At 42.1% G+C, this 65,685-nt stretch overlaps 6 non-coding genes across 6 annotated transcripts; 2 read left to right on the forward strand and 4 right to left on the reverse strand.

Annotated features, from left to right (window-relative positions):
* Positions 1-10,170: 10,170 nt before the first annotated feature.
* LOC120259642 lies at positions 10,171-10,277 on the reverse strand. The gene has a single exon (XR_005536199.1). It is a non-coding gene; the product is annotated as a small nucleolar RNA R71 (small nucleolar RNA).
* Positions 10,278-23,098: 12,821 nt separating this feature from the next.
* On the reverse strand, positions 23,099-23,205 carry LOC120259646. The gene has a single exon (XR_005536203.1). It is a non-coding gene; the product is annotated as a small nucleolar RNA R71 (small nucleolar RNA).
* A 4,076-nt stretch (positions 23,206-27,281) lies between these two features.
* On the forward strand, positions 27,282-27,389 carry LOC120259736. Its single transcript, XR_005536289.1, has one exon. It is a non-coding gene; the product is annotated as a small nucleolar RNA R71 (small nucleolar RNA).
* Positions 27,390-33,629: 6,240 nt separating this feature from the next.
* On the reverse strand, positions 33,630-33,735 carry LOC120259728. The gene has a single exon (XR_005536283.1). It is a non-coding gene; the product is annotated as a small nucleolar RNA R71 (small nucleolar RNA).
* A 20,622-nt stretch (positions 33,736-54,357) lies between these two features.
* Positions 54,358-54,464, forward strand: LOC120259651. Its single transcript, XR_005536208.1, has one exon. It is a non-coding gene; the product is annotated as a small nucleolar RNA R71 (small nucleolar RNA).
* Positions 54,465-58,427: 3,963 nt separating this feature from the next.
* LOC120259669 lies at positions 58,428-58,534 on the reverse strand. The gene has a single exon (XR_005536226.1). It is a non-coding gene; the product is annotated as a small nucleolar RNA R71 (small nucleolar RNA).
* Positions 58,535-65,685: the final 7,151 nt, after the last annotated feature.

Raw genomic sequence — 65,685 nt, forward strand, 5'->3', positions numbered from 1 at the left:
CCTAGGCCTACTCGGATGACTTTACAATTGGCGGACCCGAGCGGTGATGACATCCGAGAAGGCATCATTGAAGAGCGATGCTTGTCAAGGTGGACAAGTACATTTTTCGATTGACTTTGTAGTGCTAGATGTCGATGAGGATGCGAGATGTACCCTTGATACTTGGGAGACCGTTCTTGTGGACTTCAAAGCATTGATTGATATGAATGGACGGGGAGCTCACATTGAGAGTTGGAGACGATAAGCTCACATACCGCCTTGCTGAAGCCATACAACATTCTCTCGATTTTGATGATACTCTATACATTTCTAGACACTCTTCGATGAAAATTGTTGATGAATATATGCAGGAAATGTTCAACCCGGATCCGTATGAAGGTTTGTTCGACCAAGAGAGAGCAATGAAGAAGTAATGATGCTAGGTTCGATTGGAGGAAACATCTACCCGGGGATCTTGAAGAAAGTGCTCGAGAAAATGAAGAGGGGCTCGGAAGACGCCACGAAAGCGGCTCCAAGGCTGTTGGAGGCGTAAAGGAGCCAAGGAAGTTGGGACGAACCATTTGCTAGGTGGTGCTAGAAGCCCGATTGTATACCCTCTACCCTCAAGAGACTTTGCTCACCATGCTTTCAAGCCATGGGTAAGAGGGCAACCTTCATTCATGAACCCCTGCGAGGGTAAGAAAGATACGTCAAGCTTAGTGACGTTAAACAAAGCGCTTTTGGGAGGCAACCCAAGTGTTTCTTGCTTTTTCTTACTTTTTAGTTTAGTTTGTTACATGAATAAAGCTGTTAAGTGTTGGTGTTTTTAATGTTTAGATGTTTGTGCTGCAATTTTATTGTGGGTTTTTCAAATTCATCGTGTGTTTTATGAAGAATTGGCGAAGGTTGGTCGTTTGAGTTTTATTTCATGTTTTTATCTGGTAAATTTTGGATACTAGGGCAGGCTTTGAGTGTGTAAACATGTTCAGAATATTTTGCGAGAACTGCGGGGTTTTTCTCTAAGTCATCCCGGAGAAAAGCACGGGCGTGTGGAATTTTTCGCGCCGTGGATGTCTCTTGTGAGCTCATCGGAGGAGAAGGCGCAGGCGTGCGGCTGCCTCGTAGATGACCATCTGCTGGCGCTGCGCGTGGGTAATTTTGTCACCGGGCACGTGAATTCCTGCAAGTTGGGCGGATTTTCCCGAGAGCACGCAGGGCGTGGTCTCGCCCACGTGGATGACCTTGTGAACCACACAGCAGGCGTGGGTAATTTCACGCGCCCGGTCGCGAGAAACTCTGCGGTTGCTACCTCCATCCCGAGAAAACACAGGGGCATGTGGGCTGCCCACGTGAGTTGGGCATGTGAATGTCCACGCGTGTGGAATTTCCGCGCAGGGCGTGTGGATGACTTGATATTATTCTCGGATGTCCAGGGAAGCCACAGGGGCGTGCGTCTGCCCCTCTGGATCCGGCGCACGGACGTGGATATTTTCCACACGCCCGTGTGAGATCATTCTAAGTCGGTGAGAGTTTTTTTCCGGGCGCGCCAGGCGTGCGTGCGCACTGTGGAGCTTTTGAAGTGAGGCACGCAGGGCGTGGGGGAATTTCAACACGCCTGTGTGGATGCACAGAACTCCAAAAGTCGCGAGTTCTGTTTAAAAGAGGATGGTTCCTCTTCCTCTTCATGACTCCTTTTCAATTGAAAACACTCTCACAGTACTCTCCGAGTCCATAGCACCAGTTTGGTGGGATTTTAGCGAAGTTTTCCGGCCGGCTCTTTATTTTCTTACTTCTCCTCGTCGGTAAATCCCTTTTCATCATCTTCTTCGTCAATTAATGATTTCTATCGATTAATCTAGTTAATAATGCTTCATTTCTTCAATTGGAACAATGATTTATGTTTAGGACGAAGTTAGAAGTATTATTAAGTTGTATTTTTGGATTGTTGATGCATGGACGTGCGGTTCTCACGCCCCGTGGATCCACATGGGCGTGTGGAAATTCCACACAACCGTGTGGATTTCTGCAATATTGTTTTCTCAACTTGTTTGACCAAATTTTTGTTTAAATTTTTGCGGATCATGGCACCTAGGTCAAAGAAAGCAGGCGATAAGAGGCCACGTGAGTCATCCTCCCGAGGCCCGAGGGCATGCGATTTGTGATTCCCGAACATCGAGGTCCGTTATGAGCGATTGCTTGAGACTCCGTTTAGGGAGCAGACTCGATTTACGGGCGCTACTATCTCTGCGGGATCTCGGCAAGGTGATGAGTTCGCCGATGAGATCGAGGATCTAGTTTCAGAAGGCGGTTGGCGGCAGTTGCTGACTATTAAAGAGCCAGCCATCTGAGAGTTTACATTGGAGGTACTCTCCTCGTTCGAGTTTGATTGAGCGTATGTGAGCTTCGACAATTTGGGCACCATTCAGTTTAGAGTATTTGGACGCCACCATAGCCTATATGAGGAGGCATTCACAGATATAGAGGAGTATACATAGTTGCCCTCACGATTATCACGGAACCTTGACCTGCGAGAGAGCTTCTTGAGTGCTATGTGGTCAAAGGTTGGTCTGGCTGAGGGGTATCAAGGCCACGTGCCTTTCTCGACCTACGCATACGAGATATTTTGCGCCATCATGAGTAGGTCGGGTGAATGGTCCCGCAGTGGCGATCTTGGTGTCTTGAGCCGTCGGGAGGCTGCTTTGTACTTGTACTTGATGGTAGGCGTGCTGCCGATCCACTTAGGGCACATCCTGGCTGATTACATCAGACATCAGAGACAGTATGCTATACTGGGAGCGATCTTCTTGGGCCCTTACATTATGAGATTAGTGTTGGGCATGGGTCTCTTGGATTGGATTCGCGGTGCCGAGAAGACGAGTGTAACCGCTCCCATGGGTCTAGAGAAGATGCGGTTGATGGGCATGGTCCGTAGGGTTTAGACAGGGGTTTTTGCTTTAGTCCTACTAGCCCTAGAGATAGCTGAGGATGAAGGTGATGAAGCCGGAGCATCTCAGCCCGCCTTCGAGCCTCAGCCAGCATCGATGGAGACCGAGGCATCTACAGCGGCCGAGGAACCACCCCCAGTGCGTATGTTTTCACCATCTCGAGCCAATGATCGCTTTGAGAGGCTCGAGAATGCTATAGGAGTTGTCCGAGCCGAGGTTGCCAAGATTAGGGCTATGCAGGCCACTCAGTACATAGAGTTCATGGCACATTTCGCCATATTACAGCAGATCCTAGAGCGAGACATTGCCTCATCATTTGTCCTGTAGCCGAGGACCCTTCAGGCCCCGTCAGTTCCTCCATCACCTCCATCCTCGACCCCAACACCGGAGGACCCACTATATTTCCCTTCAGCAGCCGCAGTAGCAGCGAAGCCCAAGAGCGACTCTGACACTTGACCTTTCTTTTACTTTCGTGCATTTTACTTTATTCTATTTTCTTGTTTTTAGACTTGTTCACTCAGAAAGGATTTTTCCTTCTGAGTTTATGTTATGTTGCATTTATCGAGTTGTATTCATTGCTTCATCTTTTATATACACTCGAGTTATTTTGTTTTTCTTGAGCTTTATTGAACCCCCTCGTGTATGCGTGCAGATGGTCTTGTCATCTTGGGAATTGAGACTTAGCCATGGGCACGGCCAAGGTGCTTCCGCACTTGGCCGTGTGAGCTTCACAACCCGTTGGAACACTACTCCCAATGAATTAGCTTCATCAAACGCAACACTAGGAGTCAGGGGAGTATTGTTTTGATTGCTTCTCCCACATCTATTTTTGAATGGTATATTTTGAATGAGCTTGCATGTGTACATTGAGGACAATGTACAACTTAAGTGTGTGTGTGTGGGGGTTTCATAATGCGTACATCTTTTCTATTGTTTTTGATTGATATATGCTCACATAGCCAATGGCGGTTAACCTTAGTTGCAATGATTGTATTCTTAAGTCTAAGAGAATTGTTAACATTGAATGTTTTCATGCTCTAGTTCTTGCTTGAATGCTTAGGAATTTTTACCCGATTTACACTTAATGCACTACTCACTCTCTGAACTCTATTGGAAACTCATGTTCGATGTTAAAGGGACTAGTTAGGTTTACTTCTTTTTGCTAAATTCAATAATTAATGAAAAAGAAGGAACAAAAATAGTTTTTATTGTATATTTGTATTTGTTGGGTGGAAAGAGCTACCACCTATGAAGTATGAAGCTACTCTCACAAGTCGGATACTAGTTATGCCCTAATGAGAGAAAGAGGTATCTCATAGGATGAGTGAAAGCTACCACTCGGGTAGAAAGATCTACCACCTCGAAAGTGTGAAAGCCACCTTAGCGGCCGCTTTGGAAAGGGCTACCTTAGAGGATGTGTGAAGCTACTACCATCTTTTAAAATTTTTGTCACTTTTGTAGATAAATAAGTCCTTTGTACTTAGAACTTTGAGGAGTATATTTTGGGTTGTTTTGAGTGAGTTCACACACATACACGAAATTTGGGTTTGTTGTCTTTTTTTTTTATTCAAGTTTTTAGCTAGAGCATTGATTTTTCGTGTTTAGTGTTGAAATTTTCCTTACTCGTAGAATACTTTCTTTGTATGCCTGGGTGAACCTAAGGCCAAGCACTTTCAATATTTTCTTCATTGATGCACAGAATGTTTTAATGTTTGCTTGTGGACAAGCAAAAGCTTAAGTGTGGGGGAGTTTGATAAGTGCTTGTGCGATATGAATGCGAAGTGTTCATTCCTTATGTTGAGCATTACTTTTTCTCGAGGGTTTTTACACTAATATGTGTTTTTTATGTTACTTTTTATGCGGGTAGGGTTGTGAGGCTGAGTATGAAGGAAATAGGCTAATGTGGATCATAATGCACCAATTTTTGGAGGAAATCTTGCTAAAGGGTCAAACTCGAAGACATAGGTCGGTGTGAGATGCTAGAGTGTGTGCCAACCTCCTCGCATTCGAGTGAGCACATCCATTTGGAGGGGCACAAAAGGCGAGTCACACTCGAGCATTTCGACTTATGCAAATAAGAACAAGAGCTCCACCAACATGTATATCATTGAAGAAGCAAGTGATTCACGACATAAACGTGTGCCCGTTTGCGTTACCCCGATGAAAATATGGAATTGGGAAGTTATTGGTCGAAGGCGTAGAAGAACAATGCGGCATGTCTTGTAGCGACACATTCACGCTGCAGAAATCGGAGAAGCAGAGAATCCACAGGCGTGTGGAAATTATCCACGGGCGTGTGGAAATTCCGCACGGGCGCGTGTACCGTCCATGCCCGTGGAGTCGCCTGATTCCAGCCTTATTTAAAGCCGATTCAGCCCCGATTTTGGTATTCTTTTCTCCATCTTTTCCCCAACTTGAGAGAGGGCTTCGGCTAGGGTTTTGAGGGATATTGGCTACATTTTTGGAGAGGTCCTACGGCTCCGACATCACGCGTCGTTTGGAAGAAGGTTATTGGGAGAGCTTTCGTCGGCACCGATCCGGCGAGGTGTATCCTAGGCCGGACAAAGGATCCCTTGCGACGAGTAGAGGACTCTCCACAAGACCATCGACACGACCATCGAGGGTGTTTCTTTATGGATTCATTGCTTTTACATTCGATTTCTTTGATTGTACTTAGCTCCATGGAGAGCTAAACCCCTAGTGGGTACTTGGGTGATTGTGAACCCTAGGATGTATTCGTTTCATTGAACTTCTTTATTATGCTTTCAATAAATTGATGTTTATTGTAAGTTCCAACCTTGAATGCTTGATTGTATGAACATTTCCCCTAGAGTGACACTAGGGTTGAGAGTTCTTGTTGGTAACCTTGTGAGTGAGTGACACACCACGAGCGTTAGACAAAGCTAGGTTGGAGAGGGTTGAGAGGGTGAGTCGAAAGGTACAGGAGCGTCCCCTTTTCCCTTTGACGTGATAGATTCTACCTCCGTTCCTCGAGTTCTTTGCGGCCATAATAGAGTGAATGGTTTAAGGGATGAATCTTCGCTGGGGCTTAGTTGCGCGTGCAACGGAGTGAAGCGTTGAGGGGATCTTAGTATCTAGGGCTTAATTGTGGTTAGGGACCTTCCGCCTAGACCAAAGGGTTAGGTCTATAATTACGAAGAGATTTATCACCTGGAATCCCTAGAGCTCATTGCAACTTTATTCGAGTGCGAGGTTGAGAGGTTATTTAATCTCTACTCCGGGACATGAATAGAGTTAGGCATAGTTGACCTTAGATTTGGGACTATGTATGTAAGGATTTCCATGACTCACCATTGCATTGATTAGGAAGCATAATAGAGAGTTATTGCACTTGAAGCGATTATCCTAGGTGCAGCATTATCCGAGTACCCCATCTTTATCTATTGCCTTACCTCCTCCTTACTTTGGCTCTCTTACTTGTTGCTTTTAATTGTTGAGAATTGAATCATTGTCACACTTATCATTGTTGATATTCCACATAGCTAAGAATCGAATTAAGTCTCTTTACTCCCTACTCACCCGGGATTATTACTTCGACAAACCCGTGCACTTGCGGGATATACGCAAGGGGACCTTGTCAAATATATTGTAGCAGTTACTGTTCAAAGCCAGGAAAAAATTAGGTTTCTAGAGAATCCACAGGGGCGTGTGGAAATTCCCCACGTCCCATGTGGAAATTCCACAAGCCCATGAGGAGAATCCATAGGGGCGTGTGGATGCCCGATTTCAGCCCTATTTAAGCCACGATTCAGCCCAATTTTGAGGAGAATCTTCCACCTTCTCTCCAACTTTTCTCCATTTTTCGGAGGTTTTTGGCAAGTCTTTGGAGTGGTCCTACGGATTTGACACCGATGCGGCGAGGTGTGCCCTAGGACAGACAAGGGGACCTTTGGAGAAGAAGAGGCTACTCCACAAGACCATCGACGCGAATACCGAGGGTGTTTTCCTATGGATTACTTATTTTTACTTTTGATTTCATTATTGATTGTATCTTGCTCCGTGGAGAGCTAAACCCCCTAGTGGGTACTTCGATTTTGTAAACCCTAGGATGTTATTGTTTCATTGACCTTTTATTATGCTTTCCTTAATTGATGTTTTTAATTGAATTCCAATCTTGAATGCTTGTTGAATGATTTCTCCTTAAGAGTGACACTAGGGTTGAGAGTCCATCTTGGTAGCCTTTTTGGATGAGTTACACACCATGAGGGTTAGACAATGCTAGATTAGAGAGGGTTAAGAGAGTGAGTCGAGAGGTAGGGATCGTCCCCTTTCCCCACTGATGTGATTTATCCTACCTCCATTTCCTAGAGTTCTTTGTGGTCATAATAGAGTAAAGTGCTAAAGGATGAACTCCGCTTGGGTTTAGTTACGCGAGCGACAGAGTGAAGTGTTGAAGTGGAATTTAGTATATGGGGCTTAATTGTGACTAGGGGTCTATCTCTTGGACCAAAGGGTTATATCTACACAAGAAGAAAGACCCCGGAAGCTTTGTGATTCCGTGCAATATTGGCAATTTCGATGAAGAGATGGCATTGGCAGATTCGGGGGATAGTATCAATGTCATGAAATACTCATTCTTTTAGAAGCTAGGCTTGGGAGAGCCTAGGTCCACTCGGATGACATTGCAATTGGTGGACCGAACAGTGAGACATCTGAGGGGCATCATTGAAAACATACTTGTCAAGGTGGACAAGTACATATTTCCTGTAGACTTTGTAGTGTTGGATGAAGATAAGGATGCATATATTCCTTTAATACTTAGGAGGCCATTCTTGTGCACTTCCAAGGCAGTTGTCGACATGGACGGTGGGGAGTTGACACTGAGGGTTGGAGATGACAAGCTCACATATTGCCTCACCGAAGCCATACGACATTCTCTCGACTTTGATGGTACTCTTTATTTTCTTGACACTACCAATGAACTAATCGATGAATATGTGCAGGAAATGTTGAATTCGGACCCGTACGCGCGGTTGCTAGACCAAGAAATGGAGAACGAAGGGGTGATGATGCTTGGTTTAGAGGAGAAGGTACCATCTATGATAAGTGTCTAAATGTATGTATTTTAATATATGTATTTCTTATTGTTAGCATGCACTTTTATAAAGATTGATGCCTGTTTTATGCTTAATCGCATATTATTTGCTTCACAGGGCATGAAAACGCCATGGAAAACACGGAGATATGATTTAGGCAAAAAAAGAGAAAAAAACTAGGTCATGGTACTGCAGCGTATTTAATGTAGCAGATTAATGTAGCCGGAGTGTTGTAGCAGTGGTAATGTAGCAAGGCACTGTAGCAACCACTGTAGTACCTGGATGATTTTCATGGCAGGAATTGATCCAAGCCATACGCCTCAATGTTGTTCGGGATTGACCCCGTGATGAACATTGTAGCAAGAGAAGATGTGGTTTTGCTTGATTCATACTGCCTCAATGAGGCCATCATAGAACTCCTCATTGACCTAGTATGGATAGCTTTTGGGGAGTTTGGAGTCTCATTTTTTAGCCTCATACAGCCTCCACTTGGAGGGTATGCTTGGGGGTATAAGAGAGCATTTGGATGGTTTTCTTATGGACTTTTGTGGGAAGCCAACACCTAGGAGGAAGAAGGAGGAGAACGAAAGACATCTTTAGAGAGCTTTGCTTGAGGCTTGGAGGTGATCACGGGCTTAAACTTCAATGGGCATAGCTTCATCATAAAGGGAGGAGGAGCATTCGGCATTCATTGGGCTAGAGGAAGCATCATTCGGCAGGCATTGCTCTTCTTCATCATCGTTCGGACTAGGGAGTGCCACTTATGCATTTGTTTCTTTTTTTTATTGAGTTTGTTATACTTGTTTGTATGATGGAACACTAGTCCCCGAAGGCCACCGGATGTAGGTGAACTTTGGGGGGTTCATCATGTATTTTGGATGCTATACTTTTATTTGAAATGCATTGGGTTGATTTATGTCTTGGCTCATTGTTCATCATGTCTAGAACTATAAAACAGAGAGATCCTTAATTCTTTGTTGAGTTGTACATGTAGATGTGACCTACTCTCATGTACTAGATCATTAATGAGCTAGAAGGGGTATTCTTGGATCGACATGCCGAGAAATTGGATGTCGGTAGCCCCTCCGAATCTTAAGGATAGACTTAGGGTAAGTGTGTCCTTATTGCTGGATTTCCCTACACCTAATGCGATGGTAGGAATGTGATTAGGGAGAGATCTCTATTGACATTCATATGGGATTAGCTTTCAATCACCGAGAAATTGGGATTGGACTAATCTTGAGATCCTTCGATATAAATCACCCCTGCATTGGTTTTACTATGCATCCATTTATCATGATGACCACTCAAGGGGATCCTCATCCCTAGGCCTCTGTATCTCATTGTTGCTCTTGTGATCTCCTGTGTTGACTGTACTGTTTATTCTTGCAAGTTGTTTATATTATTGCACTTGTTAGAGTAGTAAAAGATGCTTAAATTGTAAGGTTAGATAATAGGTGATGGAAGAGTAATAGGAGCTCCTTAGCCCTATGGAATATGACCCCTGTGTCACTCATAGTGTATTACTTGCCGATCCCATACACTTGAGGGCGAGCAATCAAGTTTTTGGCGCCGTTGCCTGGAACATTAAGGAGTTCTAGGAAACTTCTAGCTTATTTCTCTAACCATTTTTTTCTTTTTATTTTTCTTTTTTTCTTTTCATTTATCTTTTTTTTTTATCTTAACTTGTTGTATCTTTCTTAACTTTGCAAGGTATAGTGCATGACACGAGCGAATCCATCAAACCCAGTCGCACCGAACCGTGAAATTGAAAGGACCTTGCATCGAAGATTAAGAGAAGTGGATGAAGGTTGAAGTGAATGAAATATTGAAATTGAGGACAGAGAATCTATAATCACAGCTGAGGAAAGATGAACCTTATCCGAATATGAAAGGCCATAGTTCACAGGTGAAGAATTCAGTGTTCAAGCACCATCCATCGCCACAAACAATTTTGAAATCAAGCCCAGTACCATCGGCATGATCATCTTTCCCATTTTCTCCAAATCTGTTCTACTTTCAAGATAAACGGGGTGACAGACGACGCGATCCAGCTGTGACTATTCCCATTCAATTTGAGAGATGGAGCATGTGGGTGGCTCTCATCCTTACCACTGGGATCGATCAAAACATGGAAAGATATGGTTGAAATTTTTTTTGGAAGATACTTTCCTCCTAGCAAAGCGGCGAAGCTAAGGCACGTAATTTTAGCGTTTAAGCAAGGACAGTCGGAAACATTATTTGAAGCATATAAGAGATTCAAAGATATTCTTTGAAGATGCCCCCATCATGGCTTTGCTTCTTGGATGCGGTTTCAGATCATCTACAACGGGTTGAACTATGCAACTCATCAATTAATTAATGCCGCAGCGGGTGGATCTCTTAGCAACAAGTACCCCGACGAAGCCGAGCAACTCCTTGAATCAATAGCAAGCAATGAGTCTCATTGGGCCTCAAAAGATGCACCACGAAAAGGGGCCGGAATTTATGAAGTTAGTACCAATGATGCCCTTGCGGCGTTGATGTGTTGTCTCAGAAGCTAGACATGCTCATGGGTAGTAGCTCGAAGTCAGAGTCAGTGATGAGTTGTAGCACTTGTGGTGGAGGGCATGGAGTCGCCCAATATCCTATTGCTAGCTCCTCTGTGGCCCCAATTTAGAATGTTGATTATATTAGGGGACAAAGGCCACAAGGAAACCCTTACAGCCCAACTTATAATCCGGGGTGGAAATACCACCTAAACGTTTTCATGGAATCAGGGGCAACAACAAAAAGCTGCACCACCTCCACAAGGTTCCCTAAATGCAAAAACCAATATTGGGGAAGAGATTCACTACTCAAGACAAGCTCGCCAAGTTCATGATTAACAATGAGTCAAGGTTTAATAACATAACCAGTAGTATGGATACTCAGTTCAGTAAGGTGAATGCTCAGCTTGTTCAACATGCCTGATAGTTCAATGAGATAGGCTCCATTTTACAGAATCTTCAAGCTTTTATACAGTCCCTTCAGGCAGTATTCCTATCAACACTGAGGAGAACCCAAGAGAGCACTTGAAGGCCATTTCCTATAGAAGAGGGAGACATGTTGAGACAAGGATCGAAGTTGACCCAAATGTCAAGGAAACTGGGGTAGCCAAAGCAGAAGACCCCAACATAGGTGAGAAAGTTACTGAGAAAGGCAAGCAAGGTAAAAACAAGGAAATTCCACCAAGGGGTTCATCAAAGCCATTTGAATACAAACCTCCAATTCCTTATTCGGCCAGATTAAAGCAAGATAAGGAGGATGCTCAATTCAAAAAATTTATCAATATCTTCAAGCAACTCCACATAAACATCCCGATAGTGGAAGCTTTAAGTCAATTGCCCAAGTATGCCAAGTTTTTAAAAGAACTACTTACAAAAAAGAGCAAACTTGAAGAAAAGAGCATAGTTGCACTCATGTGGAATTGTTCAGCCATTTTGGAGAAGAAGCTCCCATAAAAATTGAAAGACCCGGGAAGCATCATAATTCCATGCGTACTTGAGGGTGGAGTTCATGAAAATGCCTTAGCAGACTCAGGTGCGATCATCAATGTTATGCCCTATACCATGTATTTGAAGCTTGGTCTAGATGAACTTAGACTTATGAGAATGATTTTACAATTGGCGGATCGATCAACAAGGAAGCCTCGTGGGATTGCGGAGGATGTGATTGTTCAGGTGGACAAATTTGTGTTCCCGATGGATTTTGTCATCATGGATATTGATGAAGACGTGGAGACACCATTGATTCTTGGTGGATTTTGCCATCATGGATATTGGTTGGCCCTAATTGATCTTGAAGGAGGAAAATTAACATTAAGGGTTGAAGAGGAAGAAGAGTATACACTCTATCAGCGGCCATGAAACAGTCATTGGACCATGATGACATGCTTTGTTTTATTGATGAAAGTGAACTTTTAATTTCTGATTGTGTGTAGGAGGTGCTATCATTGAACTCATTGGATGAGTACTTGGGAGAGCTAGGAAATGAAGATCAAGAAAACCTTCACCCTCCACTTCCAAGTTCTAATTTGAAGAAGCCAAAGGAGAAGGTTATCTGTACCAATGCTAAAGAAAAAAAGAAAAAAGATTCAATGTTGAAAAATATTTGGAGGGAGGTCCGTGGAAGGAAGAAGAAAGGTATCACTCATTGTCATCCAACAACTCAAGAAAAGAAGGTACAATCTTCACCTCCCTTTACTCATGAAAAATTTGAAATTCATTCATTGATGTCATTGAATTTACCGGGAAGAAACAATAATTCAAAGATGACTGGGGTAACTTGTCACTATTCGAACCCCCATGAGGTAAGCAACAAGGTATGTAAGGCTCATGAAGTTAAAAAACCGCTTCTTGGGAGGCAACCCAAGCATTCGGGGGTTTAATTTCATGTTTTCATGTTATTTGTGTTCATGTTAGTGTTCTTTTTGTATTTTCTTTAGATTTTTGAATTTGAATAATATTATCATCATCCATGTGGTATTTTAATTGTGTGCATCGATGAGAAACACTTGGTTTGGCTATCATTTCATGCATTAGATCAAAATTTTGAACAATTATTTAATGTTGGAGCTGTTTTTGGAACACTTTGTAGCCATGCCCATGTGTTTAGAGAAGTACTTGAAACTTTAAAACATGATTTCAAGGGCATACGGCCTCAATGAGGAGCTCATTGAGGCCATCTGTCCTAAACCTAGAGATTTCACTAGGGCATACAGCCTCAATGAGCTCCTCATTGAGGCCGTATGGAGTCGAATTTATCATGCCAAACTTGCCACCTTGTCTCTCTCTTCACTACTCTTCTTCTCCAACCAAGCTCCAATCTTCACTATCCATCAAACCACGGCTCGATCTCATCATTTCTTGTTCTAATTCATCTCCTAATCTCTTTGAGAAGTAGATCTAGTGGTTTTCTCCAAGCTCCACTCAAGTTTTCTCAAGCTTTTGTTGGTAAGAACCTTGATGGTTAACTTTACTTTCTCAATTTCTTCTTGCTTTCTTGAGCTTATTTGTGGATTGTTTCTAGCTATTAGCTTGTCTTGTGTGGTATAAGCATCATGGTTATGAATTTACTTGACTTCATGTTTAAATTTTTAAAATTTCATGATGATGGGAACCTCTTGCAATTTGAATAGTATCCATGCGGCCCCCATATGGCCGTATGGATCCTATTCTATTGTTTTTATCAATGCTTTACCCATTTTCATTCCACAACTTGCATTCTCTTGGATTCCTTTAAGTCTTATATGGTTCATTATTGATGTAGGAATGCCAATGTCAAGAAACTCACTTCTAAACGACTAAGGATTGATTGTCACACCCCCAAAGAACCTTGTTTCTCTAGTGCTCTTCACAAAGCTTGATATGAAATTTTAAAGACCAAGACCTTCTGTACCTTTTGTCACATTGAATAGAGTATTTTGGAAACACTTGGGATGGATGAACAAGTCAAGAAATTACTTTTACATGGTTGTTGGCGAATTTGTTTGAAATCAAAGCCCCTACCTATCGCCAACTAACCTTAGAGGTTTTGAGCACTTTCGAAGCACACAACGTCTTGTGATGACTAGTTTGACATTTGAGCATGGGCACTTGCTTTTATTTCTACAGCTTGTTTCTTTGCTTTACTTTTCTTGCATGTGTGTTTGTTTGATTTTAATAAGTTGGGGAGGGGATGCCCTGCTAACCTTGTGTCAGACCTTCTTTATTTTATCTAGTTTGTGTATTTGAATACTCCCTAGTATTTAAATTTTTGCAATCTTAAATTTTGTTTGGAATGATGATGCCCTTTTAAACCTTGCAGGGAATTAAGGGAGCTTGGTGAGCCTCTCCACATCTCATGGAAGTCGGACCCGACATGAAAAGCTTGCAATATGTTTTGTAAGGGTCACATCTCATAGCGTGCACAAGATTAACCGGGGAAGTTTGCTTTTCACCCTTCTCTATTGTTTTCAATGTATATATTACTGTGTTGTTCATGATTAGTGCACATTGGGGACAATGTACAACACTAGGTGTGGGGATGGGTGTATTTCATGTATTATTGTCGTTATTTGCATGCTAGTGTTACCTATGACGGCTTGTTCATTATTATAAGACTCTTCTAGCATGGTTTTATGATTGATATGAGTCACATGCTTTTTGTGCTCTATTGAATTCAGTTTCATCCCTATTATTTTCTTGTGCATTGAATCTTATGTTGATGCCCTGGGAATAGCCAACATGACTACTCTAACTCTCTTGTATGCTTAACACACAACTTTGAGTACTTGGCCTTAGAACACTAAGTTCTATCTTTCAGTGAACTCTTAAGAACTTTCGACCCTGGTTGAGCTAGCCTTAGTTTTGTGGAATGTAGAGTAGTCTAAAGATGTGATCCAGGGTAAATTCAAAAAAAAAGAAAAAAAATGAGTCTATGTCAGTATTCCTCTGCTGATGAAGCATGAATGTGTCTATGTAGACTGTAATCGAGTAGTTGGGTGGCTCTTGTGCCTAACCCCCATGTGCACCCTCTAGAAAGATTTTTTGGTTCAATCTATGTTAGTCGGACTAGAAAAAAAAATGAAATTAAAATAAAAACCCTAGTGATCTTATTGATTACCTACTAGAGGTTTTGAGAATAAAAAGGGAGTTAGTTCAAGTTCTTGAATTAGAAGGATCTTACCTGTTCATTGAAGTAGCACTTAGCACTCTAAGACTTAGTAGTCTTTGTTTATGGAGTGACTAGCATCTAGAGCTGTACTGATCGAAGTCAGTAGGCTAGAAACAGATCAGGGAAAATGAGATACAAGGTTCACACAAAAGGCACAGATATATAAGACGTGAGACAGGATCTTTCTATTGTGCATACTGTTTGTAACTCATTATCTGTATATCATTTTCTAGTGCTTGTAGATTCTTATACTTATTTGAGCCGGAGGTGATACATTTAGCTACTTATCATTATTTTTGTTTTTTTCATGATTTGTTTTCTTGGGGACAAGCAAAGGCTTAGGTGTGCGGATATTTGATAAGTCTCTAAATATACATATTTTAGTATATGTATTTGTTATTGTTAGCATGTACTTTTATAAGGATTGATGCTCGTTTTATGCTTAATCGTGTATTATTTTCTTCACAAGGCATGAAAATGCCACGGAAGATATGGAGATACGATTTGGGTGGAAAAAGAGAAGAAAATTAGGTCGACGTACTATAGCGGATTACTATAGCTGGAGTGCTGTAACAAGATCACTGTATTAAACACTGTAGCACCTGGATGATTTTTGAGACAGGAATTGATCCAAGCCATACGCCTCAATGTTGCTCAGGATTAAGCCCGGGATGAACACTGTAGCAAGAGAAGATGTGGTTTTGCTTGATTCATAATGCCTCAATGAGGCCATCATAGACCTCCTCATTGACCCAGTATGGATGGCTTTTCGGGAGTTTGAAGTCTCTTTTTGAGCCTCATACGGCCTCCACTTGGGGGTTATAAGAGAGCATTTGGAGGTGATCAAGGGATTGAACTTCAAGGGGAAAGCTTCATCATCAAGGGAGGAGGAGCATTCGGCATTTATTGGGCTAGAGGAAGCATCATTCGGCCAGCATTGCTCTTCTTCATCATCATTCGGACTAGGGAGTGCCACTTATCCATTTGTTTCTTGTTTTTATTGAGTTTGTCATACATGTTTGTATGATGGAACACTAGTCCCCCAAGCCCACCGGATGTAGGTGAACTTTGAGGGGTTCATCATGTATTTTGGATGCTATACTTTTATTTGAAATGCATTTGGTTGATTTAAGTCTTGGCTCATTGTTCTTCATATCTAGAACTATAAAATAGAGAGATCCTTAGTTCTTTGTTGAGTTGTACATGTAGATGTGACCTACTTGCATGTACTAGATCATTAATGAGCTAGAAGGGGTATTCTTGGATCGACATGCCGAGAAATTGGATGTCGGTAGCCCCTCCGAATCTTAAGGATAGACTTAAGGTAAGTGTGTCCTTATAGCGGGATTTTCCTACACCTAATGCAATTGTAGGAATGTGATTAGGGAGAGATCTCTATTGACATTTGTATGGGATGAAAGTTCAATCGTCGAGAAATTGGGATTGGACTAATCTTTAGATCCTTCGGTATAAATCACCCCTGCTTTGCTTTTACTATGCATCCATATATCATGATGACCACTCAAGGGGATCCTCATCCCTAGGCCTCTATATCTCATTGTGGCTCTTGTGATCTCCTGTATTGATTGTATTGTTTGTTCTTGCAAGTTGTTTATATTATTGCACTTCTTAGAGTAGTAAAAGATGCTTAAATTGTAAGGTTAGATAATAGGTGATGGAGGAGTAATAGGAGCTCCTTAGCCCCGTGGAATACAAACCCTGTGTCACTCACAGGGTATTACTCTAAGGATCATGGAGAAGATGCTCTAGAAGATGAACGAGAGAGGAAATGCCACAACAAACACCCCAAGCCTGTTGGGGAAGCACAAGAATGGAACAAGGGTGACGAACCCTTAAGTGGTAACAAGCTCGACAACTCTCCCTCTACCTTCAAAAGACTATGTTCATCATGCTTCCAAGTCATGGATAAGAGGAGAACCTTCATTTATGAACTCCCGTGAGGTAAGACAAGGTACGTCAAGCTAAGTGACGTTAAACAAGCGCTTCTTGGGAGACAACCCAAGCTTTTACAATTTTCTGGTGTTTAGTTTAGTGTTTGCATGAATAAGGCTTTAAGTGTTTGGTGTCTTGATTTTTATATGCTTGTGCTATGATTTTCTTGTGGATTATTTGGTGTTATCATGTCCTTTTATTGTTGTGGTGAAGAATCTTGGTCGTTTGAGCATGTTTTCCATATTTTCTTGGGTTAATGTTGCATCTTAAAGCAGGCTTTGAGTGTATAGTTATGTTCAGAAATTTTTCTGCAGAGCTTGCAGGGTTTTCTAAGTACCCAAAGTAAAACACACGCTCGTGTGGAATTTCCATACGGCCATGTGTTTATGTTCAAAGCTCAACCAGAGAGGGTACAGGAGCATGGACTCGCCCGTGTGAACAAACCTTGTGACGGTCCACGCCCGTGCGGAAGTTTTGAACGGGTGTGTGTTTTCCTACAGAGACTTAGAGATTTTTTCCGAGAAGACACAGGGACGTGGATTCGCCCCTGTGGATGATCCTGTGCTATACACACGGGCGTTGGGTAATTTCCAAATGCCCGTGTGGATCTCTCCAAAAGTGCTCTCTTCCATTCCGAGAATACACAAGGGCGTGTGAATGCTCCTGTGAGCTAGCCCTGTAAAGGTCCACGGCCGTGTGGAATATCTGCACGGGCGTGTGAAAACACTTAGAGAGTTTTCTCAGTTGGGTAGAGACACCACAGGGGTGTGCATCTGCTTTTGTGGGTCGGGCACATGGGTGTGGGTAATTTCCGCACGCCTGTGTGATTGCGTTCAGTAGCTTAGAGTGTTTTCCTGAGAGCACACATGGGCATGCGTCTGCCTCTGTGGGTCTCTCCTGTAGAGGCACACGGGAGTGAGTAATTTCTACAAGCCCGTGTGAATGTACAAAAACACAAGAGTTACAGATTTTCTTTAAAATCCTTTCGTTTTTCTTCATTGTCATCCTCCTAATCACTCAGAGAACACTCCTAATCCCTCTCCTGACCTTGCATCTTTGATTTAGGGAGACTTACTCTAGTTTTCTGGCCGAATTCAAAGTTTTTAACTTTATTCTATCAGTAACCCTTAATTCTCTCTTTTTCTTCACCATATTTGATTTTAATCAATTAAAATGCTGAATGTTGCTTTGTTTCTACAATTAGAAGGGGTATTCATGTTTAGAAAATAATTAGAAATGATCTGATGATGTACTTTTGAGTTTTTAACTTGAAGACATGCGTTTTTCCCGCCCGGAAAGATCTACACGGGCATGTGGAAATTCCACACGACCGTGTGGATTTCTGCTATATTATTCGGTGAACTTCTTTGATCTATTGTTCTATATTTTTTACAGATATGGTACCTCGGTGGAAGAGGCAAGCTGAGAAACGTCCGCGTGAGTCATCACCTAAGCCTGAATAGATGGAATTCATGATTCCCGAGCATCAAGCTTGATTTCAGGGATTGGCAAAGCTAAGGTATGGACAGACACATTTTCCTGACATGGATGCAGTGAGAGAGGTTTAGGGGATAGGTGACATGGTAGAAGAAATAGAGGAGATGCTTGCGCTAGGATGATGGAGTCGGTTGCTAGCCATACGGGATCCTACGATCCGTATGTTGACGCTCGAGGTTTTATCATCATTCGAGTTCAACCGCTCTTATTCCAGCTTTGACAGTGTAGACACTATATAGTTTAGAGCACTCGGACAACATCACAGCATGTCACTCACGCAGTTCTAGATTAGACGGGGACATTATGATCTGGTATTCACAGATACAGATGACTATGAGTAGTTGCCTATAGATTACCCCGGCGCGTTGACATTGTAGCTTGCATATAGAGCGCTATGTGGACTGGGGCAGTATGAGCCCGGGGTGTGTAAGGCCACATGTCTCTCCCGGCCCAGTTACAGGTATATACACATCGTTCTGAGCAAGTCAGTTAACGATCGTGGTGACAACACCGGTGTGCTCAGCCGACAGGACATGCTATATCTCTATTTGATAGTACAGAGCACACCGATACACCTGGGACACATCCTGGCAGATTATATATGACATCAGCGGTAGTATGTCAGATTAGGAGTGATATTCTCTGGCCTTTACATCACGAGACTAGTTATGGGAATAGGTTTCTTGGACGCGATTCGAGGATCTAAGAAGGCGAGTATACCTGTCCCCCTAAGCATAGAGATGATGTGGTTGATGGGGATGGTTCATAGGGTTTAGCCGGGAGTGTATGCTTTGATTACACCTGTCCCAGAGATAGCCGAGGGTGAGGGTCCCCCGAGCCTCAGCTTGCACTGATGGAGATCGAGGCACCTCCTACTGCACATGAGCTACACCCAGTGCGCATGTTTTCACCTTCTCGAGCCTATGATCATTTTGAGAGGATCGAGAGTGCTGTAGGGGGCTTTGGATAGAGATTGCTGAGGTTCGGGTGATACAGGTTATGCAGTATACAGAGTTTATGGCACGTTTTGGATACTTTACAGCAGATCCTTGAGCGAGATGTTGTCTCCCCATTTGTTCTCTAGCACCGCCATCATCCATCCCAGCACCAGCTGATCCACATAGTACATCATCGCCACCAGCAGCAGTAGCAGAGGAGTCCCAGCCAGACACCGACGCTTGATGCTTCTTTCTTTTTCTTTATTTCTTTCTTGTTTCTGAATTTTATTTTGTATTGTTGCTAGACTTGCACTACTCAGAAAGGATTTTCCTTCTGAGTATGTCTTTTACTTTCATTTTATTGTCTCCAGTTGTATTCATTGCCTTACACTTTTATATACTCGAGCTATTTTTGCTTTTATTGAGCTTCACTTAACCACCTTGTGTATGTGTGCATATGGTCTTATCAGTATGGGAATTGAGAACTAGTCATGGACACGCCAATGTAGGGCCGTGTGTGCTTCACAACTCATTGGACCTATACTCCCAAAAATTTAGCTTCATCAAACGCAATATTAGGAGTCAGGGGGGGTATTGTTTCAATTGCCTACTCCCACATATTTACTTGATCGTTATACTTTCTATTGTGTTTGCATGTGTACATTGAGGGCAATGTACATCTTAAATGTAAGGGGTGTTGGGGGCAGTTCATTATGCACATGTCTGTTACACAAGTTTTAATTGACATACATACTCACATATCCAATGGCGGTTTACCTTAGTTGCAATGTTTGTATTCTTGAGTTTAGGAGAAATTTTAACATTGAATGTTCTCATGATCTAGTTTTTACTTGAATTTCTAGGAATTTTTGCCCGATTAATATTTGAGCACCACTCACTTATGAAACTCTTTTGGAAACTCAAGTTTGAAGTTTAAGAGACTAGTTAGTTTTGTTTCTTGTTCTATTTTGCAAAAAAAAAAAAATGGAAAACAAAAAGAAAGAAAAAAATAGATTTTTTAGTTGTGCAATGGGGGTGGAAAGAGCTACAACCTATGAAGTATGAAGCTACTCTCATAAGTCGGATACTAGTTATGCCCTAATGAGAGAAAGAGCTATCATCCCGGTAGAAAGAGCTACCACCTCGAAAGTGTGAAAGCCACCTTAGTGGCCATTTTGGAAAGGGCTACTTTAGAGGATGTGTGAAGCTACTACCATCCTTTTGCGTTGTTATGCTTGTAGATAAATAAGTCCCTTGTACTTAGAACTTTGAGGAGTATATTTTGGGTTTACTTCAGTGAGTTTACACACACTTACACGATGTCGGATTTGTTGTCCTTTTTGATTCAAATATTTAGCTAGAGCATTGATTTTTCATATTTAGTGTTGAAAGTTCCCTTTTTTGTAGAATACCCTCCTTACATTATTTGCTGAATCTAAGGCCAAGCACGTTCAATTTTTTCTTCTTCTATGCTTCAATGTTTTATTTTTGCTTGAGGACAAGCAAAAGCTTAATTGTGGGGGAGTTTGATAAGTGCTTGTGTGTTAAGAATGCGAAGTGTTCTTTCCTTACGATGAGCATTACTTTTATTAGGTTTAAGCGCAAATACATGTGTATTTGTGTTCTTTTGCGTATGTAGGGTTATGAAGCTAAGTATTAAGAAAAGAAGCCAAAAGTAGATCGCGAACGCAATATTTGGTGGAATCTTGGAAGTAATAAACGAGAAGACAAAAGTGGGGCTGTAAGATACGTGAATGTGTGCCAACATCCATGTATTCAAGTCATTACAATGAGTTGGAGGTGCATAAAGGTAGTCACATTTGCGTATCTCGACTTGTGCATTGATAGCAAGATTTTCACCAATAAGGCCTTTGATTGAAGAAGAGTTGTGATTTACAGTATAAACGTGTGCCTGCTTATGTTTCCTTGATGAAAAGTGTGGAATTGAGAGTGCTTTGGCGGAGTGTTGTAGCAGGTTGCTGTAGCAATATAATGTAGCAGTTACTGTTAATAGCCTGCCGAAAATCAGGTTTCCAGAGAATCCAAAAGGGCGTGTCAAAATTCCCCACACCCATGTTAAAATTCCACAGGCTCTTGTGGAGAATCCACCGGGGCGTGTGGATACCCAATTCCAGCCCTATTTAAGCTGCGATTCAGCCCGATTATTAGGAGAATCTTCCACCCTTCTCTCCAACTTTTCTCCATCTTTTGAGAGGCTGTCGGCTAGGATTTTGAGAGGCTTTTGGCAAGTCTTTGTAGTGGTCCTATGGATTTGACATTGTGCTTCTCTTGGAAGAAGGTTATCGAGGAAGCTTTTGTCGGCACCGATCCGACGATCTGTGCCTTAGGCTAGACAAGGGGACTTTTGGAGAATAAGAGGCTACTCTACTGTGGATTACTTATTTTACTTTCGATTTCATTATTGATTGTATCTGGCTCCATAGAGAGCTAAACTGCTTTGTGGGTACTTGGATTTTGTAAACCCTAGGATGTTATTGTTTCATTCATCTTTTATTATGCTTTCCTTAATTGATGTTTTTAATTGAGTTCCAATCTTGAATGCTTATTGAATGATTTCTCCCTTAGAGTGACAGTAGGATTGAGAGTCCATCTTGGTAGCCTTTGTCGATGAGTGACACACCATGAGGGTTAGACAATGCTAGATTGGAGAGGGATGAGAGGGTGAGTCGAGAGGTAGTAGAGCATCTCCTTTCCCCTCTGATGTGATTTATCCTACCTCCATTTCCTAGAGTTCTTTGCGGTGACAATAGAGTGAAGTGCTAAAGGTTGAACTCTGTTGGGGCTTAGTTGCACTAGCGACAGAGTGAAGCGTTGAAGTGAACTTTAGTATCTGGGGCTTAATTATGACTAGGGGTTTTTTGCCTGTACCAAAGTGTTAGATCTACACATAGGAATAGGGTTTATCACTTGGAATCTCTAGAACTCCATGCAACTTTACACAGTGTGAGGTGTTGAGACTCAGCGATTTCTCCACCGGACAAAGTGTAGAGTTAGTCACATTTGACCTTAGGTTTGGGACCGTGTGTTTTAGGATTTAAATGACTTTATTAAACATTAGTTAGGAAGTATAATAGTAGGTCTTGCACTTAAAACATTAGTCCTAGTGGGAGCATTGTCCGAGTACCCCACTTTTATTGATTGTCTTTCTTCTCACTTACTTGTGCCTCTCATTCTTGTTTCTTTTATTTTTGTTTATATCACATCTTATCAACACAATCATTATTCATGTTCACTTGGTCAAATAGCAATTTTCATATTTTGATTCCCTACTCCTTGTAGATACAATACCCGATTCACTTAGGATTTATTACTTTGACAAACCCGTGCACTTGGGGGTCACACGTAAAGGGACATTGTCAAGTTTTTGGCACCATTGCCGGGGAGTAGGCATTTAGAGATACTTTGCACTTTTGTTTATCTTAGCCATTTCATCATTCATTCTATTTCACATCTTCTTATGCTATTATCGTTCTGATTTGTTTTTATTTATTTTGCTGCAGCTCGAGGTTATGACCACGAGGGAACCCATTTCATATTAGTTAAAGGTGATCCTGAACTTAAACGTACACTCAGAAGAAAGGGTAAAGAACCTGTGCAAGAACCGTCTAATCTAGCTGAAGTAGAAGTTGAAGGGTCAGACAACATGGCATACCAGAATGAACAACAGAGAACACTTTCTGATTACGCTAGACCATCAGTATTGGGGACACAATCTAGCATTGTGTGACCCCCAATTACAGCTCTGAATTTTGAGCTGAAGCTAGCATTCATCCAAATGATACAGCAGTCAGCACAGTTCAATGGTTTGGCCGATGAAGACCCAAACAATCATATTGAAAACTTCTTGTAAGTTTGTGACATGCTAAAGATCAACGGTGTTACGGATGATGTTATAAGATTGAGGGCTTTCCCAGTCTCTTTAAAAGGAAGAGCAAAGCAGTGACTACATTCTTTACCACGAGCATCCATCATGATATGGAATGAAATGGTAGAAGCCTTTCTTTCAAGCTACTTTCCTCTAGGGAAATCGGCAAAGCTTCACAATGAGATATCATCATTCATTCAAATGGAGCTCGAGTCCTTCTTTGAGACATGGGAGTGATTCAAGGACCTATTGTGGAAGTGTCCACAACACGGATTCCCTGAGTGGATGATCATTTAGACTTTTTACAATGGGTTAAATCCAAGTACAAGACAGGTTTTAGATGCCACCGCAGGAGGTACAACGGGGAACAAGACCATTGAAGAAGCCCGACAGTTGGTAGAGGAAATTCCCATGAATAGCTACTAATGGAATGCAAGCGAAAAGAAGAACTGGCCGGACTCCATGAAATTAATGCGGTTACATCCTTAGCAGCCCAAGTAGAGGTATTGAGCAAGAAATTGGATACATTGCCTTCACCGAGGCTGGCCGCTATCACGAGTTATGATGGTTGTGGGGGTTCACATCTGCCATATGATTGTCCTATTTTGATTGCTACTTCAGCCCCGACTGAACAAGTAGACTTTGTGGGCAATTCGGGAAGGGTACAAGGTAATCCTTATAGCAACACCTACAACCAAGGGTAGAGGAACCAACCCAATTTCTCATGGAGTAACCAATGGGAACAAAAGGCCATAGCACCACCGGGTTTTCAACAACAACAAGCCCAAACATAGAGAATAGAGTTTCAGGCTTTGAGAATTAGATGATTGATCTAGAGAAAGCCTTGACCCGATTTGTGTATTCTATGGATACACAGTTTCAACGTATGGCGTCCAGCAGACCCATGCCCATGATGAGTCTGGTAATGTACGGGCCTGAGAAGAAGACACCAACTCTGATATACTGGCCCTGGTGATGCGTATACTCGGCTAGTATGTGTCCCAAATGAATCAGCTAACGTTGCACCATTGAATGTAGATACAGTAGTTCCTATGGCGTAAGACTCTAGTACTGTCACCACGGCCATTCAATGACTTGCTTAAAATAGTGTGAAGATAATGATATGTACGTCGGGAAAGGTACGTGGCCTTTGACACCCCTGGCATATACTGTCCCTGGCCGCATAAAGTGCTATAAGCTCTCTGAGGAGTCAACATACCGGGGTAGTCTGCTAGAAGGTGATCGTACTCCTCAATGGCCGTAAACGTCTTGTCATATAGGCCCAATAGGATCAAAAACGGAGTGACGCTCATAACATAGTGATGTCCAATTACCCTGGACTGTATGGCGTCAACACTGTTAAATCTAGTGTAGGATTGGTCGAACTTGAATGATGATAGAACCTCAAGTGTAAGTGCACAGATGGCTGGCACCCTGATCAGCAACCTCATCGGCTAACTCATCTCCCTGCTGTATTTCCCCCAATATACTTGTGTCTAGGAAGCGAGACTGTCCGAACCTAAGCATCGAGAACCTTTCAAATCAGAACTAGTGCTCGGGTATAGCTAATCCCATATCTTCCGGCTCAAGGGATGGCTCACATGGATGCTTGTCAGCTTGCTTCTTCGACCGGGGTGACATATCTGTAAAAATTGAAGAAGAATCAACCAAAGAAGCTCTCATAGTAACACTGCAGAAATCCACACGGTCGTGTGGAAATTCCACATGCCCATGTGGATCCACGGGACATGAAAATCACATTGCTCTTGTGCCAAAATTTCAAAAATACAACATCAAATCATTTCTAACTCTTTCTAATCATCTATAGACCATCTAATCATGGAAACGAAGCAGCATTCACCATTTTAATCAATTAAAATCAAGTATGGCAAAGAGAAGAGAGAAAGAAGGTTTACCGACAGGATGAAGATAAAAACTTTAAAAACGGGCAGAAAACTTGAGTAAAACCTCTCTAGATCGATGGACCAAGGTTGGGAGAGTGAATGAGTGTGTTCTCTGAGCAATTGGTAGTGCGGAGATGAAGAAACACGAAGAGGTTTTAAAGGTAACCCCCGCCCCTTGATGTTCTGTACATCCACACAGGCCTGTGGAAATTACCCATGCCCGTGTGACTCCATAGGAGAGCTTCACAGAGGCGAGTGCACGCCCCTGTGATTTCTCAAGATGACACTTATTCTCTCTGAAAGCATCCACATGGGCGTGTGGAAATTCTCCACGCCCGTGTGATCGACCCACATGGGCACTCACACGCCCCTGTGGCTTCTCTGTCGAACCTAGAAAAATTCTAAGTGGTCCACACGCTCCTGTGGAAATTCCACACTGGCGTGTGGATCTTCACAAGGGTACTCACAGCGGGCATTTACATGCCCCTGTGTATTCTCGGGATGGTGAGCATCTGCAGGAAATCAAATGGGCGTGTGAAAATTACCCACCCCCATGTGTAATGCACAAGGTTAGACACATGGGCAGACACACGCCAATGTGTGCTCTCATGATAGAACTCTGAACCTTTGCAGAGAAACACACACCCATGTGGAAATTCAACATGGGTCAGTGACTGTCACAAGGTCATTCATAGGGGCAAACACATGGCCCTGTGTCCTCTCGAGATGTGCTCATAACGAAAACACATGCCCATGTGGAATTTCCACACGGCCGTGTGTTTTCTTTAGATGACTTAGAAAAATCTGCAGACTCTACAGAAAATTCCTGAACATGTATATATATGCAGGGCTTGCCTCTATAATGCAAGACTGACCAGAGAAAACGTGGAAAACATGCTTAAACGACCAAGAACTTTGCCAAAACACATTGAAGCACATGAAAACATCATTGATCCACATAAAAAATATAGCAATTTGTATTTAAAAATCAAGACAGCAACACTCAAAGCCTTATTGATGCAAGTACTAACTAAATCCTAGAAAAATAGTAAAGACTTGGGTTGCCTCCCAACAAGTGCTTGTTTAACATCACTAAGCTTGTCGTACCTCTTCTTACCTCACAGGGGCTGATAGATGAAGGTTTCCTTCTTACCCATGACCTGAAAACATGATGAACATAGTCTTTTGAAGGTAGAGGGGAAGTTATCGGATTTGTTACCACACAAAGGTTCATCATCCTTACTCCGTTCTTGCTCATCCCCATTAGACTTGGGGCGTTTCTTGTGACGTCTCCTTGCACGCTTCATCTTTTGAAGCACTTTCTTCATGATCCCCGGGGTCTTTCTTCTTGTTCGGCATATTCTTATGCAACACCGCCGAATAAGAGGGCATCTAAGATCACATATGCACTTTCCTCCAACTTCCTCTTGTTGGTCAAAAGACCCTTCAAAAATTTTTCATACCGAGGCATTTAGGATAACACCTCCACAAAAAGAATGTTGATGTGCAATTGCTTGAATAGACCCAAGAACTTCTTGTATTGCTCATCATTTTGGTTGTTCAACCTTGAAGGATAAGGGATTCTTGGCTTGTAAGATGGGGGTGCCACCTTCTTTTCTTTGTTTACTCTCTCCTCTACCTCCACGGCCTCGAGTGCTTCAACATTGGTCTTCTAACTTGGAAGCCTACATTTAACCTCACGGCCACTTCTCAAAGTGATCGCCTTAACATGTTCTCTCATATTGGTTTTGATGTTACTAGGTAAGCTTCCTTGCGGCCTCTCCGACAACGACTTCGCAATTTGCCCCATTTGATTTTCTAGATTGTGCAATAACGCGATGTGGTTGCGAAGTGTAGCTTCGACCAATTGGAACCTTATATCCGATGATTGGACAAATCATGCCAAAGCTTTCTCTAAGTTAGTCATTTGGGTCTCCAAGCTTGAAACTCGATTCTTCATGTTTGGGTTTGTTGTGTTGTTGGAAACCCAGTGGTGCCGTGGCCTTTTGTTACCCTTGATTATTCCAAGAAAAGTTCGGATGCCTCTTCCAACCCGGATTGTGGGTATTGCTATATGGATTTCTTTGGTCTTTCATCGCATTACCTACAAAGTCAACTTGTTCCATGGAGGATGTACCACCAATAACTATTGGTGAATCGGATGGAGCATGGCCTCCTCCATATCTGTTACAATCCGTCACTTTCTTCTTGCTCAATGACTCCACTTGGGCCGACAAGGATGTAACCGCATTAACCTCATGGAGACTCGACCACTTTCTTCTTCTCTCTTACATTCCATAGGTAGCTATTCAAACATATTTCTCCAATCAATTGTCGTGCTTCTCTGGGGTCTTGCTACCTAAGGTGCCTCCTGCTAATTCATCAAGTAATTGCCTTGTGCTAGGGTTCAACCTGTTGTAAAAAGTCTGAATAATCATCCACTCGGGAAGCACTTGTTGAGGACACTTCTGCAAGAGCTCCTTGAACCTCTCCCATGTCTCAAATAGAGACTCTAATTCCATTTGGACGAAGGAGCATATTTCATTCCTAAGCTTTGCAGATTTTTTTGGAGGAAAATATCGGGCAAGAAATGCTTCTATCATCTACTCCCATGTGGTGATCGATGCTCTAGGTAATGAATGTTGCCATTGCTTCGCTCTCCCCTTCAAGGAAATATGGGAAGGCTCTCAACTTGATGACATCATCCGTAACACCATTGATCTTGAGCATGTCGCACACTTCCAAGAAATTCTCTATGTGACTGTTTGGATCCTCATCAGCCAAACCATTAAACAGTGCAGACTGCTGTAACATATGGATGAATGCCAGCTTTAGCTCAAAATTTTGAGCCCTAATCAGTGGCTGCCCAATACTAGACTGTGTGCCCAAAGTTGAGGGTCTGGCATAATTTGAGAGTGTCCTCTGATGCTCATTCTGTTCTGCCATATTATTTGATAATTCAATTTCTACCTCAGCTGGATCTTACGATTCTTGCATAGGTTCTTTACCCCTTCTACGAAGTGTTCTTTCAAATTCAGGATCTTCTTCAACCAATGTTCAAAGGTTCCCTCGGGTTATAACCTGGACCTACGACCAAAGAAAAAAAAACAAATCAAAACGATGATAGAGTAAGAAAGTGTGAAATAGAATGAATGATAAATAGCTAAAGTAGCAAAGTGCAAAGTGTTTCCAAAATGCCTATTCCCCGGCAACGGCGCCAAAAACTTGACAACGCCCCTTGTGTGTGACCCGCAAGTGCACAGGTTTGTCTAAGTAATAAATCCCTAGTGAGTGGATTATCATATCCAAAGGTAATAGTGAATAGAAACACATTGATTTCTACTTAACTAAGTGTAGATGAAACAATAATAACGTGGATAAAATCAATGTGAACAAGACTAAAGAAAATGAGAAAGAGAGGTACGATAAAATAAGAGGAAAGTCAATCGATAGAAAGTGGGGCACACAGATATTATTCCCCCCTATTACTATTGCTTCAAGTGTAAGACCAATTATTATATCGCCTAACTGATGCTTAACGAGTAGGGGAGATCCTAAAATACGCATTCCCAAACCTAAGGTCAAGATTGACTGACTCTATACTATGCCCCAGTAGAGAAATCATTCAGTCTTAACACCTCACACTGTGTACAGTTGAAAGAAGCTCTAGGGATTTGAAGTGATAGACCCTATTCCTATATATTGATCTAACCCTTTGGTCTAGGTAAAAGATCCCTAGTCATAATTAAGCCCTAGATACTAAGGATTACTTCAACATTTCACTCTGTTGCTCACGCAACTAAGCCCCAGTGGAGTTTCTCTCTTAGCACTTCACTCTATTGTGATTGCAAATAACTCTAAGAACATGGAGGTAGGATAAATCACATCAGAGGGAAAAGGGCACGCTCCGCTACCTCTCGACTAACCCTTTCAACCCTCTCCAATCTAGCATTGTTTAACCTACATGGTGTGTCACTCAACTACAAAGGCTACCAAGATGGACTCTCAACCCTTGTGTCACTCTAAGGGAGAAATCATTCAACAATTATTCAAGATTGGAACTTAATTAAAGACATCAATTAATGAAATCATAATAAAAGGTAAATGAAACAATAACATCCTAAGGTTTACAAGTCCAAGTACTTAGTAGGGGGTTTAGCTCTCCATGGAGTAAGATACAATCAATAATAAAATCTAAAGTAAAAACATGTAATCCATAAGGAAATCCTCGTCCTCTCCAAAGGTCCTCTTGTCAAGCCTAGGGCACACCTCACCGGATCGGTGTCAACGGAAGCTCCCTCAATAACTATCTTCCAAGAGAAACACAGTATCGAAGCCATAGAACCATTCCAAAACCTTTGCTATAGCCCCTCTAATCCCTAGCAACAAACCTCTCAAAAGATGGAGAAAAGATGGAAGGAAGGATAAAAGATGGATCCCCAAATCAGTATAAGTCACAGCTTTATAAAGGGCTGGAATCAGGCATCCACACGGGCATGGCTAATTTCCACACGCTCGTGTGGATTTCTAAAAATCTGATTTTCTGCGGGCTCTGAATAGTAACTACTATAGTAAATTGCTACAGTGATTTACTACAATGCCTGCTGCAGTACTCCGCCAAAATACTCCCGAATCCACATTTTTCATCGAGGCGGCATAAACGGGCACACGTCTATACCATAGATCACATCGCTTCTTTAATAAAATGCCATATTGGTGATGATCTTGCTAACATTGCACATGTCAGAATACGCAAATGTGACTGCCTTTGTGCCCCTCCAAACCATGTAATTGCTTCAGCGCATGGAGGTTGGTACACATTCATGTATCTTCGATCACAACTTGTGTCTTCACATTTGTTCACTCAAAGATTTCATCAACAAAGTACAATCACAATCTACTTTGGCTTCTTTCTTTCATTATTTGGCTCCACAACCCTTTATTCCTATTTCTAATACATAAGCACTTATCAAGCAACACAAAATCTGCAGGAAAGATATGCCTGTCAACCATGATAAGAACATCTTCAATGATTCTCCTAATATGTCTAACTGAATGATCAACTAACTTTAGCATCATCTCAGTCGGTCTTTGTTCTCCCAAACGCAATTTCTGGAAGAATCTGTAAGGCATCACATTAATACTAGCCCTGAGTCTGCTAATGCCTTTTCTTCACCCAAATTTCCAATGTTTCATGGAATGATGAAAATCCCAGGATCCTTCATCTTTCTTGGCATACATCTAAGATCATAGTTGCACTCTCCTCTATCTTCCTTTTGTTGGTCAACAGTTCCTTCAAAAACTTCATGTACCGATGCATTTTTGACAACACCTCAATGAATGGGATGTTAAAGTGCAATTTGCTTGAATAAGCCAAGAAATTTCTTGCACTACTCATCATTCTGGTCATTTTTCAGTCTTGAAGGACAGGGAATCCTTGGTTTGTAAGGTGTGGGAACCGTTTCCTTCTCCTTAACTAATTGCTCCTAAAATGAGTCATGTGCATCATTCTCAACTGGGAGCTTACTTTGAAGTTCTCGATCACTCCTGAAAGTGATCACTTTCAATTGCTCCCTTGGGTTCATTTCTATGTTGCAAGGCAAGTTCTCTTGGGGCCTCTCCATAAGTGACTTCACTATTTGTCCCACGTAGTTCTCTAGATTGTGCAATGATGCGGTGTGGTTGTAAAGTGTGGTCTGTACACTTTAAAAACGCATGTCAGATGATTGGATAAACTTGGTTAGTACCTTTTCCAAATCTGACATCCGATTATCTAGACATAAAACTCAATTGTCTAAACTTAAAACTCGACTCTCCAAACTTGAAGACTATGGTTGTTGAAATCCTGGTGGAGTAGAAGTTTTTGGCTACCGTTGATTACTCCAAGAAAAATTGGGGTGATTCCACCATCCAGTTTTGAAAGTGATAGTATAGGGATTACCTCACCCTCTTATTACATTCCCGACAAAGTCTACCTGCTGAATAGGTGTTGCATTACTAACAGAAATAGGACAATCTGATGAGGTGGGTCCAACCCCACACCCATCATAGTTCATCACTACTACCACTCTGGGAGAAGTTAGAGTATCCAACTTCTTTCTCAATGCTTCCACTTGGGTTGTTAGAGATGTGATTGCTTCCCCGCAAGTGTACAAGATTGCCAAGTAATATCTCATGTAAAGACACAAGGATCGTATTCCTTAGGAATAAGGATTTACTATTACTCCTTCATCGCCTACTTTCTAGCCCAACATCTTTAGTGATAGAATCTATAATAAGTGCTTGTGTACTACGAATACGAAATATTCTTTTCGTACAATGAGCATTACTTTTATCAGGTTTTATCACTAATACATGTATTTTTGTGTTCTTTTGCGCATATAGGGTTGTGGAGCCAAATAGAGAAGAAAGGAGCCAAAGTAGATTGCGAATGCATTATGTTTATGGAATCTTGAAGTGGACACCCGAGAAGATGCAAGTTGTGCTCGAAAGACATATGAGTGTGTGCCAGCCTCCATTATGCTTGATGGAATATGTAAATTGAAGGGGACACAAAGGTAGTCACACTCATGTGTTCCGACTTGTGCAATGCTAGCAAGATTCCCGTCAGATGTGCTTTTACTTGAAGATGTAATACGATCTACAACATAGACATGTGCCCATTTTTGTTGCATTGATGAAAAGTGAGGATTCAGGAGTATTTTGCGGAGTACTATAGCAGGTTACTGCATCAAATCACAGTAGCAATTTGCTGCAGCAGATACTGTTCATAGATCGCCGAAAACAGATTTCCTGCAGATTCACACTGGTGTGTGAAAATTCCATACGCCGGTGTGGATTCCCGATTCCAGCCCATTATAAAGCCGTGACTTGTACCAATTTGGGGATCCTCTTTTCCATCTTTTATCTATTTTTTTACAACTTTATACGAGGCCTGCGGCTAGGGTTTAGGAAGGCTTTGGTGTGTTTTTTGGAGTGGTTCTATGGCCTTCAACACCGTGTTTCGTCGAAAGATAGTTATTAAGGAAGCTTTAGTTGGCATAGATTCGGCGATGTGTGTCCTAGGATTGAAGAGGGAACCTTTGAAGAAGCAAGGCTACCCCTACAAGACCAACGACACAAATACCTAGGAGGTTTTATTCATGGATTGCATCTCTTTACTTTTTACTTCATTGTTGATTGTATTTTGCTCCATGGTGAGCTAAACCCTTAGTGGGTGCTTGGACTTGTAAATCCTAGGATGATATTGTTTTTTTGACCTTTTATTATGCTTTCCTTAATTGATGTTTTTAATTGAGTTCCAATCTTGAATGCTTATTGTGTTGATTTTCCCTTAGAGTGACACTAGGGTTGAGAATCCATCTTGGTAGTCCTTGTGGATGAGTGACACACCATGAGGGTTAGATAATGCTAGATTAGGCAGGGTTGAGAGGGTGAGTCGAAAGGTAGCGGAGCATCCCCTTTCCCCTCCGATGTGATTTACCCTACCTCCACATTCCAAAAGTTCTTTGCGGTCACAATAGAGTGAATTGCTAAGAGACGAACTCCTCTGGGGCTTAGTTGCATGAGCAACAAAGTGAAGCGTTAAGTAATTCTTAGTATCTATGGCTTAATTGTGATTAGGGGTCTTTCTCTGGACCAAAGGGTTCGATTTATATTAGGGAATAGGGTTTATCACTTGGATTATCTAGAGCCTAAAGCAACTCTAGCATAGTGTGAGGTGTCGAGACTGAGAGATTTCTCCACTGGGGCATAGTGTAAGGTTAGTCACAGTTGATATTAAGTTTTAGGACCGTGTGTTTAAGGATCTCCATGACTCATTAGACATCAGTTAGGAGGTATAATGATTGGTATTGCACTTGGAAAAATAGTCTTAAGTGGAGCAATGTCCGAGTGCCCCTACTTTTTATTGGTTGCCTTTACTCTCATTTTATTGCACCTCTCTTTCTTATTTTCTTTAGTTATTTTCATATTAATTTTGTTCATACCACTATTGATTTATCTTCACTTTAGCAATCTTTGTATTTCTGATCACTATTCCCTATGGATTCGACTACCCACTCACCGGGTATTGTTACTTCGATAAACCCATGCACTTGCGAGTCACATACAAGGTGTGTATCAAGTTTTTGGCACTGTTTCCGGGGAGTAGGCATTTTAGAAACACTTTGCACTTTGTTATTTTAGCTATTCATCATTTACTCTATTTCACACTTTCTTATTCTATCATCGTTCTGATTTGTTTGTCTTTCTTTGCTTGCAACTCCAGGTTATGACCCGTGGGAAACCTTTGACATTGGTTGAATGAGACCCTGAACTTAAACCAACACTTCGTAGAAGGGGTAAAGAACCTGCACATGAACAAAATCATTCAGCTAAAATAGAGGATGAAGGATCTCAAAACATGGCTGAACAAGAGGGCCGACGAAGAACTCTTTCATATTTTGTTAGACCTACTATTTATTGGACATAATCTAGCATTGTAAAGCCATCGGTAGCAGCCCAGAATTTTGAGTTGAAGCTGGAATTTATTCAGATGCTCCAACAGTTTGCACAATTTAATGGGTTAGCCAATGAAGACCCTAACAATCATATCGAGAACTTCCTTGAAGTGTGTGACATGTTGAAGATCAATGGGGTTTCTGATGGTGTAATTCGCTTGAGGGTTTTCCCATTCTCTTTGAAAGGAAGGGCCAAACAGTGGCTTTATTCATTGCCAAGAGCTTCCATCACAACATGGAACGAAATAGTCGAAGCCTTCCTTGTAAGGTACTTCCCTCCGGGAAAATCGGCACAGCTTCGTAATGAGATATCTTCATTTGTTCAGATGGAGCTTGAAACTTTGTTTGAGACCTGGGAATGATTCAAGGACCTTTTGTGGAAGTGTGCACAACATGGGTTCCCCGAGTGGATGATCATTAATACATTTTGTAATGGGTTGAGCTTAAGCAACAAATAACATCTAGATGCCACCGCCGGAGGTACAGTGGGGAACAAGACTCCCGAAGAAGCCCGGTAATTGATTGAAGAAATGGGTTTGAATAGCTAACAATGGAATGCAAGAGAAAGGAAGAAAGTGGCCGGACTCCATGAAATTGATGCGGTTACATCCTTGGCAGCCCAAGTAGAGGCATTAAGCAAGAAATTGGATACATTGACTTCACCACGGGTAGCCACAATTCACAAGTTGTGCTGGTTGTAGGGGTTCGCATATCTCATCTGATTCTCCTATTTCGATTGCTACTTCCACCCCAACTGAACAAGGACAGCTTTGTGGGTAATTCAGGAAGAGGACAAGGCAATCCTTATAGCAACACCTATAACCAAGAGTGGAGAAGCCATCCTAACTTTTCTTGGAATAACAAAAGCCAAAAAACGGCCATGGCACCACCGGGTTTCCAACAACAACAACAAGCCCCGAACATGGAGAACCAAGTTTCAGGCTTGGAAACCGGGATGACCGATTTGGAGAAAGCTTTGAGGAGATTCATCTAGTTATCAGACACAAGGTTTCAATAGGTTCATGCTACACTTCGCAACCACACCGCATCATTGCACAATCTAGAAAATCATGTGGGAAAAATTACGAAGTCATTATCGGAGTGAAATTAAAGTTTCTTGCCTAGTAACACCAAAACTAATCCAAGAGAACATGTGAAGGCGATCACTTTGAGAAGTGGTGATGAGGTTTAGGGTAGGCTTCCAAATGAGAAGACCAATGTTGAAGCACCCGAGGTCATGGAGGTTGAGGAGAGAGCAAATAAGGAGAAAGAGATGGCAACCTCGCCTTACAAGCCAAGAATCCCTTATCCTTTGAGATTGAAGAATGACCAAAATGATGAGCAATATAAGAAGTTCTTGGGTCTATTCAAGCAACTGCACATCAGCATTCCTATTGTGCAGGCGTTGTCACAAATGCCTCGGTATGCAAAGTTTTTGAAGGATCTTTTGACTAACAAGAGGAAGTTGGAGGAGAGTATATCGGTGAAAATGAAGAAACACGATGAGACTTTAAAGGAAACTAGCGCCTCTTAACATTCTGTACATCCACACGGGCATGTGGAAATTACCAACGCCCATGTGGCTTCTGATACGCGTCCGAATATGCATGTAAACCACAAGTGCACGGGTGTCGAAGTAATAATTACCCCTGTGAGTGGGTAGTCGAATCCACAGGAAACAGGGCTACTAGTACTAACTTCTTCTCTACTTTCTAGCCTAATGATAAATGGAAAGGTGTGGTGATCTAATGTGCGAAGAAATGAATACCGGAGATGAATATGCATGGGTAAAATGGATGGAGATCTCAATCAGTAAAAGTGGGGTATTCGGGCAATGCTCTCCCTAGGATTCAGGTATTAGGTACCGAATAAGCAAAGTGTTTCTATGATGAGTAAGTTAAGTCATGGAAATCCAAATATAATTGGATCCAGCCTCCCGATCACCGATACTAGTCCTGTACGAGGTCCCGGTGGAGAAATCTCTTAATCTCAACACCTCACACCACATATGACTGCAAAGCACTCTAGGGATTCCAAGAGGTGTATCTGATTCCTAAAGATTGATCTAACCCTAATTCCCGGCGAAGGATCCTAACCCCCTACAAGGTCCCGGCGCAGAAATCTCTCAATCTCATGCCTCACACCAAATATGGTTGCATAGAGCTTAATGAACGGAGATAGAATACACTCAATCGGAAGGGAGAGGGGATACTCCACTATCTCATGACTCACCCTCTCAACCCTCTTCAATCTTGAAGTTCTAACTCTAATGGAGACCTCTCTCACATCAAAGTAACAAATCATGCAAATCCAATCAAACATAAGGATTAATTAAACAAACAAGCAATGAGAATACAAGATTAAAACTTAATGAAACTTGGATTAAATAGAAACACTAAGCAAATCCATAAAAGATGAGAATCCTAAGGTTCACAAGCCCAAATACCCTCTAGGGTTTTAGCTCTCCATGGAGCAAGATACAAAACACACCATCAATGAATGAAAGTACATTAAAACCATAGAAATAAACCCCCTTATATATGAATTGATGGCCTTGATGGAGAGCTTCGACATCTTGAAGGACCCACTCCGAAGCTAGGTTCACCGGTGGCTTCCTTGATGCTATGACAGAGGAGGAATCGATCAAAGTTGGTGACGAAGCGCCTCCAAAGCCGCAAAGACCTCCTCTCCAAACCCTAGCCGTCTCACCCCTCAAGAGCAGCACAAAAGATGAGAAAGAATAGGGCAAAACGGCTATTTATAGGCCTTAGATCGCGTCTGTCACGTGCCCTCACGCGCCCGTGTGAATAGGGTAAGATTGCTACAGTAAAATTGCTGCAATACTTTTCGCAAAACACAATCCAAATACTCTTCTCTTGAGGCCACATGTCCAGGCACACGTCCATGTGGTAGGCTATAAAACTTTTCTTCATCGACGTATCTTTGAGAGGTCTTGCAATCTTCACAAAGAGAAGGAACATGAAGATGTAACTGCCTTTGTGCCCTTCTAACTAGTGAATTGACTTGAATCTTCTTGGAAATTGGCACACATCTCCATGTTTATAAGCTCCTCTCGTGTCTTGGTCCTTGATTTTAACAAGAACTCCCAACATTGTGTCTTTATAGCCTATCTTTGCTTCCTTTTTACTCTTCAAGGCATTCACAACCTATATGCATAAAAGAACACCAAATACACAATATGAGACATAAACCACAGTAAAAATGATGCTCAATGCATGTAAAACATACATAAAAATATGTCTACTCAAGCACTTATCAGCTCCATAGGACAGCATCCACAGGGGCAGATGAACACTCTTGTGCGCTCTCGGGATAACACTCCTTTACTCTAAACGCATCCACATGGGTGTGCAAAAATTCCCACGCCCATGTACCCAATCAAGTCTCCAAGATTGGAACTCACAATAAACATCAATTAATTGAAAGAATAATAAAGAGGTTCAATGAAAACGAATACATCCTAGGGTTCATAAATACCCAAGTACCCACTAGTGGTTTAGCTCTCCATGGAGCTAGATACAATCAATGAAATCGAATGTAAAAACAAAGTATCCATAGAAAACCCCCTCGTTAATCGTGGCGATGGTCTTGTGGAGAGTCCTCTACTCGTTGGAAGGGTCCCTTTGTCCGGCCTAGGATACACCTCACCGGATCGGTGCCGACAAAAGCTCTCCCACTAACCTTCTTCCAAACGGCACGTGATGTCAGAGCCGTAGAACCTCTCCAAAGCCCTAGCCAATACCACTCAAAACACTAGCTGCACCCTCTCTCAAGTTGGGGAAAAGATGGGGAAAAGAATAGGGAAAAAGATGGAGAAATCGGGGCTGAATCGTGGCTTTTAAGGGGCTAGAATCGGGCATCCACACAGGCGTGTGGATGTTCCACATGCCCCTGTGGAATTTCCACACTGGCGTGTGGAATTTCCAGATGCCCGTGAATTCTGATTTTCAGCCGGCTATGAACAATAACTGATACAGTAAATTGCTACAGTATTTTCCTATAGCACTCCCGCCAAAACACTTCCGAATCTACTTTTCATCGAGGCAACATAAACGGGCACATGTTTATGCCGTAGATCGTGTCGCTTCTTCAATAAACGGTTTCATTGGTGAAGATCTTACTATCATTGCACAAGTTGGAATACGTATATGTGATTGCCTTCGTGCCCCTCCAACTCATTGTAATGGCTTGAATACATGGATATTGGCACACATTCACGTATCTTAGTGCCCCACTTGTGTCTTCGCGTTATTGCTTCTAAGATTCCACCAAATAGTGCGTACACGATCTACTTTTGGCTTCTTTTCTTAAAACATATCTTCACAATCCTACATGTGCAAAAGAACACAAATACACATGTGCTAGCGCTTAAACTTGATAAAACTAATGCTCATTGTAAGGAAAGAACACTTCGCATTCTTATCACACAAGCACTTATCAGAGAGTTGTCGAGCTTGGTGGCACTTAACAATATTTCGTCAACCTTGTTTCTGCTATTGCGCATTCCCAACAGCCTTGGGTCATTTCTTATGGCATCTCCTTGCCCGCTTTATTTTCTAGAGCACCTTCTTCATGATTCCCGGAGTATATGGTACTTTCTCCTCTAGACCAAGCTTTATTACTTCTTCATTATCCACCTCTTGGTTTAGCAACCCCTCGTATGGGTCCGGAATCAGCATTTCTGGCACATATTCATCAATTATCTCATCAGTAGTGCCATGAAAATATAAGTATTATCAAAGTCAAGAGAATGTCGCATGGCTTCAGTGAGTCGGTATGTGAGCTTGTCATCTCCAACCCTTAGTATCAACTCCCCTCCATCTATGTCAATCAATGCCTTGGAACTACGTATGAATGACCTCCCAAGTACTACAGGAACATCTACGTCCTCATCGACATCCAACACTTGGAAGTCTATAGGAAATATGTACTTGTCCACCTTGACAAGCACGTCTTTAATGATGTCCCTCAGATATCTCACTATTCAGTCTGCCAATTGTAATGTCATCCGAGTGGGCCTAGGCTCTCCCAAGCATAGTTTCTGAAAGAACGAGTATGGCATGACGTGATACTAGCCCCTGAATCCGCCAATGCCATCTCTTCACCTAAATTGCCAATGTTGCACGGAATTACAAAGCTTCTGGGGTCTTTCTTCTTGTTGGGCATATTCTTTTGCAACACCGCCAAACAAGAGGCATCTAAGATCACTGATGCACTCTCCTCCAACTTCTTCTTGTTGGTCAAAAGATCTTTCAAGAACTTAGGATACTGAGGCATCTGAGACAACGCCTGCACAAAAGGAATGTTGATGTGCAATTGCTTGAATAGACCCAAGAATTTCTTGTATTGCTCATCATTTAGGTCGTTTTTCAATCTTGAAGGATAAGGAATTCTTCTGTTGTAAGGTGGGGGTGCTACCTCCTTTTCTTTGTTAGCTCTCTCCTCAACCTCCACGACCTCGGGTGCTTCAATATTGGTCTTCTCACTTGGAAGCCTGCCTTCAACCTCATGACCACTTCTCAAAGTGGTCGCCTTCATATGCTCTCTTGGATTAGTCTCAGTATTGCTTGGCAAGCTTCCTTGTGGTCTCTTCGATAGAGACTTTGCAATTTGCCCCACTTGATTTTCAAAATTATGTAATAAAGTGGTATGGTTGCGAAGTGTAGCCTCTACCGACTGAAACCGTGTATACAAGGATTGTACAAATCGGGTCAATGCTTTCTCTGGATCGGACATCTGGGTCACCAAGCCTGAAACTCTATTCTCCATGTTTGGGGCTTGTTGTTGTTGAAAACCAGGTGATGTGGTAGCCTTTTGTTGCCCTTGGTTGTTCCATGAGAAATTAGGGTGGTTCCTTGAGCCTGAATTGTAGGTATTGCTATAAGGATTGTCTTAGTTTCTCATTGCATTACCCATATGGTCAACTTGATCAAACGGAGGATGTACTACCAATGGCTATTAGGCAATCGGATGGGGCATGTCCCCCTCCACATCCATCACAACTCGTTACGGTCAACAATCTTGATGCAGTTTTAGCGTCTAACTTCTTACTCAATGCTTCGACTTGGGCCGCCAACGATGTAACCGTATCGATCTCATGGATGCTGGCCACTTTCTTCTTATCCCTAGCATTCCATTAGTAGCTGTTCAACCCCATTTCTTCGATTAGTTGTCAGGCTTCTCCGGGGGTCTTGCTACCTAAGGTACCTCCTGTTGTTACATTAAGTAACTATCTTATACTTGGGTTCAAACCATTGTAAAAAGTCTGAATGATCATACACTCTGGAAACCCATGTTGAGGATATTTCACAAGAGTTCCTTAAACGTTTCCCATGTCTCGAATAGAGACTCCAATTCCATTTACACGAAGGACGAGATCTCATTACTAAGCTTAGCAGATTTTTCAGGATGGGAAAGAACAGGCAAGAAAAGCTTCTACCATCTCCTCCATTTAGTGATCGATGCTCTAGGTAATGATTGTAGCCACTGCTTCGCTCTTCCCTTCAAAGAAAATGGGAAGGCCCTCAACTTGATGGCATCATCCGTAACACCATTGATCTTGAGCATATCACACACTTCCAAAAAATTCTCTATGTCACTATTTGGATCCTCATCGGCCAAACCATTGAACTGTGCGGACTGCTGTAACATGTGGATGAATGCTGGCTTTAGCTCAAAATTCTGAGTTGTGATTGGGTGCCGCACAATGCTAGATTATGTGCACAATACTGACGGTCTAGAGTAATCAGAGAGTGTTCTTTGTTGTTTATTCTGTTCCGCCATCTTGTCAGACCCTTCAACTTCCACTTCAGCTAGATTCGACGGTTCTTGTATAAGTTCTTTATCACTTCTTATGAGTGTACATTTAAGTTCAGGATCACCATCAATTAATATCGAAGGGTTCCCTCGGGTCATAACTTGGAGTTGTACCAAAAAAAAAAGAAAACAAATCAGAATGATGATTGAATAAGAAGATCTGAAATAGAATGAATGAATGAATAGCTAAGACAGCAAAGTGCAAAGTATCTCTAAATGCCTACTCCCTGGCAACGACGCGACAAAAACTTGACAACGCCACTTACGTGTGACCCGCAAATGGACGGATTTGTCGAAGTAATAAATACTAAGTGAGTGGGGTATCGTATCCACAGAGAGTAGGGAATAAAAATACCTAAATTGCTACTTAACCAAGTGAAGATGAATAATGATTGCATTTATAAGATGTGATGTAAACATAATTAAAAGTAACAAGAATAAGAGGCACAAGTAAGTGAGAGTAAGGCAATCGATAGAAATGGGGTAATCAAACAATAATCCCCCTAAGACTTATGCTTCAAGTGCAAGACCTACCATTATAATTCCTAATTAATGCTCAATGAGTCATGGAAATCCTAAAAGCACATGGTCCCAAACCAAAGGTTAACTGTGACTAACCCTACACTGTTTCCCGGTAGAGAAATCGCTTAGTCTCAACACCTCACATTGCACAAAGTTACATGGAGTTCTAGGGATTCTAAGTGATAAACTCTATTCCTATGTGTATGTCTAACCCTTTGGTCCCGGTGAAAGACCACCAATTACAATTAAGCCCCAAGATACTAAGGTCACTTCAACACTTCAATCTGTTGCTCATGCAACTAAGCCCTAGCATAGTTCATCCCTTAGCACTTCACTCTTCTACTACCTCTCGACTCATCCTCTCAACCGTCTCCAATCTAGCTTTGTCTAACCCTCATGGCGTGTCACCCATCCACAAAGATTACCAATATTGACTCTCAACCCTAGTGTCACTCTAAGGGAGAAATCATTCAATAAGCATTCAAGATTGGAACTTAAATAAAAGCATCAATTAAGGAAACCACATTGGAAAGTCAAAGAAACAATAACATCATAGGGTTTACAAAATTCAAGTACCCACTTGGGGGTTTAGCTCTCCATGGAGCACAATACATTCAAAAATGAAATCGAAAGCAAAGATAAGCAATCGATAGGAAAACCCCCTCGGTATTTGTGTCGTTGGTCTTATTGAGTAGCCTTGTCTTCTCCAAAGGTCCCATTGTCCGGCCTAGGGTACACCTCACCTGATCGGTGCCGATGAAAGCTCCCCTAATAACCTTTTTCCTATCGAAGCGCGGTGTCAAATTCAGAGAACCACTCCAAAGATGTGCCAAAAGCCTCTCAAAACCCTAGCAGATGGCCTCTCAAAAGATGGAGAAAAGTTGGAGAGAAGGGTGCAAGAAGATCCCCAAAATCGGGTTGAATCATGGCTTAAATATGGCTGGAATCGGGCATCCACATGCCCTTGTGGATTTTCCACACGGGCGTGGATAATTTCCACAAGCCCATATGGATTCTTTGGAAATTTGATTTTCGGACGGCTGTGAACGGTAACTGCTATAGTAATTTGCTACAGTGTCTTCAATCAAAAGCCTCGTTGGTGAAGATGCTTGCTATCAACACACAAGTCGGGATACGTGTCACGCCCATCCCTCGGGTCCCACACATGACATATCGCCACGACAACCCAGGGGAGGTCAAACACCTGCCTCAACTCTAGATAACTGTAAGACTATATTGTTTCCTGTACAACATTCTATAACAACAAGAAGTAATTTAAGAATGAGGACATACAACAACATTACTACACAAGAACAACATTGAAACACAAGATAAAATCATGGATAATCACCGCATAGAAAACCATAACAATAGGGATAACATCCCCCAAAACAGAGGGTATAACTCTCATACAAAACCCTAAGGAAAATCACTTCTCAAGAGAGGAAGAAGAGATCTTAGAGTTTCTTCTTAATTCAAGGAAAGGGTTGATGGGTTTGAGAAGTGGGGATGAAGGTTCTAGAGGAGGAGGAAAGTGGAAGAGGAAAGGTCTCAAGGAAAAGTGTAAAAGAATGAGAAAAAGGGCTTTTAAACCATAAATTAATGCCCCAAACAACCCCCATACGGCCCCCATATAGCCCGTCTGCCCTAGAAGAAAGTTTCTAGAATTTTCATACCGGCTTTATCAAACCCATATGGACCCTGTATGCCACAAACAGCTTGCACTAAAATGGCTCTAAATCGCTCATTTGTTGTCTGATTGACCTTATTTTTTATTCTAATGACTCGGGACACTCTAAGAAACACTCCTAAATGAAAATTACTTAACAAAAGCCATTGAAACATGAGGGAAAAAGAATATACATATATATATATGAAAAACTCAAATTACCACAATACGCAAATGTGACTGCCTTGGTGCCCCTCAAACTCATTGTAATGGCTTGAATACATGGAGGTTGGTACACATTCCCGTATCTTAGAGCCCCACTTTGTGTCTTCGCATTTGTTCCTTCCAAGATTCTACCAAAGAGTGCATTCACGATCTACTTTTGGCTTCTTTTCTCAAAACATAGCTTAATAAGCCCTACATGTGCAAAAGAACACAAATGCACATGTATTAGCGCTTAAATTTGATAAAAGTAATGCCCATTGTAAGGAAAGAAGACGTCACATTCTTAACACATAAGCACTTTTCAAAGCACTATAGAAAGTATAGCAATCAAGCAAATATGTGGGCGTGGGCAATTGAAACAATACTCCCCTGATTACTATTGTTGCGTTTGATGAAGCAAAATCCTTGGGAGTAAAGTTCCAACAGGTTGTGAAGCACACATGACCCACATTAGCCGTGTCCATGACTAGTTCTCAATTTTCCATATACTAACAAAACCATCAACGTGTATATAAAAAATGCACAAGGGGGTTCAGTGAAGTTCAATAAACAAAAATAACTCTAGTATATAAAAGATAGAGCAATAAAATACAACTCGAGACAAAAATAAAAGATAAACTCAGAAAGAAGATCCTTTCTGAGTGTACAAGTCCAAAATAAAATGCAGAAAGGAAGAAATGAAAGGTGCATCACATGTCAGTGTCGTCGGTGGTCTGCTCTACTTCTGTTGTCAGTACCAGGTTGAATGGTGCTGGTGGATCTGGTGACAGTGATGCTGGCGGGGCCAGAGGGATCCTTGGTCTTGGTCTCTAGAGCCTCTCAAAATTATCATAGGCTCGGGAGGGTGAAGACATACTTACTAGGTGTGGCTCCTATGCTAGAGGTGGTACCTCGGTCTCTGTATGCTCTGGCTGCGGCTCAGGAGCAGGCTGAGGATCCTCCCTTGTATCACCTTCATCCTCTACTACCTCTAGAACAAGTGTAGTCAATACATATACACCATGACTGTATCTACGCACCAATCCCATCAATCTCAATGTATCCAGGCCTAATGGGGAAGGCACAGTCATCTTCTTAGCCCCACGTATAGCGTCTAGCAAACCCATACCCATAAGCAGTCTGGTGATGTATGGGCCTAAAAAGATGACACCAACTCTGAAATACTGGCCATGGTGTCACAAATACTCGGCTAGTATGTGCCATAAATGGATCGGCTGATGTTGTACCATCGAATGAAGATATAGTAGCTTCTGTCGGCTCAGTACTTTAGTACTATCACAACGGGAATTCACCGACCTGCTCAAAATGGAATGCCCAAGTACTCTAAACTGTATAGCACCGACACTATCAAATCTAGTGTATGACCTATCGAACTCGAACGAGGATAGAACCTTCAGTGTGAGTGCACAGATGGCTGGCTCTCTAATCAATTGTAACTCCCTCCAACCACCCACTGAGACAAGATCCTCTACATCATCTGCCAACCTATCTCCATGCTGTATATCTCGCAACATGCTTATGTCTAGAAAGCGAGATTGTCTGAATCTCAATTTCGACAACTGCTCAAAACGGACTTGGTGCTCTGGAGTAGTAAATCCCATATTCTCCGGCTCAGGCGATGACTCACACGGACGTTTCTCAGCTTGTTTCTTCGACCGGGGTGCCATATCTGCAAAATTGAAACATAAAATCGATCAAAGGCATTCAAAACATTGTTTCTGCAGAATTCCACATGGTCGTGTGGAATTTCCACACGCCAATGTGGATTCACTGGGCGTGAAAACCACAGGGCCACATGCTAGAAATCTAGATATACATCATCAAATCATTTCGAAACTCTTCCTAACCATGCATAAACCATCTAATTGATGAAACGAATCAACATTCACCATTCTTATTGATTAAAATCAAGTATGATGAAGAAAATAAAGAATTAAGGGTTACCGATGAGATGAAGTTAGAAGCTTTGTGTGTGGCAGCAAAATTCAAGCAAAACCCTCCAAATCAACAGGGTAAGGTCGGGAAGTTGAGTAGGAGTGTTCTCTGAGTGATGGAGAATGTGAGAATGAAGGAGAATGAATGGATTTTAAAGAAAACCTGCAGCTCTTGCACTTTTGTACATTCACACGGGCATGCGGAAATAACCCACGCCCGTGTGCCCGACCCACAGGGGTAGACGCACGCCCCTTTGGCTTCTTTGTCCATCCGAGAAGAATCTTTAAGTGTTTCACACGCCCGTGCAAAAATTCCACATGGGCGTAGACCTTCACAGGACCAGCTCACAGGGGTACTCGCACGCCCTTGTGTATTCTCGGGATGGAGGAGAGCTCTTATGTAGAGATCCACACGGGCGTGTGGAAATTACCCACGCCCTTGTGTATGTCATACAGTCATCCACAGGGGTGCGTCCATGCCCTTGTGTCTTCTCAGGAAAAATCTCTAAGTCGCTGGAGGATGACACACACCCATGTGAAAATTACCCACAGGTGTGGATTGTCACAAGGTCATTAACAAGGGTGAGTCCACCCCCATTTGTCCTCTTGGGATGAGCTCACAGTAGAAACCCACGGCCGTGTGAAAATTCCACACGGCCGTGTGTTTTCTTTGGATGCTTTATAAAAATCTTCAGGCTCTGTAGAAAATTCCTGAACATTGTAATACACTCAAAGCTTGCCTTTTTAAACTATACCAGGGAAAACATTTAAAACTAGCTCAAACGACCAACGACTTCACCATAAACATTTAAGCACACAATAACACCGAAATGTCCACGAGAAAATCACTGCAATAGCATCTAAAAATCAAGACACCAACACTTAAAGCGTTATTCATGCAAAGCATTAACTAAAAACTAGGAAAACAGTAAAAATTTGGGTAGCGCTTGTTTAACGTCACTTAGCTTGACGTACCTTGTCTTACCTCATGGGGGCACATGGATGAAGGCTCCTCTCTTATCCATGACTTGGAAGCATGATAAACATAACAATTTTAAGGTAGAGGGAGAGTTGTCGAGCTTGTTACCACTTAAGTGTTCATCACCCTTATTCTGTTCTTGTGCTTCCCTAACATCCTTTGGGTATTTCTTGTGGGGTCTCCTCGCTCGCTTCATCTTCCGGAGCATCTTCTTCATGAACCCCAGAGTAGATGGTATCTTCTCCTCTAGACCAAGCACCATCACCTCTTTGTTCTCCATTTCTTGGTCTAACAATCCCTCGTACAGGTTTGGATTCAACATTTCCTGCACATATTCATCGATTAGTTCATCGGTAGTGTTAAGAAAATAAAGAGTATCATCAAACTCGAGAGAATGTCGCATGGCTTCGACGAGGCGGCATTTGAGCTTGTCATCTCCAACCCTCAGTGTCAACTCCCCACTGTCCATGTCGATAAGTACCTTGGAAGTGCGCAAGAATGGCCTCCTAAGTATCAAAGGAACATCTGCATCCTCATCAACATTCAACACTACAAAGTCTACAGGAAATATGTACTTATCCACCTTTGCAAGTATGTCTTCAATGATGCCCCTCGGATGTCTCACTAGTTTGGTCCGGCAATTGCAATGTCATCTGAGTGGGCTTATGCTCTCCCAAGCCTAGCTTCTGAAAGAATGAGTATCACATGATTTTAATCCTAGTCCCCAAATCCGCCAATGCCATCTCTTCACCCAAATTGCCAATGTTGCATGGAATTATAAAGCTTCCGGGGTCTTTCTTCTTGTTCGGCATATTCTTTTGCAACACCACCAAATAAGAGGCATCTAAAATCACTGATGCACTCTCCTATAACTTCCTCTTGTTGGTAAAAAGATCTTTCAAGAACTTTGACATACCGAGGCATTTGAGACAATGGCTCCACAAAAGGAATGTTGATGTGCAATTGCTTGAAAACACCCAAGGACTTCTTGTATTGCTCATCATTTAGGTCGTTCTACAATCATGAAGGATACAGGGATTATTAGCTTGTAAGGTGGGGGTACCACCTCCTTCTTTTTATTAGTTCTCTCCTCAACCTCCACGACCTCGAGTGCTTCAACATTGGTCTTCTCAACTTCATAACCACTTCTCAAAGTGATTGCCTTCACATGTTCTCTAGGATTAGTCTCGGTATTACTCGGTAGGCTTCCTTGTGGTCTCTCCGATAGAGACTTCACAATTTGCCCCACTTGATTTTCTAAATTGTGCAATGAAGCGGTGTGGTTACGAAGTGTAACCTCGACCGATTGGAACCATGTATCCGATGATTGCACAAATCTAGTCAAGGCTTTCTCTAAGTCGGTCATCCGGGTTTCCAAGCTTGAATCTCTATTCTCCATGTTCGGGGCTTGTTGTTGATGAAAACCTGGTGGTGTTATGGCCTTTTGTTGTCCCTTGGTTACTGCATGAGAAATTAGGGTGGTTCCTCCACCCTTGGTTTTAGGTTTTGCTATAGGAATTACCTTGTACCCTTCCCGAACCCACAAAATCTACTTGTTCAGTAGGGGCTTGATAAGTGCTCGTGTGTTATGAATGTGAAGTGTTCTTTCTTTACAATGAGCATTACTTTTATCAGGTTTAAGCGCTAATATATGTGTATTTGTGTTCTTTTGCGCAGGTAGGGTTGTGAAGCTATGTTTTAAGAAAAGAAGCATTGTAGCAAATCACTATAGCAATTTACTGTACTAGTTATTGTTCATAGCCGGGAAAAAATCAGAAATTCAGAGAATCTACACGGGCGTGTAGAAATTCCACAGGGGCGTGTGGAACATCTACATGGCCATGTGGATGCCGATTCCAGACCTTTAAAAGCCGTGATTCAGCCCTTATTTCTCTATCTTTTCCTCTATTCTTTTGTCCATATTTTTCCCAACATGAGAGAGGACTGCGGCTAGGGTTTTGAGAGGGTATTTTCTAGGGATTGGTAGAGGTTCTACGGCTCTGACATCATGCTCCGTTTCGAAGAAGGTCAGTGGGAGAGCTTTCGTCAGCACCGATCCGGTGAGGTGTATCCTAGGCCGGACAAAAGGACCTTTGGATGAGTAGAGGACTCTCCACAAGACCATCATCATGACTATCGAGGGGTTTTCTATGGATTTATTGCTTTTACATTCGATTTCATTGATTGTAATTAGCTCCATGGAGAGCTAAGCCCCCTAGTGGGTACTTGGATTGTGAACCGTAGGATGTATTCGTTTCATTGGACCTTGTTATTATGCTTTCAATAATTGATGTTTTTATTGAGTTCCAATCTTGAATGCATTGATTGTATGAATACTCTCTTAGAGTGATACTAGGGTTGAGAGTTCTTATTGGTGACTCTTGTGAGTGAGTGACACACCACGAGAGTTAGACAAAGCTAGATTGGAGAGGGTTGAGAGGGTGAGTCGAGAGGTAGCAGAGCGCCCCCTTTTCCCTCCGGTGAGATTTATTCTACCTCCAATTCCTCGAGTTTTTTGCGGTCATAGTAGAGTAAATGGTCTAAGGGATGACCTTTCGCTGGGGCATAGTTGCGAGAGCAATGGAGTGAAGCGTTGAAGTGATTTTAGCATCTAGGGCATAATTGTGGCTAGGGATTTTCTGCCTGGACCAAAGGGTCAGGTCTACATATAGGAAAAGGATTTATCACTCGGAATACCTAGAACTCATTGCAATTCTATATGAGTGCGAGATTGAGAGATTGTTTAATTTCTCCTACGGAACATGTATAGGGTTAGGCATGGTTGACCTTAGATTTGGGACCATGTATTAAAGGATCTCCATGACTCATTAATGCATTAGATTTGAGACCATTATTTCTTACTTTGATGAGAGAGAGGTCTCCATTAGAGTTAGAACTTCAAGGTTAAAGAGTGTTGAAAGGGTGAGTCATGAGATAGTGGAGCGTCCCCTTTCCCTTCCGATTGAGTGTTTTCCTATCTCCACATTCTCTAGACTCTATGCAACCATATTTGGTGTGAGGCATGAGATTGAGAGATTTCTCCACCGGGACCTTGTAGGCGATTAGGGATCCTTCACCGGGAATTAGGAATGGATCTATCTTTAGGAATCGGTTTCACTCTTAGGTGTCCCTAGAGCGTATTGCGGTCATATGGGGTGTAAGGTGTTGAGATTGAGCGATTTCTCCACCGGGACCTTGTAGGGGACTAGTACCTCTGGCTTGGAGGTAAGGGACAGCTGTTCTTGGATTACCTCGACTTATTAGACTCGGTTTAGAAGCACATAGAGAATCTTGAACTTCATGTTAGATCCTAGGGATAGCATTGCCTGGGTACCTCATCTTTATTGATTGAGATTCTCCCTTCAATTTCACTCTTCCATATTCGTCTCCGGTATTCATTTCTTTGGACATTAGATCACCACACCTTTCCATTTATCATTAGGCTAGAAAGCAAAGAAGAAGTTAGTACTAGTAGCCCTGTTCCCTGTGGATTCGACTACCTGACTCACCGAGTATTTTATTACTTCGACACCCGTGCACTTACGGTTTACATGCATATTCAAACGTGTCAAGTTTTTGGTGCCATTGCTGGGGAACAGGATACTATGAATGCTAGGACTTTGTTGCTCTAGCCACTTATCTTTTTCTTTATTTTGTCTATTCCACACTTTCTTTTTCTTCCATCATTCTCATCGATTTTTATTTTTTATTTTTACCTATTTCACTCTATCTTCTTCCACCATTCCATTTTGTTTTATTTTTTCTTATTTACAGTTTTCTTGCATGGAACTTGAATGATGATTGATCCACTTATAGAATTATGTTCACAGGTTGATGCTATCACTAGAAAAATTGATCGACTTGTTAGTGTTCATCGATAATACAATCCATGTCGCACCATATATCATCCAACTCGAAGGAGCTACCCAAATCTCTAATGGATATTGATGGACAACAATGGGAAGCACCTCAACAAGAACTTCAATGGGATGAGAAAGTTGAACAAGATGTACTTCGGTTGGAAAGAGTGTTACCGAGATTTATTGAAGCAACCGATGCCCGTTTCCAAAATATTGAGGCCACATTAAGTTGTCACGAGATCTCCATCAAAAACCTTGAGCGTCAATTAGGAGAGATCTTGGACATGCTTGCTAAGGAAAAAGAAGAATTTGAACAAGCAAGGCAAGTGTCTCTGGGACATGATGAGGTCATGAACAACATTGAAGAAGTTTGGCAAATGGAGTACATTGGTGCAGAAAATGAAAAGAAAGAAGTTGAATACAATTCTGAGATTTTGTATTGTGTGAATGAAGATTGTGCTTGTGAGCGAGAAAATTTTCAAGGGGATTTGCTAGTGTCATGCTCTTCTCAAGTTGAAAATATACAAGAAGAAGCAAATCCTAAGGTAATGGAACAAGCATCTCTCTTTGGGATTGATCAACTCATACAACTCAAGAAAGAGGTTTTCAGAAGGGAAAAAGATGTGGGTAGGAGATTGAAGCCTTCCAATGACCCACTTGTGCTATGATTGGACAATTCCCAACCCAAATTGTTTCCTTGGAGGCCAAAAGTAAGATGGTTGGACTCTCCAATTAATATTCCACCCCAACAACTAGATTCTTGGTTTAAAGGAAGTATCTATACAATGTCTAGTTAGGAGGAACACACTCTTTTCAAGCCTCCATAAGGTATGGAAGAGATACGTCAAGCTTAGTGATGTAAAACAAGCGCTTCTTGGGAGGCAACCCAAGTTTTTATATGTTTTCAAGTTTAGATTTTCATTTCTGCAGTAATAAATTCATGAGTGGGTGCTTTGATGAATTGTTGTTGGTGTTGGAGTTTCCATGGGAAATTTTTGGTGATTTAAATTGATTTTCGTGTATATGGCATGGTTTAGGGTGTAATTAATGTTTATAGTTGAAGAATTAGAGTTAATTTGAAGTTTGGAGCCTTGCGTGGACTATCTGCAGAAAACTTGGTGTTGCGCTTCTTAGGAGGTTTTAACATGTTTTGCCGGCATTTGTATTATGTTTCCTTCACTGATTTGCTCCGGTAAACTTCATCTTCTCCTATCATCTCCATGGCCTTATTTTGCCAATCCAGGGAGTTTTATTGGTTTATAAGTGTTGTTTTTTATGGCAAATCTTGTAGAAACTGTCTAGAATGCATGGATGGCAAATTTTTGGAAGCGTTGGAGCCCAACCATGGCCTTTTGGCCATGGTTGGGCACCCACGCGGTCGCGTGGCTAGCCCACGCAGCCACGAGGCAGCATGCCCACGTGGCCACGTGGCGCCATGGCTGAGCCCAGAACGTGCCCACGTGGGAGCATGGCTTGTACACATGCTCGCGTGGGCTGTAAAAGTAACCAATAAGGCCAGAAAAACGTTTGGCTTGCCCTCCACTCCCGTGTGGAACCCTATACTCATCAAATTCATGCTTAACTGACTTCTTTTGAAGCTTTATTTGCAAGTATGACACAAAGGACCGAAAAACTTTTTCCGAAATGCTTTAATTTCATACGGTTAATCTTGGATGAGAATATTCTTTTGGCACACCGGCAACACCAGAAGATGACGTCGATGCTTGAGGCGTCTCACTCATGATTATTTAGTTTTCTTTACTTTTTATTTCATTTTTAGATTTTCTTTATTTTATCTTTTAGACTTTAGTTAACTTTGTGTTTTGTTTTGTTTGTGCGAGTTTGTGCTTCATATGTTTACTTATAAGAACTCGTACATCTTTTCTATTTAGTTGAGCTTCACTAAACCCCTTGTCTACGTGTAGATGGCCTTGAGAGTGATGTTGATGGTGTTTTAGTCATAGACACGATCATGTGATATTGTCACATGGTCGTGTGAGCTTGACAACCTATACAACAAGCCCATGAGTAAGACTTCACCAAATGATTAATGAGGAGTTCAGGGGAGTGTTGTTTTAATTGCATTCCCACACACATTATGCTTCCATTGTTATTATTTTTATTGTGCTTGCATGCGTGCATTGAGGACAATGTACATCTTAAGTGTGGGGGAGGGTTCACCTTATACATGACTTTTACTTGTGTTTTCATGAGTATGTTCTTGTTGCCAATGAAGGTTCACCTTAAGGTTTAGAGTTTAATTCTTAGTTTTTGGAGGCTGTAAACATTAGATTTTATCATGCTCTAGTTTTCATCCAATTTCATTGAATATTTTTTCCTGATTGCTCTTTGTGCACTTTTCTCACTCATTAGACCTATGAAGACTCTAGTTCATTATATTTGGGACTTTAGTGTGCTAGTTTTTTTAAAAAAAAATCAGAGAAAATCAGAAAAAAATCAGAAAAATTTGAAAAAAAAGAATTGGAAATTGTTTGTTGTTTGTACATAGAGGGTGGAAAGAGCTACCACCCATGATGTATGTAAATACTCTCATAAGTCGAATACTTGTTATGCCCTAATGAGAGAAAGAGCTATCTCATGGGATGTCTGAAAGCTACCATCCTTGGTAGAAAGAGCTACCACCTTGAAAGTGTAAAAGCCACTCGGGAGGCATCTTGGGAAAGGGCTACCTTGGAGGTTGTGTGAAAGCTACTACCTATTCTTTCTGTTTATAAATAAGTCCCGTGTCAATAAGAACTTAGTAGTGGACATAGTGTTGACATGAGTTGAGTTTTTTTCACACACACACACACACATTCGGATATTATCACTTTCATTTTTGATTAGATTGTTTCTTAAAGCATTGATTGTTTTGTCTAATGTTTGACTCTCTCCATGACTTTAGAATTTTATTCTCGTACTCTTTTGGTGAACCTAAGGCCAAGCACATCTCTTTTCTTTCCATGAGTTTAATGTTTAATTTTGCTTGAGGACAAGCAAAGGCTTAAGTGTGGGCGAGTTTGATAAGTGCTTGAGTAGGCATATTTTTATATATGTTTTACATGCATTGAGCATCATTTTTACCATGGTTTATGTATTTGGTGTTCTTTTATGCACATAGGTTGTAAATGCCTTGAAGAGTAAAAAGGAAGCAAAGACAGGCTATAAAGACACAATGTTGGGAGTTCTTGTTCAATTCAAGGACCAAAACATGAGAGGAGTTCTTTAACGTGGAGATTTGTGCCAACTACCAAGAGGATTCAAGTCAATTCACTAGTTGGAAGGGCACAAAGGCAGCCACATCTTTATGTTCCTTCTCTTTGTGAAGATTGCAAGACCTTTCAAAGATGCGTCGATAAAGAAAAGTCTTATAACCTAACACAAGGACGTGTGCCCGGACATGTGGCCTCAAGAGAAGAATGTTTAGACCATATTTTGTGAAAAGTACTGCAGCAAAACACTATAGTGTGGGGGCATGAACTGTAATTTTGCTATAGTACTGCTACAGTTAGCGTGGAAATTCCTGCAGCCCACGCGAGCAGCGTTGGAAATCCACATGTGCGCGTGGGGGCACGTGACAGGCGCGGTTTTTTGGGCTATAAATAGGCCATTTGCCATATTCTTTGACATCTTTTGTGCGGCTCTTGAGGGGTGAGACGGCTAGGGTTTAGAGAGGAGGTCTTTGCTGATTTGGAGGGTGTTCTTTAGCAACTTTGATAGTTTCCTTCGTCATCATAGCACTTTGGAAGCCACCAGCGACCTAGCTTCTGAGAGGAATCCTTCAAGATGTTGAACTACCCACTAAGGCCAATCATCACGAATTCAAGGTGGTTTTCTCTATGGTTTTTGTTGGTTTTCATTGTATTAATCATTGCCTTATAACTTGCCCAATGGAGGGCTAAACCGTAGTAGGTACTTGGGCATGTGAACCTTAGGATCTATTCTTTTGTATTGATTTGCTTTACGTTTCTAGTTAATACGAGTTGATTTGAGTTTTAATCTTGGGTTCCCATTGCTTGCATGTTTTATTGATCCTTGTGGTTGATTGTATATGCACCATTTGTTACTTTGATGAGATAGAGGTCTCCATTAGAGTTCGAACTTCAACGTTAAAGAGGGTTGAGAGGGTGAGTCATGAGATAGTGGAGCGTCCCCTTTCCCTTCCGATTGAGTGTTTCCGATCTCCGTATTCCCTAGACTCTATGCAACCATATTTGGTGTGAGGCATGAGATTGAGATTTCTCCGCCGGGACCTTGTACGTGGTAGGGATCCTTCCCCGGGAATTAGGGTTGGATCTATCTTTAGGAATCGGTTTCACTCTTAGGTGTCCCTATAGCGTATTGCGGTCATATGGGGTGTGAGGCATTCATATTGAGCGATTTCTCCACCGTGACCTTGTAGGGGACTAGTACCTGTGGCTTGGAGGCAAGGGCCAGTTGTTCTTGGATTACCTCTACTTATTAGACTCGGTTTAAAAGCATATAGCGAATCTTGAACTTCATGTTAGATCCTAGGGGTAGCATTGCCTGGGTACCTCATCTTCATTGATTGAGATTCTTCCTCTATTTCACCCTTGCATATTCGTCTCCGGTATTCATTTCTTCGCACATTAGATCACCACACCTTTCCATTTTTCATTAGGCCAGAAAGCAAAGAAGAAGTTAGTACTAGTAGCCCTGTTCCCTGTGGATTCAACTACCTAACTCACCAGGTATTTTATTTCTTCGACACCCGTGCACTTGCGGTTTACACGCATATTCAGACATGTCATGGCCACCCTCGATGAAGTCAATGTATCCAATTTCTTGCTCAATGCCTTTACTTGGGCTGCTAAGGATGTAACCCTCATCAAATTTCATGGATTTTGGCTATTTTCTTCTTTTCCCTTCCATTCCATTGGTAGCTGTTCATGGCCATTTCCTCTACCAACTTATATTTCTTCTTCAGGGGTCTTGTTCCCCATTGTAAAAAGTGTGAATGATCATCCATTCGGGGAAACCATGTTGTGGGTAGTTCCGCAAGAGGTCTTTGAATCACTCCCATGTCTCAAATAAGGATTCAAGCTCCATATGAACAAACAATGGTATTTCATTATGAAGCTTCGCCGATTTCCCCAGAGAGAAGTACCTTTCAAGAAAAGCTTCGATCATTTCATTCCATGTCATGATGGATGCTTTTGGTAAAGAATGTCACCACTACATTGCTCTTCCTTTTAGAGAGAATGGGAAAGCCCTCAATCTTATTGCATCATCTATAATACCATTAATCTTCAGCATGTCACAAACTTCCAAGAAGTTTTCAATATGGTTGTTTGGATCCTCATCGGCCAAACTATTGAACTGCGCCGACTGATGTATCATTTGTATGAATGCTGGCCTTAGCTCAAAGTTCAGAGCAGTAATCAGGGGCCGCATAATACCAGATTGTGTCCCAAATACTGACGGTCTGGCGTAATCAGAAAGTGTTTCTCTGTTGTTCATTCTGTTGGGCCATGTTGCCAGACCCTTCAACTTCCACTTCAGCTATATTCGACGATTCTTGCATAGGTTCTTTACCCTTTCTTCTGAGTGTACGTTCAAGTTCAGGATCACCTTAAATTAATATTGAAGGATTCCCTCGGGTCATAACCTGGAGCTGAACTAAAATAAAGAAAACAAGTCTGAACGGTGATAGAATAAGAAGATGTGAAGTAGAATGAATGATGAATGGATAAAATAACAAAGTGCAAAGCATCTCTAAATGCCTACTGCCCAAAAATGGCGCCAAAAACTTGACAATGCCCCTTGCGTGTGACCCGCAAGTGCACGAGTTTGTCGAAGTAATAAATCCCAAGTGAGTGGGGTATCGTATCCACAGGGAGTTGGGAATAAAAATACTAAGATTGCTACTTAACCAAGCGAAGATGAATAATGATTGTGTTGATAAAGTGTAATGTAAGCAGAAACAAAAGAAACAAGAACGAAAGGCCCAAGTAATTGAGAGGAAAGGCAATCGATAGAAGTGGGATACTCGGACAATGCTTCCCCTAGCACTATTGTTTCAAGTGCAATACCTACTATTATGCTTCCTAACTAGTGCTTAATGAGTTGTGGAAATCCTAAAGTACACAGTCCCAAACCTAAGGTCAACCGTGACTAACTCTACACTATGTCCCGCGCGGAGAAATTGCTAAGTCTCAATACCTTACACTATACAAAGTTGCATGGTGTTCTAGGGATTCCAAATGATGACCCCTATTTCTATGTGTAGATCTAACCCTTTGGTAAAGGCGAAAGACCGCAAGTCACAATTAAGCCCCAAATACTAAAGTCACTTCAACGCTTCACTCTGTTGCTCACGCAACTAAGACCCCAGCTGAGTTCATTCTTTAGTTCTTCACTATATTGAAACCATAAAGAACTCTAGGAATTGGAGGTAGGATAAATCACACCGGAGAGGAAAAGGAATGCTACGCTAACTCTCGACTAACCTTCTCAACCATCTCCAATCTAGCTTTGTCTAACCCTCGTGGCGTGTCACACATCCATAAAGGTTACCAAGATGACCTCTCAACCCTACTATCACTCTAAGGGAGAAATCATTCAACAAGAATTCAAGATTGAAACTCAATTCAAAACATAAATTAAGGAAGGCATAATAAAAGGTCAAAGAAACATTAACATCCTATGGTTTACAAAATCCAAGTACCCACTAGGGGGTTAGCTCGCCATGGAGCAAGATATAATCAATAATGAAATCTAAAGTAAAAAAGAAGTAATCCATATGAAAATTCTCTCAGTATTCATGTCGATGGTCTTGTGGAGTAGCCTCTTCTTCTCCAAAGGTCCATTTGTCTGGCATAGGGCACACTTTGCCGGACCGGTGCCGACGAAAGCTCCCCCAACAACCTTTTCCAAGAGAAGTGATAAGTGTCTAAATGTAGGTGTTTTCATATATATATCGTATGCACTTTGCATGTATTTTGTGAGGTTTGATGCCCGTTTCGCGCTTAATCATCTATTATTTGCTTTGTAGGGCATATGGAAGCCATGGAGAACAAGAAGATATCATTTTGGCAAAAAGAGAAGAAAACAGGAATTTCATACTACCCCCATACTACCCAGTATGGGGGCCATATGCACTGTAGCAATGGATTGATTTGGTGTTCTGTCCAGATTTCCATACTACTCAGTATACGGGGCCGTATGGAGGCCATATGCACCCCGTTTGGAACGCGAATCTAGGGTTTCTGAGTGTTATACGACCCCCATACGACCCCTATACGGAGCGTATGCCTCGGGGGGTATATATACTCACTTTTAGGGCTGATTAAAGGACTTTTTGCTGGCCGACTTTTGAGAGATCATTTTGGGAGATTTTGGGCCACCTTGGGGAGGAGAAGAAGGGCAAGAAAGCTAGAAGATCATTCAAGCCCAAGGTTGAAGGCTCTCAAGGCAAGAAGGCAACATCATTCAAAGGGGAGATTGATCACGACTTGAAGGAAGGAGAACCGCAGCTAGAGGAAGCGTCATTCGGCATTCCTTTGGCGGGGGGAGCATCATTCGGCATATTCTCGCCTCAACCTTCACCATTTCATCAAGGGAGTGTCATACTATGTCTTTGTTTCATGTTTTGCTTGATTGTATGCTTTGTTATGAGATGATGACACACTAGACCCCCAAGGCCACCGGGTGTTGGTGAACCTTGGGGGGTTTTATCATGTATTTTGGATGATTACTTGTTAATTCTATGATTGGGTACGTTTGAGATCTAATCCATTGTTTTCATGCTAAGTGTTACACCAAGGAGAAATCCGTAGCTCTTTTATGAATGATGCATGTAGATGTGACTTGCTCGCATGTATTAGGTCATGAATGGATTAGAAGGGGATACTTGTATCATCACGCCGAGAAATCGGGTGTTTGGTAGCGCTCCATGTAGGTTTAATCCGAAGAAGAGTAGGTTTATTCCTAAGCGAGATTTCCTTGTACTTAATGCAATCGTAGGAATGTAGATTTGGAAGAAATTCCTATCTATGTTCGTATGGGATTAGGGTTCAATCACCGAGAAATTGGGGTTGTTCTAATCTTGGAATCTCATGGTCCAATTTACCCTTGCATCTTTAAATCATCATCCATGTTGCATGATAACCCCTCAAGGGGATCCACATCCATAGGCCTTTGCACTTCATTGATTCTCTTGCTTGCTTATTGCTTGTTCTCTCTAATTTGCTAGCAAATCTTGTGTTTAGTTTTATTTGTATTTAGTAGAGTAAATCCATCACTTAAGATCTTAGGCTAGATAATAGCTCGAGAAGGAGTAATAGGAGATCCTTAGCCCCATGGAATACGATCCTCATGTCTTTGCACGAGGTATTACTTGGCGATCCCGTACAGTTGCGGGGAAGCGATCAAGTTTTTGGCGCCGTTGCCGGGGATCATTAAGGAATTCTAGGAAACTTTTAGATTATTACTCTAGCCATTTCATTCTTTTACTCATTTGTTGTTTTTCCTTTTTCCCTTGATCTTAACTCTCTATCATTTTTTTCTTGGTTGTGCAAGGTACTCGTGCATGACACGGTCGAATCCGTCGCCTTTGATTACACCGGATAGTGAAATTGAAAGAACTTTGCGTCGGAGATTGAGAGAAGTTGGTGAAGGGTCGGGTACACGTAACATCGAAATTGAGGATAGAGTGTCTACAATCATGGCCGAAGAACGACGTAGTTTATCCGAATATGAGAGACCCCAATTCACGGGTGATGAGTTCAGTGTTCAACCACCATCAGTGGCATCCAACAACTTTGAAGTTAAAGCAAGTACAATCGGCATGATCCAAAATTCAGTCCAATTCAATGGTCTTGCCTATGAGGATGTGCATGACCACCTTTCCCGCTTCCTCCAAATTTTCTCTACATTCAAGATCAATGGGGTGTCGGACGATGCTATCCGTTTGAGATTATTTCCATTCAGTTTGAGAGATGGAGCTTATCGTTGGCTTACCTCATTGTCTCCGGGATCTATTAAAACATGGAAGGACATGGTGGAGAAGTTCCTTGAAGATATTTTTCCGCCAAGCAAAGCGGCGAGTTGAGGCAAGAAATTTCAGCCTTTAAACAAGGGTAGTCCGAAACATTGTTTGAAGCTTATGAGAGATTCAAGGATCTCCTTAGAAGGTGCCCCCACCATGGTTTTTTGCTTCATGGATGCGAGTACAAATCCTTTACAATGGGCTAAATTATGCTACTCGCCAACTCATTGATGCTACGGCGGGCGGTTCCCTTTAGCAACAAGTACCCCGATGAGGCCGAGCAATTACTTGAGTCAATGGCAAGCAATGAATCACATTGGGCCTCAAGGGGATCTTCACAAAAGACTGCTGGGCTTTATGAAGTAAGTAGTGATAATGCCTTAGCCGCAAAGGTTGACGTGTTGACTCAAAAGATTGATCTTCTTATGGGTAGTAGTTCAAGGCCCGAATCGGTGCTAAGTTGTAGTACTTGCGGTGGTGGGCACGGTGCAGCCCAATGTCCGATTGCTAGCTCGTCTGCTGCATCCGCTGAGAATGTGGACTACATTGGGGGGCAACGCAATCAAGGGAACCCATATAGTTCAACTTACAATCCGGGTTGGAAGAACCACCCAAATTTTTCATGGAACCAAGGCCAACAACAACAAAGAGGTGCACCACCTCAAGGATCTCAATTTCAACAACCGGCCGTTGAGAGGAAGTTTTCCACTGAAGAGATCTTTGCCAAGTTCATGCTCAGTACCAATGACAGGTTCAATAATCTAACTAGTAGCATGGATGCACAATTTGGCAAGGTGAATGCTCAACTCACTCAGCACGGCGAGCAGTTCAGTGAAATAGGATATGTTTTAAGAAACCTCCAAGCTTCTGTGAAATCTCTTGAGCATCGAGTGGGGGAGCTCGCGAAGGCACATTCTGAACGTCCTCTAGGTTGTCTTCCAAGCAACACAGAAGACAATCCAAGAGAGCACTTAAAGGCCATTGCTCTTAGAAGTGGGAAGCAAGTGGAGACAAGGGTCGAAGTTGACCCAAGTGTCAGGAAAAGTGGGGTAGCCTCCAGGGAAGACCCCAAGCTAGTTGAAGAAAACAGTGAAGACAAAAATCTGGACATAAATGACAAGTTCCAACAACAGGGACCACCAAAATCATCCGAGTACAAGCCTCCGATCCCCTATCCAACAAGATTGAAGCATTACAAGGAGGATGTTCACTTTCGAAAAATTCATCAACATCTTCAAACAACTTCATTTGAACATCCCGATAGTTGAAGCGTTGACTCAAATGCCGAAATATGCCAAGTTTATACAGGAGCTCCTCACAAATAAGAGAAAGTTGGAAGAAGAAGGCACGATTGCACTTACGGGGAATTGCTCGGCTATTCTAGAAAAGAAGCTCCCACAAAAAGTTGAAGGATCCGGGTAGTTTCATTATTCCATGCATGCTTGAAGGTGCAGTCCAAGAGAATGCTCTAGCGGACTCGGGGCTAGCATAAACGCCATGCCCTACACCATGTATTTGAAACTTGGCTTGCATGAATTAAGGCCCACGAGGATGACCTTACAGCTATGGCGATCGATCAACAAGAAAAACCTCGTGGGATTGTCGAAGATGTGATTGTGCGAGTGGATAAATTTGTTTTTTTCCGGTAGACTTTGTCATCATGGACATAGATGAAGATGTGGAGATACCACTAATTCTTGGCCGACCATTCCTCAAAGACCTCGGGTGCCTTAATTGACTTGAAAGGAGGGAAGTTGACGTTAAGAGTCGGAGAAGTGGAAGTGGTGTACACTTTGCCAGCTGCCATGAAACATTCTTTAGATCATGATGACACACTTTATTTCATTGATGAAACTGATAGGTTGATTTCTGATTGTGTGCAGGAGGTGCTCTCTTTAAATCCTTTGGATGAATATTTGGGGGAGTTGGAGAACGAAGAAGAAGAAGAACCTCATCGTCATCCTCCAATTCACAATTTGAAGCCACCAAAAGAGAGGGTATCCTGTACTAATGCTAAAGAAAAAGAAAAAAAAGAATCATTTATGAAGAGAATGTGGAGGGAGATCCATGGGAGAAAAAAGAAAGGTAACAAGCTTCATCCTCCCACATCTCACGGAGGAAAGGTAAATTTTTCACCCCTCTCCACTCATGAACAACTCGAGGTATTTTCAATGTTGTCATTCAATCTACCGGGAAGAAGCAACACTACAAGGGAAACCGGGGGTGGCTTCAAATTGTTTGAACCCCCATGAGGTAAGGAACAAGGTACGTCGAGGGCTCGTGACGTTAAACAAGCGCTTCTTGGGAGGCAACCCAAGCATTCGGGGGCATTTGTTTGCATTTTCCGTATTCTTAGTTCTTAGTTCATTTTAATTTTCGTATTTCTTAGACTTGTTTGCTTGTGAATAAGTTCATGCTCATATGATCGCTTCCCCGCAAGTGTACGGGATCGCCAAGTAATACCTCGTGCAAAGACACGAGAATCGTATTCCACGGGGCTAAGGATCTCCTATTACTCCTTCTCGAGCTATTATCTAGCCTAAGATCTTAAGTGATGGGTTTACTCTACTAAAAACAAATAAAACTAAACACAAGATTTGCTAGCAAATTAGAGAGAACAAGCAATAAGCAAGCAAGAGAATCAATGAAGTGCAAAGGCCTATGGATGTGGATCCCCTTGAGGGGTTATCATGCAACATGGATGATGATTTAAAGATGCAAGGGTAAATTGGACCATGAGATTCCAAGATTAGAACAACCCCAATTTCTCGGCGATTGAACCCTAATCCCATACGAACATAGATAGGAATTTCTTCCAAATCTACATTCCTACGATTGCATTAAGTACAAGGAAATCTCGCTTAGGAATAAACCTACTCTTCTTCGGATTAAACCTACATGGAGGGCTACCAAACACCCAATTTCTCGGCGTGATGATACAAGTATCCCCCTTCTAATCCATTCATGACCTAATACATGCGAGCAAGTCACATCTACATGCATCATTCATAAAAGAGCTACGGATTTCTCCTTGGTGTAACACTTAGCATGAAAACAATGGATTAGATCTCAAAAATACCCAAGCATAGAGTTAACAAGCAATCATCCAAAATACATGATAAAACCCCCCAAGGTTCACCAACACCCGGTGGCCTTGGGGGTCTAGTGTGTCATCATCTCATAACAAAGCATACAATCAAGCAAAACATGAAACAAAGACATAGTATGACACTCCCTAGATGAAATGGTGAAGGATGAGGCGAGAATATGCCGAATGACGCTTCCCCGCCAAAGGAATGCCGAATGACGCTTCCTCTAGCCGCGGTTCTCCTTCCTTCGAGTCGTGATCGATCTCCCCTTTGAATGATGTTGCCTTCTTGCCTTGAGAGCCTTGGACCTTGGGCTTGAATGATCTTCTAGCTTTCTTGCCCTTCTTCTCCTCCCCAAGGTCGCCCAAAATCTCCCCAATGATCTCCCAAAAGTCGGCCAACAAAAAGTCCTTTAATCAGCCCTAAAAGTGAGTATATATACCCCCGAGGCATACGGGATCATGATAGGGGTCGTATGGGGGTCGTATAGCACACGAAAACCCTAGATTCGCTTCCAGACGGGGTGCATACGGCTCCATACGGCCCCCGTATACTGGGTAGTATGGAAATCTGGACAGAACACCAACTCAATCCGCTGCTATAGTGCATATGGCCCCCATACTGGGTAGTATGGGGGTAGTATGAAATTCCTGTTTTCTTCTCTTATTGCCAAAATGATATCTTCTTGTTCTCCATGGCTTCCATATGCCCTACAAAGCAAATAATAGACGATTAAGCGCGAAACGGGCATCAAACCTCACAAAATACATGCAAAGTGCATACGATACATATATGAAAACACCTACATTTAGACACTTATCATCATACACTTGGCATGTTGCTCTCATCATTTTTATTGTGGTATATTTGTGCAACTTCTTGAGAAACACATGTGTAGGTGTTAATTTATGTGCTAGATCGTTGTTTTATTCATTTTTAGTCATTTTTTTGGAGAAGTCGTCAAGTTTTTCTTTTTTTCATTTTTTTACATCATTTGAGGCAGGTTTTTCATGGTTTTTGATAGGCCTTTTAAAGGTTTACGACCATACTCGGGCCGTATGGAGGCCGCCTAAGCTGACCACGCAGCGCATCCGGATGGCTCTGTGCTCACTTGACGGCTCCCCCATACGGCCCTCGCATGGGAGGGCCGTCCCAAGTCGGGCTCGGGTGTCTCGGCCGAGGGAATCTACTCACTCATATGGCTCCCCATACGGGTCGTATGGGGGTCAGTATGGTGACGGGGCTTCCCCTTTAAGACCTCTCATTCTCTCTCTCTTCCACCTCTCATTTCTCTTCAACTCCACCGAAATTTTTCTCTCTTTTCTCTCTCAATTCTTGGCCGAATATCTTCATTTTTCTTCCAAAAACTTCTTCCAATCCATTGGAGACTTCGATCTAGTGATCTTACCCGAGTTTAAAAGCTTGTTTTTCTCAAGGTTTCGTCGGTATGCTTTTTTTCAATGCCCTAGTTTTTATTCTTTTCCATTTTTTTGGGCATTCTTGAGACTTTTGCGTGGAATTTCTTTAGTAATTTGCTTGATTTGGATGATGTGAATGTTGTGAATGAATTTTCATTCAAATTTATGTACAAATTTTTCGATTCCATGAGTATAGGGGAGACTCTTGCCGTGTGAATAGTGACCATACGGCCCCCATACGGCCGTATGGTCCCAAAAACCCAATTTTTCATTAGTCTCCTCTATCTCTACCATGTTATTTTGAGTTATCTTGTATCCCTTTGAGCTTGATCAAAGTTTTTCTTCATTGTAGGGATGCCTAACACTAAAAAGGCTCGCCTCCAAGCGCCCAAGAACTACCGAACCATCCTCTACACCCGATGAACCCGTCTTCAAATTGTCCCACCATCGAGAGAGATATGATAGATTGAAGACAAAACCATTCGGGACTTTGTGCTATCTTGATTGGGAACTTGTGGACAACCTTGGGTTTGCAAGTCAAGTGCGGGATTGGCTCTCACACAATTGTTGGGATAAACTCTTTGCCATTAACGAGCCAACCTTCCGTCAATTAACCTTGGAGGTCTTGAGTACATTTGAGGCGCGACAAGATGGAGAATCCGTGCGGAATAAGAAGATTGTCACCATCCGTTTTCAAGCTTTTGGAAGGAAGCGCACTATGCATCATTTGGACTTTGCCAAGTACTTGGGGATATATGATGATGATTTTATCAAATCCATGCCCGGCAAACGTCTTAAGCTTGATTTCCCGAGTGAGGTGGGTAGGAGCAACTATTGGGTGACTTTGGCGGGTGAAGATACGACCCGAAAGGCCTCACGCATGATCGACCCGGCACATAGATTCATTCATGCCTTGATTGCCCGTTCTCTTTGGGGCCGGACCGATAGCAAGGGGGTGGTCACCCAATCCGATATCTTTACGATGTATGGCATCTTTGAGAGGCACCCTACTCACCTTGGCTTCCTTGTCGCTGATGCATTCCTTCACCAGGGCTCGTATACTCGATTGGGAGCTATCTTTATTGGGCCCTATGTGACCAGATTGATCCGTGGCATGGGTTTGTTTGAGCAGACGCGAGGCATGACTATTGTAGGAGGTACGACACCCCTCGGGAAGGCACACATATGGGCGATTGGCTTGGTGGTTGCTGAGCGCATGAGGGGCAGGCCCCCACAGCACCAAGCCACTGGTGAGTCCAGTCAGTGGCCGACCGAGCACACAGAGTCAGAGCTTGAGGGCGCACCTGTTCATACCCCCGGTACTACTTCATTACCTGATTTCGACATGAGACTGAGGGGGATTGAGGGAGAGATTCAGGGCATGCGTCAGGAGCAGCGCGAGATCCATGACCAGCTTCACCAGGTCCTTGAGGGATAGCGCCGACTCGAGGCAGATTTTCACCATTTCATTACCTCATACTATGGTTCTGCCTCGCATACTCCTTCTGCCACCATGCCACCACCGCCCAAAGACTGCATTGTGAAGAGTAGCGGCTCGCTTTGAGCATGGACACTTTTTTTATCTACTTTTACTTTTATTTTTGTTTTTGTATTATGTTTTTTGTTTTGTTGAGTTGGCATGGACCTCTTCCTCCCAACTCTTTGTGTTGAACTTTATTTTGTTTTTCATCTATGTATTTTTGTTGACTTTTTCCCTAGTCTCTCCCTTGTGTTTGTATTTGTGAATTTTTTTGTGGAATGATGATGTCCCCTGCTTTTGCCTCGCAGGGCATTGAGGGAATTTGGTGAGCTTTCCTAGTTTTTTTAAATGGAGGTCGGACAAGACGTGTATTGCTCACCACACCTTTTTGTTGAGTCGCACCTCACGACGAACACAAGATAAACCGGGAAGTTCTGCTTTTTCACCCTCCTCTATTAATATTTGCATTGGCCCTTCTTGCATGTTTTTTTCATGATTAGTGTACATTGAGGGCAATGTACAACACTAAGTGTGGGGATGGGTGCATTTCATGTTTTAGGAACATTGTTTACATGCTAGTGTTACCAATGATGGCTTTATTCATTCTTGTAAGATTCTTTTAGCTTGGACTAATGATTGATGTGAGTTATTTGTTTCTATGCTTTATTGAATCGTGTTTTACCCCTAGTATTGTCATGTGCACTAAATATTTTGTCGATGCCCTGGGAATAGCCAATGTGACTACTCTAACTCTCTTGTATGCGTAACACACTACTTTGAGTACTTAGTCTTAGAAAACTAAGTTCTATCCTTCAGTGGACTCTTAAGAACTTTTAAGTCTTGTTGAGCTAATCCTAGTTTTATGGCATGTAGTGTACTCTAAAGATGTGATCTAGGGTGAATGTAAAAAAAAAAAAATAAAAAAAATAAAGAGTCTATGTCAGTATTCCTCTGCTACTGAAGCATGAATGCATCTATGTAGACTATAATCGAGTAGTTGGGTGGCTCTTGTGCCTAAACAGAGATGTGCATCCTCCGAAAAGATTTCAAAATGATGTTGATGCAGCTCACGTTAGTCGGACTCGATGTTGAATATTGAGTTGAAAAATAAAAAAACCCTAGTGATGTTTTTTTGAGTACCTACCAAAGGTTTTTGAAAAGAAAAAGGATTTAGTTTCAAGCTATAGAATTAGAAGGATCTTACTTGGCCATTGAAGTAGCACTTAGTAGTTTAAGACTTAGTATTCTTTTGTATGTGGAGTGATTAGCATCTAGAGTCGATCTGATTGAAATCCTTGAGCTAGACCGGATCGGGGCAAATGAGATA

The sequence above is a fragment of the Dioscorea cayenensis genome, chromosome 4 (genome assembly GCF_009730915.1).
Source record: "Dioscorea cayenensis subsp. rotundata cultivar TDr96_F1 chromosome 4, TDr96_F1_v2_PseudoChromosome.rev07_lg8_w22 25.fasta, whole genome shotgun sequence".
Taxonomy (NCBI): Eukaryota; Viridiplantae; Streptophyta; class Magnoliopsida; order Dioscoreales; family Dioscoreaceae; genus Dioscorea; species Dioscorea cayenensis.